Source organism: Procambarus clarkii, chromosome 4, assembly GCF_040958095.1.
Source record: "Procambarus clarkii isolate CNS0578487 chromosome 4, FALCON_Pclarkii_2.0, whole genome shotgun sequence".
In the NCBI taxonomy this organism is placed as follows: Eukaryota; Metazoa; Arthropoda; class Malacostraca; order Decapoda; family Cambaridae; genus Procambarus; species Procambarus clarkii.
In genome coordinates this window covers 43750427-43820426 of record NC_091153.1, presented here as the reverse complement: position 1 = coordinate 43820426, position 70000 = coordinate 43750427, and the positions used below count along the sequence as shown (strand labels likewise).

General features: G+C 46.6%; 4 protein-coding genes across 4 annotated transcripts; 3 read left to right on the top strand and 1 right to left on the bottom strand.

Moving 5' to 3' along the window:
* Positions 1 to 21980: 21980 nt before the first annotated feature.
* On the bottom strand, positions 21981 to 22571 carry LOC138371414 (antifreeze protein Maxi-like). Its single transcript, XM_069336227.1, has one exon. It carries the CDS (start codon positions 22569 to 22571, stop codon positions 21981 to 21983), a length of 591 nt encoding a protein of 196 aa, XP_069192328.1.
* A 10797-nt stretch (positions 22572 to 33368) lies between these two features.
* On the top strand, positions 33369 to 34352 carry LOC138371411 (uncharacterized). Its single transcript, XM_069336222.1, has one exon. It carries the CDS (start codon positions 33369 to 33371, stop codon positions 34350 to 34352), a length of 984 nt encoding a protein of 327 aa, XP_069192323.1.
* Positions 34353 to 36119: 1767 nt separating this feature from the next.
* LOC138371407 (uncharacterized) lies at positions 36120 to 44721 on the top strand. The gene is made up of 2 exons (XM_069336214.1): positions 36120 to 36227; positions 44161 to 44721. The coding sequence occupies exons 1-2, from the start codon at positions 36120 to 36122 to the stop codon at positions 44719 to 44721; spliced, it is 669 nt and encodes a 222-aa protein (XP_069192315.1).
* A 10441-nt stretch (positions 44722 to 55162) lies between these two features.
* On the top strand, positions 55163 to 56023 carry LOC123748960 (uncharacterized). The gene has a single exon (XM_045731078.2). The coding sequence runs from the start codon at positions 55163 to 55165 to the stop codon at positions 56021 to 56023; it is 861 nt and encodes a 286-aa protein (XP_045587034.2).
* The last annotated feature ends 13977 nt before the right edge of the window (positions 56024 to 70000 follow it).

The window sequence follows — 70000 nt, the reverse complement described above, 5'->3', positions numbered from 1 at the left end:
ATTAAACATTAATAGCTCCAGGTACTGATGCCGGAGCCTCAGTCATTCCTGAGCTGAGTCGCTCTGAGTCCTGAGCTGTTTATTGTGCACCCTATGAGTATAGGTTGCACAATAAACTACCGCTCACTGGATGAGTATAGGGTGCACAAAAAACTACCCATTACAGAATGAGTATGGGGTGCACAATAAACTACCACTCACAAGATGAGTATAGGGTGCACAATAAACTACCGCTCACAGGATGAGTATCGGGTGCACAATAAACTACCGCTCACAGGATGAGTATAGGGTGCACAATAAACTACCGCTCACAGGATGAGTATGGGGTGCACAATAAACTACGACTCACAGGATGAGTATAAGGTGCACAATAAACTACGACTCACAGGATGAGTATGGGGTGCACAATAAACTACGACTCACAGGATGAGTATGGGGTGCACAATAAACTACGACTCACAGGATGAGTATGGGGTGCACAATAAACTACGACTCACAGGATGAGTATGGGGTGCACAATAAACTACGACTCACAGGATGAGTATGGGGTGCACAATAAACTACCACTCACAAGATGAGTATAGGGTGCACAATAAACTACCGCTCACAGGATGAGTATGGGGTGCACAAGAAACTACCGCTCCCAGGATGAGTATGGGGTGCACAATAAACTACCGCTCACAAGATGAGTATAGGGTGCACAATAAACGACCTTGGTGTTCCTAATTAAGGACATACACTGCCTTGATATTCTAAATTAATACCATACACTGCATTGGTGTTTTTAAATGCCAAAGGTTTCTTTAGCATAGTCTCTCCACGACTGCTATCAACTCTTTATTTTCATCTACCAACTCCCTCTCATCCCTTGTGAGGTAAGATGAACCCTTGTGAGGTAAGATGAACCCTTGTGAGGTAAGATGAACCCTTGTGAGGTAAGATGAACCCTTGTGAGGTAAGATGAACCCTTGTGAGGTAAGATGAACCCTTGTGAGGTAAGATGAACCCTTGTGAGGTAAGATGAACCCTTGTGAGGTAAGATGAACCCTTGTGAGGTAAGATGAACCCTTGTGAGGTAAGATGAACCCTTGTGAGGTAAGATGAACCCTTGTGAGGTAAGATGAACCCTTGTGAGGTAGGATGAACCCTTGTGAGGTAGGATGAACCCTTGTGAGGTAAGATGAACCCTTGTGAGGTAAGATGAACCCTTGTGAGGTAAGATGAACCCTTGTGAGGTAAGATGAACCCTTGTGAGGTAAGATGAACCCTTGTGAGGTAAGATGAACCCTTGTGAGGTAAGATGAACCCTTGTGAGGTAAGATGAACCCTTGTGAGGTAAGATGAACCCTTGTGAGGTAAGATGAACCCTTGTGAGGTAAGATGAACCCTTGTGAGGTAAGATGAACCCTTGTGAGGCAATATCACCCTTACACAACCCCTACGAGTGAGGTATCCCCTTACTTATACTTAAGATGCTCCACACACTGCTTGAGAATCACACACACACTTAACCATACTTCTCTCGACAATCACGTAGTCAATTAAACTGTTTTGCACAATTTCGTCATTTGCCCGGCAAAATGTATATTTATATATACTGTATCCTTAGATTTACAATGGGAATTAGTAGTAATATTATTCTCTCTTCCATTAAAGAAATCTTCGAATCTGCAGCCATTGTCGTTTCTTCCCAGAACACCATTATCAACCATTATGTTATGATCTGGGTGTATTTATTCTTTAACATTCAGGTCACCCATTATAATTACTCTGCTAGGTATCATTATATAGGCTCATTATATAGCTCTTAGGTGTTATTATATAGGTCCTATGTATCATTATACAGCTATTAGGTATTATATGTAGCTAATACGTATCATTATATAACTTATACGTATCATTATATAGCTTATACGTATCATTATATAGGTCCTACGTATCATTATACAGCTTCTATGTGTTACGGACTCATCCAGTAGCTCGGGTTCCTTGTCTCTCTATAGGGCTTTATATAGTGTCTAATTCTTCACAGATCCGACCCCAAGTTAGGGTGAAGTTCATGAGAACTGAGCAACACCAGATGGGGAAAGGGATTATTATATATATATATATATATATATATATATATATATATATATATATATATATATATATATATATTATATATATATGTGTGTGTGTGTGTGTGTCTCATTGAATATGACCGCATATTCTGTATTTACTATCTTCTGATTTAGGGCTTCTATCCCTCTACTATTTTCTTAGTATCAGGGCTTAGCTGAAAGAGGAGTTCTCCAAAACTCATTTTCGTTAATTTTAAGGTGAAGAAAAGAAGTGAATTACTATAGAATGTATTACACTAATACATTCTATAGTAATTCACTTCTTTTCTTCACCTTAAAATTACGAAAATGAGTTTTGGAGAACTCCTCTTTCAGCTAAGCCCTGATACTAAGAAAATAGTTAGAGGGATAGAAGCCCTAAATCAGAAGATAGTAAATACAGAATATGCGGTCATATTCAATGAGACATTTTTAAAAGAAAACCTGCTGCCAGTATACACCAATATATATATATATATATATATATATATATATATATATATATATATATATATATATATATATATATATATATATAATAACACCTAACGTGTTACTTTCACACAGGACATCACAAACATCTCTGTGATCTATCACGGTGAGTCCTCATTCTAGCACAACATTTAGGGCTCGGCCAGTCCTCATAAACAAAAGCTAAAGTCCATTCCATGCACCCGCCAAACCCCAGCTGTTTATGAATGAAAAACGGTTTACACACGACTCACAACTGATGACGTCCGAACACTTCCGGAACAAGTGCTTCACTGACGACTTTTGTTCGAACCACAACGCTGTAAATGCTTCACCCACGTACTACAAATACAAATAATCGCCAACAGAACCTAAACATCTAACCTAACCAATGCCTAAATATGCACAATATGCTAATATAATAATATTAATTATATTTGGGAAAAATTCCTGTTTTGAATGAACAGCACATTAAAACTGATGAATGCGTCTTTGGGGTCGCCCGCTGGATGGAATGGTTCTGAGGACAAGTTGCAGGGCTCCTTCCCTGTGTGCCCTTCTGAGGTCCTCTCGCTGGCGAGTCCACATTTCCAACAAATCAGGGGCCAGTCCTCCACAGTATTATCACAGTGTCTAAACACTAACTCTATCAGCACGCTCGCTGCCTTCCTCTCAAGGCTTAACCACAAACAAACCCTAACCTAGAGGAGTGACGGGCGTTCACTCCAACCACCAACACAACTTAACCATCCCGGGATACGTCGTTCCAGCACCAAGAGCTCGCTACCCGCCAAACACACACCGAAACTACGACGTTGGTACAACGTTCCAACAAGTTTTAACACCTAACCAGTTATAACAACCAATATAGCAAGTTGTAACAACGTTCTAATATGTCATAAACACGTTAAGCCAAGATGTAACAGCTTTATTACAAGTTGTAACAAGCGGAAAATAGAGACAGTTTCGGTTTGTGTTTCCAGGCTAGCTACCACTAACAGTTCACTGCCTTCAACGACCAGGGGCCAGATTCACGAAGCAGTTACGCAAGTACTTACGAACGTGTACATCTTTCCTCAATCTTTGACGGCTTTGGTTACATTTATTAAACAGTTTACAAGCTTGAAAACTTGCCGATCAACTGTTGTTATTGTTATAAACAGCCTCCTGGTGCTTCGGAGCTCATTAACTGTTTAATAATTGTAAACAAAGCCGCCAAAGATTGAGGAAAGATGGACAGGTTCGTAAGTGCTTGCGTAACTGCTTCGTGAATCTGGCCCCAGCCAACGTACCTCTCACATCACCTCCGAGGAAAAATAATCATAAAGTAAGAAGGAAACTCCACCTGCTTCAGTGAGACCTCAACCTTCTACGTGAATATAGAAAATGGGGTCAGGTGTGGACAATAGATGGCGCTAACATAGTCACGCTAGATATCATTATACAGCTCCCGTGTGTCATTATGTACCTCCTAGTTATCGTTTTACAACTCCTAGATATCATTATACATCTACTTGATATATAATATATAATGATATCCTGCGTATCATTATATATCTTGCTCCATGGTATCATTACATAGCTCTTAGTATCATTATATAGCTTTTAGTATCATTATATATATCTTTGTATCTTTATATAGTCATATATATATATATATATATATATATATATATATATATATATATATATATATATATATATATATATATATATATATATATATATAATTAAATAGCGCCCAGGTATCATTATATATCCCTCTTAGGTATCATTATATATTGCTTTTCTTAGGTTCTTGATGCTCGACCCATACACACCTGCACCAACCCTCCAAACCTTCACCAACCCTGCACACCTTCACCAACCCTGCACACCTCCACCAACCCTCTACACTACCAACCCTACACCACACCTTCACCAACCCTGCACACCTCCACCAACCCTACACACCTCCACCAACCCTCTACACCACCAACCCTGCACCACACCTCAACCAACCCTGCACCACACCTTCACCAACCCTACACACCTCCACCAACCCTCTACACCACCAACCCTGCACACCTTCACCAACCCTACACCACACCTTCACCAACCCTGCACACCTCCACCAACCCTCCACACCTTCACCAACCCTGCACACCTTCACCAACCCTGCACACCTTCACCAACCCTGCACACCTTCACCAACCCTGCACACCTTCACCAACCCTGCACACCTCCACCAACCCTCCACACCTTCACCAACCCTGCACACCTTCACCAACCCTGCACACCTCCACCAACCCTCCACACCTTCACCAACCCTGCACACCTCCACCAACCCTCCACACCTTCACCAACCCTGCACACCTTCACCAACCCTGCACACCTCCACCAACCCTCCACACCTTCACCAACCCTGCACACCTCCACCAACCCTCTACACTACCAACCCTGCACCACACCTTCACCAACCCTCCATACCTCCACCAAGCCTCCACACCACGACCAACCCCCCACACCACGACCAACCCCCCACACCACGACCAACCCACCAACCCCCCACACCACCACCAACCCTGCACCAACCCCCCACACCACCACCAACCCCCCACACCACCACCACACCACCACCAACCCCCCACACCACCACCAACCCTGCACCAACCCCCCACACCACCACCAACCCTGCACCAACGCCCCCACACCACAACCAACCCCCCACACCACCACCACCCCTGCACCAACCCTCCACACCACCACCAACCCTCCACACCTCCACCAACCCCCCACACCTCCACCCTACACAGTCATAGTCATGTCTCCAACCCTCCACACCACCACCAACCCTGCACCAACCCCCCACACCACCACCACCCCTGCACCACACCACCACCACCCCTGCACCACCCCTCCATGGACCACCAACCCTGCACCAACCCTGCACCAACCCTCCACTCCACCAACCCTGCACCAACCCCCCACACCACCACCACCCCTGCACCACACCACCACCACCCCTTCACCAACCCTCCACAACACCACCAACCCTGCACCAACCCTGCACCAACCCCCCACACCTCCACCAACCTTGCACCAACCCCCCACACCACCACCACCCCTGCACCACCCCTCCACCACCCCTGCACCAACCCCCCACACCACCACCACCCCTGCACCACCCCTCCACCACCCCTGCACCAACCCCCCACACCACCACCAACCCTCCACACCACCACCACCCCTGCACCACCCCTCCACCACCCCTGCACCAACCCCCACACCACCACCACCCCTGCACCAACCCCCCACACCACCACCACCCCTGCACCACACCACCACCACCCCTGCACCAACCCTCCACACCACCACCAACGCTGCACCACCCCTCCACCACCCCTGCACCAACCCCCCACACCACCACCAACCCTGCACCAACCCCCCACACCACCACCAACCCTGCACCAACCCCCCACACCACCACCAACCCCCCACACCACCACCACCCCTGCCCCACCCCTCCATGGACCACCCATCCCCAAGCGCCAGACGCCCCATCACCAAATATTAACCCTCTTCACCGCGGCCGGCTGGACAACCACTGTCAACAAGATGACCGAACATCCCCTTCTCTTCCTGCTGCTGTTTGTTCAGCGTCTTTCAATCCGGCGGAGTTTACCTCAAGATGTATGGGAGCTCGTCTCCTGCCGGAGTCTGTCTGTCTGTCTGTGTCTTCACATAGCTGTCGCTCACAAGGCTTTTGATGCCTCATTCGCCATTTTGCAACCGTGTTCTTACGTGTGGAACCTCTCAAACAACCATGTTCTTACCTGTGGAACCTCCCAAACAACCACTGTTCTTACCTGTGGAACCTCTCAAACAATCACGTTCTTACCTGTGGAAAGTCCCAAACAATCACGTTCTTACCTGTGGAACCTCCCAAACAATCACGTTCTTACCTGTGGAACCTCCCAAACAATCACGTTCTTACCTGTGGAACCTCCCAAACAATCACGTTCTTACCTGTGGAACCTCCCAAACAATCACGTTCTTACCTGTGGAACCTTCCAAACAATCACGTTCTTACCTGTGGAACCTCCCAAACAATCACGTTCTTACCTGTGGAAAGTCCCAAACAATCACGTTCTTACCTGTGGAACCTCCCAAACAATCACGTTCTTACCTGTGGAACCTCCCAAATAATCACGTTCTTACCTGTGGAACCTCCCAAATAATCACGTTCTTACCTGTGGAACCTTCCAAACAATCACGTTCTTACCTGTGGAACCTTCCAAACAATCACGTTCTTACCTGTGGAACCTCCCAAACAATCACGTTCTTACCTGTGGAACCTCCCAATTAATCACGTTCTTACCTGTGGAACCTCCCAAACAATCACGTTCTTACCTGTGGAACCTTCCAAATAATCACGTTCTTACCTGTGGAACCTCCCAAACAATCACGTTCTTACCTGTGGAACCTTCCAAATAATCACGTTCTTACCTGGGGACTCCCTACAACAGAATAGAGTGACTGTTTAACGAAGATAAGTTCCAGCTCATGCGCTACGGAAACAAAAAAATCAAATATAAAAACGGAAACCACGAACAAAACGCAGTCAAATCATAACAGAACGAACAGGCAATGTAAAGGATTCGAGAGTACTCATGTCGGAAGACCTTACCTTTAAAGAACATAATAAAGTAGCCGTCACAACTGCAAGAAAAATGACAGGTAGGATAACAAGAACCTTTCACACTAGAGATGCTATACCGATGATTATACTTTACAAGACGCTAGTGCTCTCTAGAGTGGAGTTCTGCTGCACAATGACAGCCCCTTTCAAAGCTGGAGAAATTGCTGACCTGGAGAGCGTGCAGGGATCCTTTACTGCTAGAATACACTCAGTAAAACATCTAAATTACTGGGACCGACTAAAGAGCCTAAATCTGTATTCTCTTGAACGCAGACGGGAGAGATACAATAATTTACACGTGGAAAAAAGTAGAGGGGCTGGTCCCAAACCTGCACACAGAAATAACATCACATGAGACCAGAAGACATGGCAGGATGTGCAGAATACCCCCGTTGAAGAGCAGAGGTGCAACAGGTACTCTGAGAGAGAACTCTATCAACATCAGAGGCCCGAGACTGTTCAACACGCTTCCACTACACATAAGGGACATGACTGGCCGACCCCTCACAGTGTTCAAGAGAGAACTATCAACATCAGAGGCCCGAGACTGTTCAACACGCTTCCACTACACATAAGGGACATAACTGGCCGACCCCTCACAGTGTTCAAGAGAGAACTATCAACATCAGAGGCCCGAGACTGTTCAACACGCTTCCACTACACATAAGGGACATAACTGACCGACCCCTCAGTGTTCAAGAGAGAACTATCAACATCAGAGGCCCGAGACTGTTCAACACGCTTCCACTACACATAAGGGGCATAACTGGCCGACCCCTCACAGTGTTCAAGAGAGAACTATCAACATCAGAGGCCCGAGACTGTTCAACACGCTTCCACTACACATAAGGGACATAACTGACCGACCCCTCAGTGTTCAAGAGAGAACTATCAACATCAGAGGCCCGAGACTGTTCAACACGCTTCCACTACACATAAGGGGCATAACTGGCCGACCCCTCACAGTGTTCAAGAGAGAACTATCAACATCAGAGGCCCGAGACTGTTCAACACGCTTCCACTACACATAAGGGGCATAACTGACCGACCTCTCACAGTGTTCAAGAGAGAACTTGATAAACACCTCCAAAGGATACCTGATCAACCAGGCTGTGACTCATCCGTCAGGCTTCGAGCAGCCGCGTCCAACAGCCTGGTTGACCAGTCCAGCAACGAGGAGGCTGGAGGCAACGACTCGACGACCGGGCCGCGGGGACGCTAAGCCCCGAAATCATCTCAAGGTAACCTCAAGGAGCCGGCACAATTGAGAATAGCTATTGCTGTGACACACATACAAACATTCATATGCCACAAGCCCTTCATTGTTGTGCTCGGTGAAAACTTCATGTAAATAACAGCATTGAGTACAAGACGCACGCGTATAAGTGATTATTATTTCGTCAGTGTACAATACACGGTATATAGTTACATGTGCCCCACCTTGAGAGTGTTCCGTGGCTCTCCCAGCTTGGGATCCCTCTGTGAGGTAGAGGTGTAGCTACACTACGTCTGTCTGTCTCTGTAAGCTTGTCTGCCTCAGAGTGCACGTGACATTCTTTTATGTCTGCTTATCTCTGGAGGATATTGATGCTTTTGGATTGGTGTGTTGCCTCCTGTGTCTTGGGATGTGCGGGGCATCACGGTTCGTTCCTCTGAGATGGAGGGAAGGAATGGTAGTCTAACCACTTGGACTGGACGGCAGAGCGACGGTCTGGCTTCATGCAGGTCGGCGTTCAATCCCCGACCGTCCAAGTGGTTGGGCATCATTCCTTCCCTGCCGTGTCCCATTCCAAATCCTTATCCTGACCCCTTTCAAGGGCTATATAGCCGTAATGGCTTGGGGCTTTATCCTGAGAGTTCTCTTCCTTTTCCTAAGGATGTATAGGGCATCGTTGTTTGTTTGAAGAGAGAGAGAGAGAGAGAGAGAGAGAGAGAGAGAGAGAGAGAGAGGGAGGGTTGAGGAACAAGGAGAGGTGAGGGACCCACAGAGACGGGGCTGTCGGCTGTATTGAGTTATTCATTAATTAAGGTTTTGTGGCTTCTCTTCGGCATCAAAAGTGCCGAAAGGTACTGTTGTGTGTGTGTGTGTGTGTGTGTGTACTCACCTAATTGTACTCACCTAATTGTGCTTGCGGGGGTTGAGCTCTGGCTCTTTGGTCCCGCCTCTCAACCGTCAATCAACTGGTGTACAGATTCCTGAGCCTATTGGGCTCTATCATATCTACATTTGAAACTGTGTATGGAGTCAGCCTCCACCACATCACTTCCTAATGCATTCCATTTACTAACTACTCTGACACTGAAAAAGTTCTTTCTAACGTCTCTGTGGCTCATTTGGGTACTCAGCTTCCACCTGTGTCCCCTTGTTCGCGTCCCACCAGTGTTGAATAGTTCATCCTTGTTTACCCGGTCGATTCCCCTGAGGATTTTGTAGGTTGTGATCATGTCCCCCCTTACTCTTCTGTCTTCCAGTGTCGTAAGGTGCATTTCCCGCAGCCTTTCCTCATAACTCATGCCTCTTAGTTCTGGGACTAGTCTAGTAGCATACCTTTGGACAGAAAGCAAGCAGAAAGCTCGTCTAACTGGTTACCAGTCAACCAATACGAGGAAGCTTCAAGTCAGCAATTTGTAAGAGGCTGCTAGTTAGTAACTTCGAACAGTCTACCAGTTAGCCACTTAGAATGAGCTTACAGTCATTAACCTTTGAACATATTACCAACCAGGTACTGTCAACTGGTTCTTACTACCAACAGACTGCAAGCCAGTTAATATGGTCAGGCGCCACATCAGTTACTGGCAACACAATACCAGTCACGTCTACCATTCCAACCCCGTGTTCTGAAAGACTCTTGATCCACCATGGCGACATAATTATTGGCCGGTGATAGCTGTTATTATCATAGCGCGGACCACTGCTGTCTGCTGTTGCATATCTTGTGATTATTCTGCTCTCGTCAAGCGCGCGCGCACACACACACACAAAAATTCTCAGGGGAAATTGACAGGGTGGACAAAGACAAACTCTTTAGCACGGGTGGAACACGAACAAGAGGACACAGGTGGAAACTTAGTACCCAGATGAGCCACAGAGACATTAGAAAGAACCTTTTCAGTGTCAGAGTAGTTAATAAATGGAATGCATTAGGCAGAGATGTGGTGGAGGCTGACTCCATACACACTTTTTCAATTGTAGATATGATAGAGCCCAGTAGGCTCAGGAGGTTCACCAGTTAATTGATAGTTGAGAGGCGGGACCAAAGACCCAGAGCTCAACCCCCCGCAAGCACAAATAGGTGAGTACACACAATTTAAGTCTTCCATAACTAGCAGTTTTGCTCTTTGTGGGTTGTGTCTCCCACCCCTTAGAGAATGTTTATTCATGTTGCTTCGTAATTTCACATTCTTGTCTCGGTATTCTGTGGTTCTCTGGGAGGTGGGGGGGCGGGGGGGCCGGGGGGGCGGGGGTTGTAGATCACAGCCACGACCACATTATCACCTTCCAGCAATATTAACCCCTACGGTGTAGTTCTTGTCGTTGTTTGTCTTCAAAGAAATCCTTTCTGTGAAGGAGAAAGAAATCACTAACTCAGTTGCTGTTGGTCAGCCTAGTCAGCCCTGGTCAGCCTGGTCAGCCCTGATCAGCCCTGGTCAGCCCTGGTCAGCCTGGTCAGCCCTGGTCAGCCCTGGTCAGCCCTGGTCAACCCTGGTCAACCCTGGTCAACCCTGGTCAGCCCTGATCAGCCCTGGTCAGCCGTGATCAGCCCTGGTCAGCCTGGTCAGCCCTGATCAGCCCTGGTCAGCCTGGTCAGCCCTGATCAGCCCTGGTCAGCCCTGGTCAGCCCTGGTCAGCCTGGTCAGCCCTGATCAGCCCTGGTCAGCCTGGTCAGCCCTGGTCAGCCTTGGTCAGCCTGGTCAGCCCTGGTCAGCCTCGTCAGCCCTGGTCAACTCTGGACAACCCTGTTGACTAGTTGTGCTCAGTCTCCTTTCCACTAAAATCTTTCATTTCGGATTACATGCAATTGCATTCGAAATATTACATGTGTAATCATTTCAGGTAATTTAGTCTCTGCCATTACTATCACCTCATGGTTTGTTCTCCATCTCCTCATATCCCCTTCCCAACTCCCTTGAGTTCGCCTGGAGTTTTTTTTACACTCAATCAGCATTGGTGTATCTGATCTTTAATTTATAATTCTTCTGTCCTCTAAATGAAAATTTTCAGTCTTTGAGTTGAGTTCAATCTAAATACAGATGAACTGGTAGAATGTTAGGGATCTAGGAGGATTGATATGAAATTCAGGAAAGGGCACGAGAATGATTTTCTGTGGGACAAAGGGCTGGAGTTGGATGGTATGAGGTGAAGACGAATTTGTGAGGCTTGGGAGTTGGGAGAGGCTCCTGAAAGAATAGCATTTTGAGATGGCATGTGAGAATGAGTACTGGTGGTTGATGGCCAGTGGACGGCAGTTGACGACGGAGAGGAATGTGTCCTACTCAACTAAGAGAAGAACTTTTGGTATATTCCGCTCTGGAGAAAGTTCCTGAGGCGACCTGGTTCGTTTTTCTTTTCTCTCAGTTCTGAGAGCTGCGTCTGCTTGACAATATGGTTACTCGTTTATTGTGCCCGGTGGATTAGTGACCAAGTAGGGAGCCAAACCTTGTAAGGTGTGGCTCCTACGTGACTGCCGCTCTGGCGTTTGCTGGAGCTGTCATTATGTCTTGTCTCTTGCCACCCTCTCTGCACTCTTCTGCAATTGCACGATCTCCTCCCTTAATCTTTTCTCTCTGACTTGCTTCTTTGCTGTTCCAACTTCTTCTTAAGTATCCCCCCTCACACGTGTCATTTTCAGAGCAGATTCATACATACACAGCTTTATATGTATATATATACATTGGCGTAAATTCATGTGTAGGTTTATAGTGACATACATTGCTGTATGTTTATACCTACGTAGATGTGTATTCCCTCCGTCAGTGAGGCGCGGGTCTTGGCAAGGCAAGAACACGACTTACAGTCTTATATAGACAAATGTTAAGGTATTTCCCCAATTGGGTATTATGCTTCGTCCTATTTCTGTATTCTGGGATAAATCTTTTTCCCCATTCCCAGGCACCGTGTGCAGGAGATGATAATAATAATAATATCAATAATATCAATTAAAATAATTAGAATAATTCTTATCAAAATAAATATAAATGAATATTATATTAAATATTATATAATAAGAAAACAATATACATTCCTTGCCAATACTTTCCCCCCCCTCCCCCCCCTCCCCCTCCCTCCCTCCTCCCAAATACTCCTTCCTCTCACTGTCTTCAAAACTATTTCTACTCCATCTCAATAGCATGCAGGTCGGCGTTCAATCCCCGACCGTCCAAGTGGTTGGGGCACCATTCCTTCCCCCCGTCCCATCCCAAATCCTTATCCTTATATTCCTTCCAAGGGCTATATAGTCGTAATGGCTTAGCGCTCTCTTCTGGTAGTTCCCTTCCCATCACTTCCCTTCCATCTCAATAACATCTTCACTTCCTCCCTTCCCATGACCACGTGACTTGGGGCGTCTCCGGTGGTGCTAGTTCCCGGTTGTTCTGTCAGAGGCCGCTAATGGTCCAATTGGGGCGTCCCTGTAGCGTTTAATTAGCAGTTAGAGACAGGGGGGGGGGGGGGTGGCAGTCTGGTGAGGCCAGGACGGAGGGGGGCTCGAACCACGGTCACGGAGGCGGTCGTTGTGTACACTCAACGGCTTATTGCTACCTGACGGCCTGACGGCTGAGTGGACAGCACTCGGGATTCATAGTCATGAGATTCTAGGTTCGATCCCCCGGCGATGGCGGAAACAAATGAGCAGAGTTTCTTTCATCCTGATGGTCTGTTCACCTAGCAGTAAATAGGTACCTGGGAGTTAGACAGCTGCTACGGGCTGCTTCCTGGGAATGTGTAACTAAAAAAAGGAGGCCTGGTCGAGGACCGGGCCGCGGGAACGCTAAGCTCCGATATCATCTCAAGGTAACCTCTCAAGATAACCTCAAAATAACTTCAAGATAACTTCAAGATAACCTCAAGATATACCAAGAGCACACAGTCACTAGACACTATTATCCACGCTAATTAATAGTATTATCCTCCCAATCTTCACTCAAAAGCGTGTATTGTCCCCCCCCCCTCCAAATTCACAGTCACTCGGCACTATTACTCCGTATTGCATAGTAGCCACAGTGCACAGCGTTACTGTGCACTGATTATGGACATGTCAGGTGGCCGTGCACGTCAAATACTTCTGCAATGCAAGTATTGCAACCACCAACATGCACACGAACCATAGTGGTCTGCAGTGTCAAGACTATCACCCAGGTGCGCTGACTGTCACCCAGGTGCGCTGACTGTCACCTAGGTGCGCTGACTATCACCCAGGTGCGCTGACTATCACCCAGGTGCGCTGACTGTCACCCAGGTGCGCTGACTGTCACCTAGGTGCGCTGACTATCACCCAGGTGCGCTGACTGTCACCCAGGTGCGCTGTCACCCAGGTGCGCTGACTGTCACCCAGGTGCGCTGACTATCACCCAGGTGCGCTGACTGTCACCCAGGTGCGCTGACTATCACCCAGGTGCGCTGACTAACACCTAGGTGCGCTGACTCTCACCCAGGTGCGCTGACTGTCACCCAGGTGCGCTGACTAACACCTAGGTGCGCTGACTCTCACCCAGGTGCGCTGACTATCACCCAGGTGCGCTGACTATCACCCAGGTGCGCTGACTGTCACCCAGGTGCGCTGACTGTCACCTAGGTGCGCTGACTATCACCCAGGTGCGCTGACTGTCACCCAGGTGCGCTGTCACCCAGGTGCGCTGACTGTCACCCAGGTGCGCTGACTATCACCCAGGTGCGCTGACTGTCACCCAGGTGCGCTGACTATCACCCAGGTGCGCTGACTAACACCTAGGTGCGCTGACTCTCACCCAGGTGCGCTGACTGTCACCCAGGTGCGCTGACTAACACCTAGGTGCGCTGACTCTCACCCAGGTGCGCTGACTATCACCCAGGTGCGCTGACTATCACCCAGGTGCGCTGACTATCACCCAGGTGCGCTGACTATCACCCAGGTGCGCTGACTATCACCCAGATGCGCTGGCTATCACCCAGATGCGCTGACTATCACCCAGGTGCGCTGACTATCACCCAGGTGCGCTGACTATCACCCAGGTGCGCTGACTATCACCCAGGTGCGCTGACTATCACCCAGGTGCGCTGACTATCACCCAGGTGCGCTGACTATCACCCAGATGCGCTGGCTATCACCCAGGTGCGCTGACTATCACCCAGGTGCGCTGACTATCACCCAGGTGCGCTGACTATCACCCAGGTGCGCTGACTATCACCCAGGTGCGCTGACTATCACCCAGGTGCGCTGACTATCACCCAGGTGCGCTGACTATCACCCAGGTGCGCAGACTACTATACTCCTTATGGACCTCCTCCTCCTTCTCTTCCTGCTGCTGCTACTACTCTTCCTAGTCCTTCTCACTTGCCTCCTCTTCCTCCACGTCTTGCTCCTCCTCCACAGTGATGGAGTCAGAGGTGGAGGAACGAGTCGTGTCTCCTAACACTCTCCAAATTACTCGTTCTGCTTTGATTCTCCACCCTCTCCGATTCCCCGGGTCGTGGCTTCGGCGAACTTTCAACCTCCATAAAAAAAAAACTAATTGGCTTACTAGTGCCACGATTTCTACCAAGATTGTAAGCAATATCCTGCGTTTTGTTAGTCACGATGTTTGGAAATGGGTTTACAAACCCATTTTTGGTTTGTGAACCAAAAATGGTTTAATGGTATCCTTTTTTTTTAAGTTGGTGTAGAGGAGAGGGGATAAGTTGAGAGGTTCAGGACATGGTTGGTTATCTTCATGTGAAGTGTGCTATCATGTACATGATAGCTTAGAGCAACGGCTCCCCAGGTAGCTTTATTTGCTCCTATATATATATATATATATATATATATATATATATATATATATATATATATATATATATATATATATATATGTATATATATATATATATATATATATGTATATATATATATATGTATATATATATATATATATATATATATATATATATATATATATATATATATATATATATATATATATATATATAATATATGTTAAGAGAAACTAAATGTAAATATGGGTAATTTCTGTACATGTGTTGGCAGCTCATGCGAGACATGTTGTTTTTAGTTAGTGTGGAGACAATGGTGTTAAAAAAAGATTATTCCTCCAACTTGTGTACTTACTGAGGTTTGTATAATAAACTTATTATTCATTATTTTGTAAGCTTATTTTCCAGCCCCTCCTCTTTCTTCCCTCTCCTCCTCTCTCCTTCTTTCCTCCTCGTATTTCCTTTCTTATTGGGTCTTCTTATCATTTTTCCTTATTCGTCTTAAGTGTTAAGAGTCCAAAATTATTTTTAAGTTAACTTGGTTTTTTTTATGAAAGATATAACCACGTATGTTACATGGTATGACTAGGTGGGCTACATGGGACTATTTTTTGACTATGTAGCCTACATCTTAAGGTTATCTTGAGATGATTTCGGGGCTTTAGTGTCCCCGCGGCCCGGTCCTCGACCAGGCCTCCACCCCCAGGAAGCAGCCCGTGACAGCTGACTAACACCCAGGTACCTATTTTACTCCTAGGTAACAGGGGTGTAGAGTGAAAGAAACTCTGCCCATTGTTTCTCGCCGGCGCCTGGGATCGAACCCTGGACCACAGGATCACAAGTCCAGCGTGCTGTCCACTCGGCCGACCGGTTCCCTGTCCCTACATGGGACTATTTTTTGACTATGTAGCCTACATGGAACTATTTTTTGACTACGTAGCCTACATGGAACTATTTTTTGACTACGTAGCCTACATGGAACTATTTTTTGACTATGTAGCCTACATGGATCAATATAGCTTATATAGTATAGCCTTAGATGATTGGACTACCAATGAAAATAATAATATTAATATAATTAATACTTATAATGTACAGTAATTATAATTAACTTTTATTATAATTATAACTGTAACAATAAGTAATAAAGTCTCAGTGTTTAATCATCATCGAGGTCACCCTCTTCCTCCTCCTTCTCCCTTATCTCCTATCTCCTCTTTCTCCTACCTCCTCCTTCCTCTCCTTCCTCCTATCTTCTCCTCTCTTCTCATTAGTTCTCTCCCCTGGTGTGGGTCGTTAAACTCAGCTTCCACTAATTAGTCTCCAACTATGGTCTTGGGCAAGCATAAGGATCTTTTAATTGCTCGTAACTCGTTAAGATGAAAGGGCAGCCCTTTAACATCGGCGAGAGGGGGCGGCCATTAGGTCAAGGTGAGAGGGGGTTACCTTTTCTTTATTGTTGGAGGATATCCCATTAACAGAGAGGGTTTTGTATCCGTTCATGTGTAGAGGAAGCTCTTTTACATGGGTAGTAAGGTAGTCCTTTTTCAGGGGTGAGAGGGCATCTCTTCTGCAGTGGTGAGATGACAGTCTTGAGGTCAGGGAAGGAGTTATTCTCAACTTGAACCACATTACTGCTTATTTACTGCTCTAAGTAACAAGGAGTATAGCAGAAAGGGTAGTAGCTGGAGCGGTTGTAGAAGTAGTAACAGTAGGAGTAGTAACAGTAGAAGTAGTAACAGTAGGAGTAGTAACAGTAGAAGTAGTAACAGTAGGAGTAGTAACAGTAGAAGTAGTAACATAAGTAGTCGTAGTTGTAGTTGAAAAATGTTGTAGCCAAATGTGCTGAAAATCACTCTACAACTTGCAAATTATAATCATGCAATATTCATCATTTGGGATTTCGTTACATTCTTATTTATAAAAAAAAGTAAAATACAAATCAAAATAGGGCCGCCGTCTTGTATTAAGATGGCGGCCCAATCTTGAAGACAAGATACATTAAGGAAACTGCAGAAGTCCTGTTGGCCCATACGATGCAGCTCCTATTTATATCCAGCCAGACTCGCGTGTCAGATGTTTACCAGAATGCTGATTTAGATGCCCTCGCTGTGGTGGTGGCAGGATAAGCCTACTTGCTGTGGTGGGGGGCAGGATAGGCCTGCTTGCTGTGGTGGTGGCAGGATAAACCCTGCTTGCTGTGGTGGTGGCAGGATAAACCCTGCTTGCTGTGGTGGTGCAGGATAAACCCTGCTTGCTGTGGTGGTGGCAGGATAAACCCTGCTTGCTGTGGTGGTGGCAGGATAAACCCTGCTTGCTGTGGTGGTGGCAGGATAAACCCTGCTTGCTGTGGTGGAGGCAGGATAAACCCTGCTTGCTGTGGTGGTGGCAGGATAAACCCTGTTTGCTGTGGTGGTGGCAGGATAAACCCTGCTTGCTGTGGTGGTGGCAGGATAAACCCTGCTTGCTGTGGTGGTGGCAGGATAAACCCTGCTTGCTGTGGTGGTGGCAAAAAATGACAGTAACACAGTAACTGATTGTCTCAGTTATTCTAATCATAATGAGCAAATCAGTAGCTGTGAAGAGGATTTGAACCTGTGCTCTGGGTTCTCCCACAACCTGTCCTCCGAGAGAGAGCGTCGCTTTCCGCACGTATGCGTTACCTAAGGCCAAAAATTGTCGTACTCTAAAATGGAAGCGGCTGGCGAAAGTGACGTACTGTCCCGTTTTCTGTTTTGGGTCCTCTGGTAGGTTAGGGCAGGGCAATTTAAATTGGCCGTTTTCTTGACGTTGGGAACCTTAGTAGGACGTGTTGACTGTCAAGCAAAGCCTTAGCCTACTACGCCACGGAGACATGGTGAAAAGCAATGCAACATGGGATTCAACTTGAAACCTTTAGGCTTCCTGAGTCTTCCACTGAAGCCTAACAGGGTTTCCACACAATGCTCCCCCCCCCCTCCCCATGCACTCTGGCTACGGTCCAGGAGTCCCACCTCCTACGCTTCTCTTCAAGCATAGGAGGTAGAATTGGAGAAGCTGTTACCCATGCAGCAGGTCCCCCCCTCTCTCCATGGCACCGAAAGTCTCCAATGGAAAGGCTAATAATAATAATAATAATAATAATAATAATAATAATAATACTAGACTAGAACAAACAACACTGATAAACCCAACATCACACAGACCCAAAGCCCTCGCCTGGCCAGAGCTCCACCAACACTGAATTTGTAATGCATGGAAAAATAATCCGCTGAAATGGTTTTACATAAACTCTCTAAGTTATTATATTCAAATTATCAGATCTAACACAAACGGCACGGTCAAGTTTGGGAGGCGGTGCTCACAGGGCCGGAGGCTGTGTGCTGTAGGCTGGGAGAATTCGACCTTCAGCGCCTGTTGTCTTATCTGGGGTGAGAGGGGGGAAGAAAGTGCGGTACAGTGCTCTTGGTTGTCAGAGCCGAAATTAGGTGGAAAAATCAAGAAAACTAATAGAGTTTAAATTGCTGTTACTGCGGCTGTCACGGCTGTCATGGCTGTCACTGGATGTCACTGCTGTCATGGCTGTCACGGATGTCACTGCTGCCATGGCTGTCACGGATGTCACTTCTGCCATGGCTGTCACGGATGTCACTGCTGCCATGGCTGTCACGGATGTCACTGCTGCCATGGCTCTCACTGATGTCATGGCTGTCACGGATGTCACTGCTGCCATGGCTGTCACGGATGTCATGGCTGTCACGGATGTCACTGCTGCCATGGCTGTCACGGATGTCATGGCTGTCACGGCTGTCACTGCTGCCATGGCTGTCACGGATGTCATGGCTGTCACGGATGTCACTGCTGCCATGGCTGTCATGACCATCACTGCCACTTATCACTCCCAGGCCTCGCAGTATTATAACAAGTTATTTCCAAAGCTGTACACGGAAGTAACACCACATGAGACCTGGAGGCCTGAGAGCGTGGGCAAATAAGTCTCATTGAAAAGCGGAGGTGCAATAGATATGCTGAGACACAGTATCTATTCTAATGGGCAATAAGTACGCTAAGAGACAATACGTACGCTGAGAGATAATGAGTATGATAAGAAACAATAGGTACCTTGAGGTTACCTTGAGGTGCTTCCGGGGCTTAATGTCCCCGCGGCCCGGTCGTCGACCAGGCCTCCTGGTTGCTGGACTGATCAACCAGGCTGATCAACCTGGCAACCTGGCAACGACTGATCAACCAGGCAACCAGGTACGCAAAGATCCCCCTCCTTCTTTCACCCCCCCCCCTCTCCCCTCCCAAATTCCACCGGAATAAACGGCATATATATAAGGAAAAAATTACCGTTTTCATAACTCATGATTTTATTTCAGACAATGAAAATCGCAGGGGAAGTTGGGGAGCACTTAACATTTCGATAGTTCTTAAAGTCTGGCACTTGGTCCGACCGCGACTGGCCCATGAAACTCGTGTATCTCCAGTGTTTCATGTGTGAAAGTTGGGCAAGTCTAGCCTGAAGTGTTTGGCCTCCTACTTCAGACAGACAAATTCTGTTATATAAAAATTGATAAGAACACTTTATATAGCCGGTTTTTATTATTTTATTATTAACACATTAGGTACATCTGCATTAGTGCATCTACCCTAGACTATATGAAGTGGAGTACAGTGTGTCAAAAAAGCTAACTAGGTGATGCTAAAAAATCCCCATCACACAGGATGGTTAGTCTTACAGAGGCATGTGATAAGCGGTCTGCACTGGCAGACTCCGGATGCATTTTGAGGATATCATCAACACAAGAGTGAATAAGGTAGCAGTGGTAATACAAGTCACCCATCTCGCAGGATGGTTAGTCATACGGAGCCATGTATTTAATAGCCTGCACTGGCAAATTTTGGGTATACTGTGAGGATATCTTCAAGAATACGAGAGTCAATAAAGTAATTGCAAAGCTCCAGGTACCTCATGCCAACTGGTCTGAAAGGTCTAATAACTGGGCATTCAGTAATGTAGTGCGGGAGATCATGCCGTAGTTCCTGCTCACAGAGTTTGCAACTGGAGTGCTCAGGATTGGGAGACCCGTAACCTGCAGCCACCTGCCACAGGTAACGGTAACCCAACCTGATCCTTGCAACCACTGTGTCGCACAGTCTAGTGGACGTTTTGTACTGTTTCGTTAACACACTTTCCATAAACTCTACGGAAAATAAGCCTTCAAATTTGGGGTTTAGAGAATAAGTATTATAATTAAAAAAAATTTTTAATTTTGGCATGATGCGTACTTACAATTTCCAATATAATAATTTTTTCTAACGATAATAAAGCTGGACGGTAGAGTGACGGTCTCGCTTCATGCAGGTCGGCGTTCAATCCTCGACCGTCCAAGTGGTTGGGCACCATTCCTTTCCTCCGTCCCATCCCAAATCCTTATCCTGACCTCTTCCCAGTGCTATATAGTCATAATGACTTAAGGCTTTCTCCTGATAGTTCCCTTCCCTTTTAGGGGACTAGAATGAGGACCATGATGACTCATGATCCTCATTCTCTCCTTATCAATATCTCTCATTGAGCAAAATCAGAAACCTTGCAGAAGTTCAGGTGCATCAAAGTTCAAAATTGAACTTGCTGAAGTTCAAAGATATCGTAATCTTTTCCACAGCTAACTCCATCAAATCTTTGGACAGAACGAGGCTAAATTCGTCCATGTAAATATTTTTTACAAGTTTTTTGTAAATATTTCTAATTTACTGTGTTGTACGAGTGCTGAGTACGAATGGCGAGCTGAGTACAAATGGCGAGCTGAGTACGAATGGCGAGCTGAGTACGAATGGCGAGCTGAGTACGAATGGCGAGCTGAGTACGAATGACGAGCTGAGTACGAATGGCGAGCTGAGTACGAATGGCGAGCTGAGTACGAATGACGAGCTGAGTACGAATGGCGAGCTGAGTACGAATGGAACTGGTGATTATCGTTTCAATTCTGTCTCCCATAATGGGTGTTAAGCTAATTGGACGACAGTTACATGCCAGTGATCTATTTCCCTTTTACAAATTGGGAACACGTTCTAAACCAGCCACAATTCTGGACCATTACCCAGCACCAGTGATTTACTGAATGTGCTTGACAAGGGTTGTATTAGCCCCTCCGTGCATTCCTTTAACACCCCGGCAAATATCCCGTCATGACTTGAGGAATTATTTGGCTTTAATTTGCCTCATTATTTACTAACTTTCTTAGTAATTATTAATTTAATTTATTCTCTCCCATATATTTATTACATATTGTTTTGATCTTATCTAATAAAGACCGAGATAGAAAAAAACTCTTCACTTTATTAGGAAAAATTGTAAGGGTGGAAGGTACTGAAATTAAGCAAGAATAAGACTGAATCAAGACTTTAGCATTAGACCGAGATAGAAAAAAACTCTTCACTTTATTAGGAAAAATTGTAAGGGTGGAAGGTACTGAAATTAAGCAAGAATAAGACTGATAAATTTCAAGACTTTGCAGTGACTGTGGGACTCTCAGGCGGAGATAAGTCCCTTCATCTTTGTTTATGGCCAGAGGCTGCTCTCTCGCTGCTAAGATGTATAACACAAATATCTGAAGATGCTGCAAGCTTTATGTTATTTATTAGTGGCTTATTCTTGTCTTGTACTTTATTTATAATTTAGTATATTGTTTACTTTATTTTGGCCTTGTAGACAACAAATAAATGTATTTTATTTGTAAATATTGCAATGATTTTGATATTATTCAGTGTTTTAATGTGTATTTTATCATTTGTACTGTTATGCTTCTGCTACTGTTGCTGCTACTGCTACTGTATTTACTGCTTCTGCTACTGTTGCTGCTACTGCTACTGTATTTGCTGCTTCTGCTACTGTTGCTGCTACTGCTACTGTATTTGCTGCTTCTGCTACTGTTGCTGCTACTGCTACTGTATTTGCTGCTTCTGCTACTGTTGCTGCTACTGCTACTGTATTTGCTGCTTCTGCTACTGTTGCTGCTACTGCTACTGTATTTGCTGCTTCTGCTACTGTTGCTGCTACTGCTACTGTATTTGCTGCTTCTGCTACTGTTGCTGCTACTGCTACTGTATTTGCTGCTTCTGCTACTGTTGCTGCTACTGCTACTGTATTTGCTGCTTCTGCTACTGTTGCTGCTACTGCTACTGTATTTGCTGCTTCTGCTACTGTTGCTGCTACTGCTACTGTATTTGCTGCTTCTGCTACTGTTGCTGCTACTGCTACTGTATTTGCTGCTTCTGCTACTGTTGCTGCTACTGCTACTGTATTTGCTGCCTCCGCTGCTGCTACTATTGTTGTTGCTGCTGCTATTGTTTTTGTTGCTGCTATTGTTTTTGTTGCTGTTGCTATCATTGTTGCTGTTGCTATCATTGTTGCTGTTGCTATCATTGTTGCTGTTGCTATCATTGTTGCTGCTGCTGCTTGCTGCTGCTACCAATAAGCCTCTACAGTCGATGCTCTCTATATTGTGTTGGCATTATTCCCAACATCGGAATATTAAAAATTAAACATTCTTGTCCACCTACTGAAGCTTGCTGGTTAAAGCTGCCACCTCTAGCTTGAGCTTAAACCTGAATGCATCATATATTATTACACATCTCTAGACTATGAGTTTTAATTTAGATTTAGACTTTGAATATCATACACAACATTGTAGATGTGACTGAAATGAATTACAGCCGTACTTGTAGTTTAGAATTAGACTGGTGAAACTTTTATTGGAGGAAACACACAACATGAAAATTTGTCTCCTCAACACTGTCTTGTCTTCAAGTCTTCACAACACTGATGTCTGCACAACACTGATGTCTGCACAACACTGATGTCTGCACAACACTGACGTCTGCACAACACTGAAGTCTGCACAACACTGATGTCTGCACAACACTGAAGTCTGCACAACACTGAAGTCTGCACAACACTGAAGTCTGCACAACACTGAAGTCTGCACAACACTGATGTCTGCACAACACTGATGTCTGCACAACACTGACGTCTGCACAACACTGAAGTCTGCACAACACTGATGTCTGCACAACACTGAAGTCTGCACAACACTGATGTCTGCACAACACTGATGTCTGCACAACACTGACGTCTGCACAACACTGAAGTCTGCACAACACTGAAGTCTGCACAACACTGATGTCTGCACAACACTGATGTCTGCACAACACTGAAGTCTTCACAACACTGATGTCTTCACAACACTGAAGCTTGACAAAATAAAATGCCAACAAGCCCAATACATTTGGGACAACTACAACACAAAGGATCATTATACAACAGCTACAATACTGTAGTGGTTTCGAAAATAGGAAAACAATCAAATATTAACCAAATTAACAAAAATAGTTGAACAAATTAGACAAAAATAGAAAATACAATAGAACTAAGAAAATCCATAACACTTAAGATACAAAATACAACAGATATTATACAACAAAGTATTATATTAAATACAACAAAGATACTATGGAGCATGCAGTAGTTGCAACAGCAACAACAGTAGCAGGTCTATTTGTATGTTAATCAGATGGTAGTCATTACAGCGAACGATGCTTTCCGGATTTCCAGGGGAGGATGTTCGCTATCACAAATCAATATCCACTAAATTATGTAAATTATGCCGAAAATTTATGGAAATTTATGGATATCCCGGCCACATGTGATTAGAATTCCGATATTATTATTTTTATCAAATATTCACGATTTTGTTTGAGTTATCTATATATATTGCTGACGTTTGGCCTTTGTTTGGTTAGATTTCACAATTTATTTCAAAAAATAAATTGTTTTTGAAAGCCATTTTTTGTTTTAAGATAACAGGAATGTTAATGGTAATTTTAGATCCTATTTTGATCTTAAACGTCAAGAAATGGGGGAAGCAATAAAAACTACTAATAGGGAGAAAATTGTATCGAAGGAAAATTGGGAAATTTTATATATATATATATATATATATATATATATATATATATATATATATATATATATATATATATATATATATATATTATTGCAATTAGTGTCTATGCTTTTATCAATATTAGTGATAATATGATTATTTGTAACTGTATCATTGAAAATACATGTTAAGTAAGAGTAAGTTAACAGCGTTTGTGGGTATTGAGCTCCGACTCCTGGGCCTCGCCTCTTGAACTCCAGCTCCTGGTTCCCTCCTCGATAACTTTTTCATACCCACCTCCAATTGTTCTATCCATAATCCATATCCACAATCCATACCCGCACCCTACTTATCCCATATATGTAATCCACATATTCAATACCCACATTCCACATATTCCATACCCACACTTCACATACTCCAGAGGTGTTTTATATTAGTAGTAGAGCTGTTCAGTTCATTATTAGCAGATTCAATATGGTGAGGTCACTATGTGGTCAGGTCGCTATGTGGTCAGGTCACTATGTGGTCAGGTCGCTATGTGGTCAGGTCGCTATGTGGTCAGGTCACTATGTGGTCAGGTCACTATGTGGTCAGGTCGCTATGTGGTCAGGTCACTATGTGGTCAGGTCGCTATGTGGTCAGGTCGCTATGTGGTCAGGTCACTATGTGGTCAGGTCGCTATGTGGTCAGGTCGCTATGTGGTCAGGTCGCTATGTGGTCAGGTCACTATGTGGTCAGGTCGCTATGTGGTCAGGTCACTATGTGGTCAGGTCGCTATGTGGTAAGGTCGCTATGTGGTCAGGTCACTATGTGGTCAGGTCACTATGTGGTCAGGTCACTATGTGGTCAGGTCGCTATGTGGTCAGGTCGCTATGTGGTCAGGTCACTATGTGGTCAGGTCGCTATGTGGTCAGGTCACTATGTGGTCAGGTCGCTATGTGGTCAGGTCGCTATGTGGTCAGGTCACTATGTGGTCAGGTCGCTATGTGGTCAGGTCACTATGTGGTCAGGTCACTATGTGGTCAGGTCGCTATGTGGTCAGGTCGCTATGTGGTCAGGTCACTATGTGGTCAGGTCGCTATGTGGTCAGGTCGCTATGTGGTCAGGTCACTATGTGGTCAGGTCGCTATGTGGTCAGGTCACTATGTGGTCAGGTCGCTATGTGGTCAGGTCGCTATGTGGTCAGGTCACTATGTGGTCAGGTCAAACTATGGTCAGGTCAAACTATGGTCAGAGCAAACTATGGTCAGAGCAAACTACGGTCAGGTCAAACTATGGTCAGGTCAAACTATGGTCAGAGCAAACTACGGTCAGGTCAAACTATGGTCAGGTCAAACTATGGTCAGAGCAAACTACGGTCAGGTCAAACTATGGTCAGGTCAAACTATGGTCAGAGCAAACTACGGTCAGGTCAAACTATGGTCAGGTCAAACTATGGTCAGAGCAAACTACGGTCAGGTCAAACTATGGTCAGGTCAAACTATGGTCAGAGCAAACTACGGTCAGGTCAAACTATGGTCAGGTCAAACTATGGTCAGAGCAAACTATGGTCAGAGCAAACTATGGTCAGAGCAAACTACGGTCAGGTCAAACTACGGTCAGGTCAAACTATGGTCAGGTTAGAGCAGACACTTACTTAATCTCAAACCAGTAAGTTAGTTTCCTTCCGGTTTCTTGAGAAATAATTTCATTTTGATAAAAGTGGCATTGACTGACCAACGGTAGAGGGGGCGGCTGATTCAGCCTTCACGCTTTGAAATAAAAGGCTGAGGAAGCCAATGAATAGAACAATCGACAGACCATCTGAGCAAGAGTCAAACTGAACTACAAGACTTTATCTTGAACAGAACTCTGTCCACTGGACATAAAGTCCAAGGTTGGACTTTCCAAGGTTGGTCCAAGACCTTGGACTTTATGCCTGGGGTCATCACCACAGCTGAGGTGGAAAGTCTAGACTTGATGAGTGAGGGAGAAGTTGCCACGTGTGTGCTTTGGCACTGAGATATATGTTAAATAATGTAGTGATGTATGCAGGTTACGCGTTCCCCTTTCCCCTTTGAGTGATGCAGTTAATCCTTTGATTATGTAAATGGATATAGGGGGGTTAACATAAGTTGATTAACCAGTGTGATTGCTGTGATTAATCTCAGCTGATCAAGGTGGGATCAGTGAGATGGGTTTAAGTGCTGACATATGCTGAATGGTCACAATAGTTTGGGGGTAACTCTTGACTGGTTTAACCAGACCAGTGGGGAAAATTGGTCAACTGAGACTAATCACCCTGTACAGTGGAATGAGGATTGGGGGGGGGGGGTTGGATTAACTTATCGACTGGTTGATTGTGGGTGTTAAAATTAAGTTTTGCTTTATTCTGTGGAAGCAGGATTGGTTATGGACACTAATTAGTGAAATATATTAAAATTGAATGCGTGAAAGTTTACAGCATGTGATAACTCTACTTTGTATGTGATAACTCTACTTTGTTCCTAGTGACTTAATTTGAGGAAGGATGACGTTTACTCTGTGAATGGAATAAGTTGTAAGTAAGAATTTTAGAGTTGAGTAACAGGTGGATGTACTCATCTATTTGTGCTTGCGGGGCTGAGCTCTGGCTCCTTGGTCCCGCCTCTCAACTGTCACTCAACTAATGTACAGGTGCCTGAGCCTACTGGGCTCTATCATATCTACACTTGAAACTGTGTATGGAGTCAGCCTTCACCACATCACTGCCTAATGCATTCCATTTGTCAACCACTCTGACACTAAAAAAGTTCTTTCTAATATCTCTGTGGCTCATTTGGGAACTCAGTTTCCACCTGTGTCCCCTTGTGTTAAATAGCCTGTCTTTATCTACCCTATCGATTCGTTTGATAATCTCGTATGTGGTGATCATGTCCCTCCTAACTCACCTGTCTTCCAGCGACGTGAGGTTTAACTTCCGTTGGTGTATGTGGCTGTGTATGATTTTTGTTCGGGTGTGTGTTGTTGGTGGCGGTGGGTGTTTGTGTGTTTGGAGTAGGATGTGGTTGTTGTTGGAACAGGTGTACTTAGAGCAGGTGTGGTTAGGGCAGGTGTGGTTGGAGCAGGTGTGGTTAGGGCAGGTGTGGTTAGGGCAGGTGTGGTTGGAGCTGGTGTGGTTGGAGCAGGTGTGGTTGGAGCAGGTGTGGTTGAGGCAGGTGTGGCCACCGTTGTGTGTATACTCCACCTCCTCCACCCACAGTAAAGTAATAATGTTATTTGGGATTGTTGAATGAACATAGTTTCTCTAGTGGACTAAGGTCATTCGAACTCTTTAATATTTCGGATAAAGTACCGTAAATTATTAAGGTAAATAAAGATTTGTGTCATACTGGGATGTGAAGTTAAAGTTAATATAGCTATGTCAGGAGCCTCAGAGTTGAGGACTGTTTGATCATCCAGGTTGTTATAGTTTATATTTAACTCTGATACTAGAGTGGGCGTCTTTAGGATGGAGAAGTTCTGGGGTATTCATATGTAAACTCAAACAACATTTGGTTCAACTTCCCATCTTCTCCCAAGCCAACCCATTGTCCCCCATTAGAGTGGTGGCAGCGGTGGGATGCACTATACACACCTTCTCACACAATGGTTTTTATTCGTAAATTCCATAAATACCACTTACTACATACCCATACTCAACTCCCTTCGTAACGGCCTACCACCTCTTGGGAGGCTTAATCTTCATCAATCAATCACTGTAACTCCGTACCAGTGTTCCGCTTGTAAGATCTGACGCCAGATTCTAATACATCCTCAATTTCACATTTCAAACTTAAATTAATAATTCATTTTACATTTACCTCGAATCCCCCGTTATATTAGTTAATTACACAGGGGGAGGATGATTTAGTATTGGCGGTAATTAAATGCTCACCTGAAGAAGGTGCAAATTAGACAGTTACTCAATGACAGTAACTCAATGACAGAAAGGATATTATTTGCAATTCAATTAAATGAAGAGTAATTATAAACTTTCAATAATTTATTGAACACAGAGGGTGCATTCAATAGATTAAATACATTCTAATTGACAATTCATAATCTCATTAATGACAATCAGTGGATGTTACGTGTTTTAAAAGGAGTTTAAATATATATATATATATATATATATATATATATATATATATATATATATATATATATATATATATATATATATATATATATATATATATATATATAACATTAAAGTGTTCACAAATTTATTACTGTCAGTAGCCGCTGAAAAAAAGAAAATTTGAAATTATATAAAATATATTTAAAAACAAAAATTATACGCTCGCGTTCAATAAAAAAAAAAAATTCTTTGTATTTTTAAGTTAGTTAATGGATGAGTTGGAGACCAGTTATCAGGCGCTGAGTGGCGGTCAATTGCTCGAGCCGAAGATCAAGTTTTAAGCCATTTTTGATAGTGGCCGCCCAGGAGCAGTGATTACCGGCGGTGGTGAGTTAGTGCAACGCCTGCCTCTCTGTCCTCTCCCTGAGGGGCCCCTGCCTTCACTCTCATGCAGGTCGGCGTTCAATCCCCGACCGTCCAAATGATTGGGCACCATTCCTCCCTTCCGTCCCATCCCAAATCCTTATCCTGACCCCCCTTCCTATATAGTCGTAATGGCTTGGCGCTTTCTCCTGATATTTCCCTTCCCTTCAGTCGCCACTCCTGGTAAGGTACTGTAATTATCAGGAGAAAGCGCTAAGCCAGTGTGACTATGTATCCCATAAAAGGGGACATTATACGACCTGCCATAGAAGAACGGAGCGGAGGAACCATGCCTAAATGAACCATAGGGAATCGAACTCCGACCTACAAGAAGCGGACAGACCCCCAAAACATTAACGAATGCAATGCAAAGTTGCAAATAAAATCAGACTACCATTGAGATACAATACAATGGAAATTGCAAATCACGTTAATTTTAACCTAAATAAAACCAATAGACGAATTACATATATATATATATATATATATATATATATATATATATATATATATATATATATATATATATATATATATATATATATATATAATATTGTTAACATATAAAACTCTAGCAGCACCGAAGCTTGTAGTGAAGGGCGTCTATAATGTGTACTTACTATACATGTACACATTTCTAGAACATTTATATAAGTAACTTTTATCCCCGGTACCGACATCCCATCAACCATAGGGAAGCTGGATCTCTGATAGTACTGGTTAAGCAAGAATGATGCTCTCTTAAGCTCACTTTCTACGGTCGAGCGCCAATTGAGCTTTTGAGAGCCTAACGTCAAGAAACTGTCGGGCTAAAGTGCCCTTATCCTAACCTACCAGAGGACCCAGAACAGAAAACGGGACGGTAAGTTAATTTCGCGAGCCGCTATCATTTTCTAGTACGACAGTTTTTAGCCGTAGGTAACACATACGTCAAAATGCGACGTTCTATTAGGAGTACGGGTTGCTAGGTGGATACTTCACTATCCAGGTCTCTTCCCTGGCCTCCACTACTCCACTGACCTCTCCTCTGCCCTGGCCTCCACTACTCCACTGACCTCTCCTCTACCCTGGCCTCCACTACTCCACTGACCTCTCCTCTGCCCTGGCCTCCACTACTCCACTGACCTCTCCTCTGCCCTGGCCTCCACTACTCCACTGACCTCTCCTCTGCCCTGGCCTCCACTACTCCACTGACCTCTCCTCTGCCCTGGCCTCCACTACTCCACTGACCTCTCCTCTACCCTGGCCTCCACTACTCCACTGATCTCTCCTCTACCCTGGCCTCCACTACTCCACTGACCTCTCCTCTGCCCTGGCCTCCACTACTCCACTGACCTCTCCTCTACCCTGGCCTCCACTACTCCACTGACCTCTCCTCTACCCTGGCCTCCACTACTCCACTGACCTCTCCTCTACCCTGGCCTCCACTACTCCACTGACCTCTCCTCTACCCTGGCCTCCACTACTCCACTGACCTCTCCTCTACCCTGGCCTCCACTACTCCACTGACCTCTCCTCTACCCTGGCCTCCACTACTCCACTGACCTCTCCTCTACCCTGGCCTCCACTACACTGATCTCTCCTCTACCCTGGCCTCCACTACTCCACTGACCTCTCCTCTGCCCTGGCCTCCACTACTCCACTGACCTCTTCTCTACCCTGGCCTCCACTACTCCACTGACCTCTCCTCTACCCTGGCCTCCACTACTCCACTGACCTCTCCTCTACCCTGGCCTCCACTACTCCACTGACCTCTCCTCTACCCTGGCCTCCACTACTCCACTGACCTCTCCTCTACCCTGGCCTCCACTACTCCACTGACCTCTCCTCTACCCTGGCCTCCACTACTCCACTGACCTCTCCTCTACCCTGGCCTCCACTACTCCACTGACCTCTCCTCTACCCTGGCCTCTTACATTCAACCTTTGCTCCTTTCTGCTCCTCATGCACCAACTAAGAATCATCCCTCTTAAGGTGAGTTGGTTTAAGAAATGTTTGGGGAGGGAAGGCAGTGTGTGGAGGGAAGGGAAGGCAGTGTGTGGAGGGAAGGCAGTGTGTGGAGGGAAGGGAAGGCAGTGTGTGGAGGGGAGGGAAGGCAGTGTGTGGAGGGAAGGGAAGGCAGTGTGTGGAGGGGAGGGAAGGCAGTGTGTGGAGGGAAGGTAGTGTGTGGAGGGAAGGGAAGGCAGTGTGTGGAGGGAAGGGAAGGCAGTGTGTGGAGGGAAGGGAAGGCAGTGTGTGGAGGGAAGGCAGTGTGTGGAGGGAAGGTAGTGTGTGGAGGGAAGGGAAGGCAGTGTGTGGAGGGAAGGTAGTGTGTGGAGGGAAGGGAAGGCAGTGTGTGGAGGGAAGGGAAGGCAGTGTGTGGAGGGAAGGCAGTGTGTGGAGGGAAGGTAGTGTGTGGAGGGAAGGGAAGGCAGTGTGTGGAGGGAAGGGAAGGCAGTGTGTGGAGGGAAGGGAAGGCAGTGTGTGGAGGGAAGGCAGTGTGTGGAGGGAAGGTAGTGTGTGGAGGGAAGGGAAGGCAGTGTGTGGAGGGAAGGGAAGGCAGTGTGTGGAGGGAAGGGAAGGCAGTGTGTGGAGGGAAGGCAGTGTGTGGAGGGAAGGCAGTGTGTGGAGGGAAGGGAAGGCAGTGTGTGGAGGGAAGGGAAGGTAGTGTGTGGAGGGAAGGGAAGGCAGTGTGTGGAGGGAAGGGAAGGCAGTGTGTGGAGGGAAGGGAAGGCAGTGTGTGGAGGGAAGGGAAGGCAGTGTGTGGAGGGAAGGGAAGGCAGTGTGTGGAGGGAAGGGAAGGCAGTGTGTGGAGGGAAGGGAAGGTAGTGTGTGGAGGGAAGGGAAGGTAGTGTGTGGAGGGAAGGGAAGGCAGTGTGTGGAGGGAAGGGAAGGTAGTGTGTGGAGGGAAGGGAAGGTAGTGTGTGGAGGGAAGGGAAGGTAGTGTGTGGAGGGAAGGGAAGGCAGTGTGTGGAGGGAAGGGAAGGCAGTGTGTGGAGGGAAGGGAAGGCAGTGTGTGGAGGGAAGGGAAGGCAGTGTGTGGAGGGAAGGGAAGGTAGTGTGTGGAGGGAAGGGAAGGCAGTGTGTGGAGGGAAGGGAAGGTAGTGTGTGGAGGGAAGGGAAGGTAGTGTGTGGAGGGAAGGGAAGGCAGTGTGTGGAGGGAAGGTAGTGTGTGGAGGGAAGGGAAGGCAGTGTGTGGAGGGAAGGGAAGGCAGTGTGTGGAGGGAAGGGAAGGTAGTGTGTGGAGGGAAGGGAAGGCAGTGTGTGGAGGGAAGGGAAGGCAGTGTGTGGAGGGAAGGGAAGGCAGTGTGTGGAGGGAAGGGAAGGCAGTGTGTGGAGGGAAGGGAAGGCAGTGTGTGGAGGGAAGGGAAGGCAGTGTGTGGAGGGAAGGGAAGGTAGTGTGTGGAGGGAAGGGAAGGTAGTGTGTGGAGGGAAGGGAAGGCAGTGTGTGGAGGGAAGGGAAGGCAGTGTGTGGAGGGAAGGGAAGGTAGTGTGTGGAGGGAAGGGAAGGTAGTGTGTGGAGGGAAGGCAGTGTGTGGAGGGAAGGGAAGGTAGTGTGAGGAGGGAAGGGAAGGCAGTGTGTGGAGGGAAGGGAAGGCAGTGTGTGGAGGGAAGGGAAGGTAGTGTGTGGAGGGAAGGGAAGGTAGTGTGTGGAGGGAAGGCAGTGTGTGGAGGGAAGGGAAGGTAGTGTGTGGAGAGAAGGGAAGGCAGTGTGTGGAGGGAAGGGAAGGTAGTGTGTGGAGGGAAGGCAGTGTGTGGAGGGAAGGGAAGGTAGTGTGTGGAGGGAAGGGAAGGCAGTGTGTGGAGGGAAGGGAAGGCAGTGTGTGGAGGGAAGGGAAGGCAGTGTGTGGAGGGAAGGGAAGGCAGTGTGTGGAGGGAAGGGAAGGCAGTGTGTGGAGGGAAGGGAAGGCAGTGTGTGGAGGGAAGGGAAGGTAGTGTGTGGAGGGAAGGCAGTGTGTGGAGGGAAGGGAAGGTAGTGTGTGGAGGGAAGGCAGTGTGTGGAGGGAAGGGAAGGTAGTGTGTGGAGGGAAGGGAAGGCAGTGTGTGGAGGGAAGGGAAGGCAGTGTGTGGAGGGAAGGGAAGGCAGTGTGTGGAGGGAAGGGAAGGTAGTGTGTGGAGGGAAGGGAAGGCAGTGTGTGGAGGGAAGGGAAGGCAGTGTGTGGAGGGAAGGGAAGGCAGTGTGTGGAGGGAAGGGAAGGCAGTGTGTGGAGGGAAGGGAAGGCAGTGTGTGGAGGGAAGGGAAGGCAGTGTGTGGAGGGAAGGGAAGGCAGTGTGTGGAGGGAAGGGAAGGCAGTGTGTGGAGGGAAGGGAAGGCAGTGTGTGGAGGGAAGGGAAGGCAGTGTGTGGAGGGAAGGGAAGGCAGTGTGTGGAGGGAAGGGAAGGCAGTGTGTGGAGGGAAGGGAAGGCAGTGTGTGGAGGGAAGGGAAGGCAGTGTGTGGAGGGAAGGGAAGGCAGTGTGTGGAGGGAAGGGAAGGCAGTACGTGAAGGGGATCGCTCGCATGATCCATCACAGCTGACTGTAGGTAAACCTTAAGAACAAGGCAGCGAGTGTTGCCCTGTTTGACCAGGAGAGACCACCCCCTCCATCCTTCCCTCCCTCCCTCCATCCTTCCCTCCCTTTCCCTCCATCCCCTCATCCATCCCTCTCTCCCTCCCTCCGTTTCTCCGATTCCTATTTTGCCTCATTTCCTTCTATGCCTTTTCTTGCTTGCTATCTTTCGTCCCTGGAGGTCATTTCTTGCCTCAGTATAGCAACATGGCAACACTGACAGTGTCTCAGTATAGCAACATGGCAACACTGACAGTGTCTCGGTATAGCGACATGGCAACACTGACAGTGTCTCGGTATAGCAACATGGCAACACTGACAGTGTCTCGGTATAGCAACATGGCAACACTGACAGTGTCTCGGTATAGCAAAATGGCAACACTGACAGTGTCTCGGTATAGCAACATGGCAACACTGACAGTGTCTCGGAATAGCAACATGGCACCAATCACAGTGCCCCGGTATAGCGACATGGCAGCAATCACAGTGCCCCGGTATAGCAACATGGCAGCAATCACAGTGCCCCGGTATAGCAACATGGCACCAATAACAGTGCCTCGGTATAGCAACAATGCACCAATCACAGTGCCCCGGTATAGTGACATGGCAGCAATCACAGTGCCCCGGTATAGCAACACGGCAGCAATCACAGTGCCTCGGTATAGCATCATGGCACCAATCACAGTGCCTCGGTATAGCAACATGGCACCAATCACAGTGCCCCGGTATAGCGACATGGCAGCAATCACAGTGCCCCGGTATAGCAACACGGCAGCAATCACAGTGCCCCGGTATAGCAACATGGCACCAATCACAGTGCCTCGGTATAGCAACATGGCACCAATCACAGTGCCTCGGTATAGCAACAATGCACCAATCACAGTGCCCCGGTATAGCAACATGGCACCAATCACAGTGCCTCGGTATAGCAACAATGCACCAATCACAGTGCCCCGGTATAGCAACAATGCACCAATCACAGTGCCCCGGTATAGCAACATGGCACCAATCACAGTGCCTCGGTATAGCAACAATGCACCAATCACAGTGCCCCGGTATAGCAACATGGCACCAATCACAGTGCCCCGGTATAGCAACAATGCACCAATCACAGTGCCCCGGTATAGCAACATGGCACCAATCACAGTGCCTCGGTATAGCAACAATACACCAATCAGTGTCGAGTTATAAAATCAACACTGAACTTGGGAGAACATTTGCCACAAAATCTCAATTCACAAGAGGGGAAAGGGCTTAATTATCTTAATCTCGGCTCTGTTCCTCTTCCTTTTGCTCTTCTTGGTCCCTCCCCCTCCTCTTCCCTTCCGCCTCCCCCTCCCCCTCCTCTTCCCTTCCGCCTCCCCCTCCTCTTCCCTTCCGCCTCTTCCCTCTCCCCCTCCTCTTCCCTTCCGCCTCCCCCTCCTCTTCCCTTCCGCCTCCCCCTCCCCCTCCTCTTCCCTTCCGCCTCTTCCTCCTCCTCCTCCTCTCCCACCCAGTGTTCCATCCCGTGTATCCTCGTTCCCCAGACAAGATTTCCAGTTAAATTTTTACAAGCGTCCATTTTTGACGGCGGTATGTGTGTGCCTACTTGTCTCTGGTGTTGGTCTTCTTGTCCGTCTTAAGACGTGTTTGACCATCTTTTTCTTTGTGTGCAAGTTATTTTTGCTCTCGTAGCCAAACACAGCGCGCCACCGGGATGCGACCCGCCGTTCCCACATATTATATATACTTTACACCAGCCAAAAAGCAACTTCGGTCATCGTGATAGGAGAAGCAATAGTTTTCGCTGCGAACTTTTAGAGTTTGAGATGAAGGAAGGAATTATTTTTTTTTGTGCTGTGTCGTATTTGTGTATGTGATAGTGGAATTAATTGATGTGTATTATAGAGGGAAATATCAGGAGAAAGCGCCAAGGCATTACGATTATATATATATATAGGACTTGGAAGGGATCAGGATAAGGATTTGGGATGGGACGGAGGGGGGGGGGGAATGGTATTATAGAGATGATTAATTATTCAAACAAGAACATGAGTTGCGAAAATTAATATATATATATATATATATATATATATATATATATATATATATATATATATATATATATATATATATAATATATATATATATATAATATATATATATATAATATATATATATATATATAATATATATATATATATATATATATATATATATATATATATATAATATATATATATATAATATATATATATATAATATATATATATATATATAATATATATATATATATATATATAATATATATATATATAATATATATATATATAATATATATATATATATAATATATATATATATATATATATATATATATATATATATATATATATATATATATAATATATATATATATATATATACACACACGAGAACATTTCATGTTTCCACTTCTCTGTCATGCGACACTCTTCTTATACTCTTAATAAGATGTAAATAAACTTCTCCTGATATTAAATAAATACTGAACTTGTCTAATTTGCATATTCCGGTTTTTCCAGCATTATATAATTCTGCAATTGCCTCTTTATTATTTTTCTTCTCTCTCGAGCCTTAATAATATTCTATATTAGTATATTCACTAATTTGAATGATTTTCTTCCATGTTTATTCAATATTTTTGTGTTGTCTTAGGCAGAAGCGAACCAATATTAAACAGACAAAAAGTAGACGTTCGTCTCGGATGAAGATGTAATATTTTGTTTGTGAACTTGTTGGATATAATAAATGGCTCGTTTGTTAGTAGTGACGTGATTTGGTGAGCGAGTCTTTATTGTGAGTATAAACAGAGAGGAGGAGGGACGAGGCACTCGCTCGAGTCTATCACTCGTTACACACACAAAGTTCATACTTGATTTCAATTAAGTCATGTGGGCTTTGGGCTGCGAGTCGGGGCGTCGAGTGTAAAAAAGTGCGATGTTATATTTTCTTCCTCAGAGGCTAGTCATCAGGATTATATTTATTGAGGTAACAAAGTCGGAACACGGAGACTTGGAGGAGAAGGAGAAGGAAGAGGAAGATGCGGTGAAGCGGGGTTGAGTTACGCAAGAGGCATTCCTCTACGGTACACTTTGAAACACCTACAGCAGGCTTCTCAACTCATATTGTTAGTATAAATCGATAACATGTAAGTCTTATCAACACTGCAAGATTATCGACTCAGTGTTAATAATAAAACAATAATATGTAAGTTTTCGAAGGCAGCGAGACCCAGGACAAGGTGGAAACAAAATGAATCAGGAAAATCAATGCTTAAGATGAAACTCCCCCTCAGTTCCACTCGGGTTGTTTTGGCTGGCGTATAAGGAACACAATATCTTATATTCTTCCACTGAATGCTTCCACGACAGTGAGCGTGCTTTGTGAAGTATTATCCTGAAATAATATTGACCGAGGTGCAAGCACGTAGGGTCTTGCCTAATACGGCTGCTAGAGGACCCTTGAGAGAGATTTCAACGTTCTTCAGGTAGCGATCCCGCAAACAAGAATACTGGAGCCCCTCACAGAAAACAGGACACCGTAAACAGTTAACTGTGTAATGTTTCCTTTGTTCTCTCTCTGGTCCGAAAGGAAAGGAAAGGAATTATCAGGAGAAAGCGTCAAGCCATTACGACTATATAGCACTGGAAGGGTTCAGGATAAGGATTTGGGATGGGACAGAGGGAAAGGAATGATGCCCAAATACTTGGACGGTCGGGGATTGAACGCTGACCTGCATGAAGCGAGACCGTCGCTCTACCGTCCAGCCCAAGTAGTTAGGCATCTCTGGTCTGAGGTAGACAATATTTTGGTTGCTTTTAAAACACGTACCTGGTAGCCACCTTGAGAAACCATATCACTAGAATTTAGAAACCTAAATAATCCCCTTTAGAAATCCAATATTCTTTAAAAACCTAATATAATAACCCTCATAAACATGAGCATTAGTCTTGAGAAATATAAAAAATAGCATTTAGAAAACTCATCAGTACCTTTTAAAAAGATAAGTAATAGCCCTGAGAAATGTAACCTTTAGTGGATTCCATGTACCTTAAGAGACTCAAGATGTGTGCCACAAAAAAGGCTCAAGGATCAAACAAAAGGGTTCAAAAATTAAACAGTGTGATTAAGATCAAACAGCAAGATCAAGGATCAAACAGTAAGATCAATGATCAAACTGTGGATTAAGATCAAGAAGTAGTATTAAGGTCAAACAGTGAATTCAAAATCAAACAATAGGATCAATGATCAGAAGTGGGATCAAGGATCAAACAGTGGGATTAAAGGAAAACAGTTTAATCACTAGTCAGATAGATCAGTCAACAGTCAAACAGTGGAGGGAGGGAATTATCAGGGGAAAGAGCCAAGCCATTACGACTATATAGCACTTGGAAGGGGTCAGGATAAGGATTTGGGATGGGACGGGGGGAAAGGAATGGTGCCCAACCACTTGGTGGACGGTCGGGGATTGAACGCCGACGTTCATGAAGCGAGACCGTCGCTCTAGTAGAATGAGCGATGGTTAGTCCATCTCCACTCGTCCATTCCTTCGTCCATCGGATGCGGAGAGGAGCATGACTTCAATATATCAGGTCGAAGGCCGAGGTCGAGACCAATCTGGGTCCGGAAGGTTCATCCACACACAGTACACATGTGGGTGGGTGCTACTGTAGAGGAGGAGGTTGCCCTAGCTTTGCGCACGGCACGTTTCCTCTGAGCCTCTGCAGTCCGTCTATTTTCTGCCACTGAGGTGACTTTGCTTTTCCAAGTTGGACGGTCCTGAGCAAGCGACTCCCGAAGTATTGGTGTTGACGGACAGGTCTCTGAGGGTCACCTTGAGGTAGACCTTGAATCGTTTCTTCTGCCGCCCAACAGAACCCGTGTCATGGCATAATTCTCCATACAGCAGCTGTTTAAGCAATCGGTCGTTAGGCATTCTGACAACGTGGCCTGCCCATCCGGCCTGAGGGATGGGTAGCGTCACTTCCCGGCGTCTACCAGCGTCTACCTATTCCCGGCGTCTACCAGCGTCTACCTATTCCGGGCGTCTACCAGCGTCCAGCGTCTAACTATTCCCGGCGTCTACCAGCGTCTACCTATTCCCGGCGTCTACCAGCGTTTACCTATTCCCGGCGTCTACCAGCGTCTACCTGTTCCCGGCGTCTACCAGCGTCTACCTGTTCCCGGCGTCTACCAGCGTCTAACTATTCCCGGCGTCTACCAGCGTCCAGCGTCTAACTATTCCCGGCGTCTACCAGCGTTTACCTATTCCCGGCGTCTACCAGCGTCTACCTGTTCCCGGCGTCTACCAGCGTCTACCTATTCCCGGCGTCTACCAGCTTCTACCTATTCCGGGCGTCTACCAGTCTACACCCTCCTGTAGGAAGGTGTAGACGCTGGGAATACCGGCCCCTTGCAAGACCTCCGTGTCCGGGATTTTGTCTTGCCACCTGATGTAGAGGCGTGGTCAATCACCTGAAGTGATTGAGCTGTTTAATGTGTCTGCTGTAGACAGTCCAGGTCTCCCTGGCGTAGAGAAGGGTGGGGATGGTTTACCAATGCTCGGTAGACCTTCAGAGTGGCCGTAAGACTGAGGCCCCTCCGCTCCCAGATATTCTCCTCAAGCCTCAATGATAACAAGAGACAAACAGCGGGTTTAACAGAATCAAGAGTCAACCTGTTGGTTCAAGAACCAAACAGGGATCAAATAGAAGGATCAAGAGTGAAACAGTAGGATTAAGGCATAAGAAAAAGGAGGATCGATGGTCAACGCAATGTTATCCCTCCCTCAACCTCTTATCAGGGACCTCTGGCCAAATTACCTTACTAAATTATGCTTAAATATCACGATGTGGGCGGCCATGGTGTGGGTTGAAGTGGAGGTGGACGGCCGGAGACCAGTGTGGGTGGAGATGGGTGTCCGGAGACCAGCGGTGTGGGTGGCGGTAGGGAGCCAGAGACTAGCCCGCCCACCACACGAAAAACATATGTAAATACTCACCAAGACTGGCAAACATCGACCAAGGTCAACCCAATCAAGATTAATTACCTGACACAGTGGCTCGTAAGGTGGGAGTCATGCTCCTGTGTGTAGGGGGGAGTTATGCTCCTGTGTATAGGGGGGAGTTATGCTCCTGTGTGTTGGGGGGAGTTATGCTCCTGTGTGTTGGGGGAGTTATGCTCCTGTGTATAGGGGGGAGTTATGCTCCTGTGTATAGGAGGGAGTTATGCTCCTGTGTGTTGGGGGAGTTATGCTCCTGTGTGTTGGGGGGGAGTTATGCTCCTGTGTGTTGGGGGAGAGTTATGCTCCTGTGTGTAGGGGGGGGAGTTATGTTCCTGTGTGTTGGGGGAGTTATGCTCCTGTGTGTTGGGGGGAGTTATGCTCCTGTGTGTTGGGGGGGAGTCATGCTCCTGTGTGTAGGGGGAGTCATGCTCCTGTGTGTTGGGGGAGTTATGCTCCTGTGTGTTGGGGGAGTTATGCTCCTGTGTGTTGGGGGGAGTTATGCTCCTGTGTGTTGGGGGGAGTTATGTTCCTGTGTGTTGGGGGGGAGTTATGCTCCTGTGTGTAGGGGGGGGAGTTATGTTCCTGTGTGTTGGGGGGGAGTCATGCTCCTGTGTGTAGGGGGAGTCATGCTCCTGTGTGTTGGGGGAGTTATGCTCCTGTGTGTTGGGGGGGAGTTATGCTCCTGTGTGTTGGGGGAGTTATGCTCCTGTGTATAGGGGGGAGTTATGCTCCTGTGTGTTGGGGGAGTTATGCTCCTGTGTATAGGGGGGAGTTATGCTCCTGTGTATAGGGGGGAGTTATGCTCCTGTGTGTTGGGGGAGTTATGTTCCTGTGTGTTGGGGGGGAGTCATGCTCCTGTGTGTAGGGGGAGTCATGCTCCTGTGTGTTGGGGGAGTTATGCTCCTGTGTGTTGGGGGGGAGTTATGCTCCTGTGTGTTGGGGGAGTTATGCTCCTGTGTATAGGGGGGAGTTATGCTCCTGTGTGTTGGGGGAGTTATGCTCCTGTGTGTTGGGGGGAGTTATGCTCCTGTGTATAGGGGGAGTTATGCTCCTGTGTATAGGGGGGGAGTTATGCTCCTGTGTGTTGGGGGAGTTATGCTCCTGTGTGTTGGGGGAGTTATGCTCCTGTGTGTTGGGGGGAGTTATGCTCCTGTGTATAGGGGGGAGTTATGCTCCTGTGTGTTGGGGGGAGTTATGCCCCTGTGTGTTGGGGGAGTTATGCTCCTGTGTATAGGGGGGAGTTATGCTCCTGTGTGTTGGGGGTGTTATGCTCCTGTGTGTTGGGGGAGTTATGCTCCTGTGTATAGGGGGGAGTTATGCTCCTGTGTGTTGGGGGAGTTATGCTCCTGTGTGTAGGGGGGAGTTATGCTCCTGTGTATAGGGGGGAGTTATGCTCCTGTGTGTTGGGGGAGTTATGCTCCTGTGTGTTGGGGGGAGTTATGCTCCTGTGTGTTGGGGGGAGTTATGCTCCTGTGTGTTGGGGGGAGTTATGCTCCTGTGTGTTGGGGGGAGTTATGCTTCTGTGTGTAGGGGGGAGTTATGCTCCTGTGTGTTGGGGGAGTTATGCTCCTGTGTGTTGGGGGGAGTTATGCTCATGTGTGTTGGGGGGAGTTATGCTCCTGTGTGTTGGGGGGAGTTATGCTTCTGTGTGTAGGGGGGGAGTTATGCTCCTGTGTGTAGGGGGGGGAGTTATGCTCCTGTGTGTTGGGGGGAGATATGCTCCTGTGTGTTGGGGGGAGTTATGCTCCTGTGTGTTGGGGGAGTTATGCTCCTGTGTGTTGGGGGAGTTATGCTCCTGTGTGTTGGGGGGAGTTATGCTCCTGTGTGTTGGGGGGAGTTATGCTCCTGTGTGTTGGGGGAGTTATGCTCCTGTGCATAGGGGGGAGTTATGCTCCTGTGTGTTGGGGGGAGTTATGCTCCTGTGTATAGGGGGGAGTTATGCTCCTGTGTGTTGGGGGAGTTATGCTCCTGTGTGTTGGGGGGAGTTATGCTCCTGTGTGTTGGGGGAGTTATGCTCCTGTGTGTTGGGGGGAGTTATGCTCCTGTGTGTTGGGGGGGAGTCATGCTCCTGTGTGTTGGGGGAGTTATGCTCCTGTGTGTTAAGAGGTAAGCTTTATACCTGCTGCCTTGTGCTCCCCCCCCCCCCCCCCCCTCTCTCTCTCTCTCTCTCTCTCTCTCTCTCTCTCTCTCTCTCTCTCTCTCTCTCTCTCTCTCTCTCTCTCTCTCTCTCTCTCTCTCTCTCTCTCTCTCTCTCTCTCTGTCTCTCTCTCTTAGTTGTGCTTACGGAAGCTCTTGCCCTAGCCGAGCTCTGGCTCTTTGGTCCCGCCTCTCAACTGTCAATCAACTGGTGTACAGATTCCTGAGCCTACTGGGCTCTGTCATATCTACATTTCAAACTGTGTATGGAGTCAGCCTCCACCACATCACTGCCTAATGCATTCCACCTGTTAACTACTCTGACACTGAAAAAGTTCTTTCTAACGTCCCTGTGGCTCATGTGGGTACTCAGTTTCCACCTGTGTCCCCTTGTTCGCGTCCCACCCAGTACGCGAAAGGTGTGTGTGTGTATTCACCTAGTTGTGCTCACCAAGTTTTGTTTGCGGGGATTAAGCTTTGCTCTTTCGGCCCGCCTCTCAACTGTCAATTAATCAACGGTTACTAACTACTACTATTTTTTCTCACACACACACATACACACACCCCCAGGAAGCAGCCCGTAACAGCTGTCTAACTCCCAGGTACCTATTTACTGCTAGGTAACAGGGGCACCAGGGTAAAAGAAACTCTGCCTATTTGTTTCCGCCTCGGCCGAGAATCGAACCCGGGCCATTAGGACTACGATCACCGAGCGATGTCCACTGAGCAGCGAGGGCTTCTCCCCCCCACCCCCTGTCTGTGTATGTGTGTGTGCGTGCTTGCGTGCGCGTTAATAATACATCCGCCTATCCTTGCTGGTGTTTTGTGTATGCACATCAACACACACATGTACATTTGTGTATCAGAATGCGTACATGTAACAAGTTCATTAATTCAAAAATACACGTAGCTATGTATCGCTTTACTATGCGCTATACTGTAGGCGTATAAGGGCACACGTAGTCGCTAGAATACACAGATGAGTGTGTGTATGTTTGTGTATATCCTTACAATCCTTAATTAACTCTACTTATGCTACCAGTAATACGTTAACCAGTCACACAATACACATTTCAATACATACAAGACAGCCGTCAGGGGGGCCTGACGGCTGAGTAGACAGCGCTCGGAATTCGTAGTCCTAGTGGTCCGGGGATCGATCCCCGGCGGAGACGGAAATGGACAGACTTTCTTTCTCCCTGGTGCACCTGTTCACCTAGCAGTAAATAGATACTTGGGAGTTAGACAGCTGCTACGGCCTGCTTCCTGTGTGTGTGTAAAATAATATTAATAAAAAATCAGTTGATTGGTTGACAGTTGCGAGGCGGGACCAAAGAGCCAGAGCTCAACTCCCACAAGCACAACTAGGTGAGTATACATTTAGAAGTGTATCTTATACATTTGTTCAATTTATATATGTATGACAAATATATCCCCTACTCTGATAAAAATTAGATCGAGCCAAAACAATTAAAAGCAAAATATTAATGTTGATGGTCCACAATTTTTGTATATGTTGAGTGTTGAAGGAGTCCTGTATAAACTGGGCACTAATGGAGCCCGCTGCAGCCCGCTGCGAGACGCTGCACCAGGATTGACAACTAGGGCGCAACTCCATAGTCTCCCGAGACTGAAGGATGCCTACTACTACTATAATGGAGCCCGCTGAGCGCGGCTCAGACCAAACTACTTCAGTCCTGTGAACGCTCGCTCTGGAACACAGGTGTACTGTGGTGGACTTTAATATTCGTATTTGTGAGTATAGGTGGAGGAGAGGAGGAGGAGGGTGTGTAGGGTACTTACCTGTTAGTGATTACGGTTGGGGAGTGAGGTATGGCTCTGTATCCCCGTCAACTGTCCTTTTTTGTACCTGTTGTGTGACACCGTCCAGCCACTTGGACAGGACGGTAGGGCGACGGGCTCGCTTCTTTGCAGGCCTGAGTTCAATTCCCGATCTTTCAAAGTGGCTGGGCACCATTCCTTCCCTCAATTTTATCCAGAATGAGTATCCTCATATTCATTTCAAAGACTCTATAGCCGTATTGGCTTAGTGCTTTCTCCTGATAATTACCTTACCTGTTGCGTTACAATTCAACTATTTAGACGTTCAGATTCTTCCCGGATGGAGGTGGCTTCCTTGACTTCTCCTTCCAGTGCACAGCCTGTTCTGGGTACGAGTGTTTCCTTTCATTTCTGTGCCCCAAAAGTATTTCCAGCTTCTTCATGTGTCCCCTCCTCCTACTTTCTATAAGTTCAAATATGCTGTCTTTGTCCACCTTATCCATTCCCCTTAGTATCTTGTATATTGTGATCATATCCACTATCTTTTGTACATATTCTACAACTCTTGGGTTGTAGGATCTACTTCTATGAGGGTATCCTCATAGATAAGACTAGCAGCAGTATTGACGCAAACCTCTATAGTTTTCAATTTTTGGTTTTATGTTTAACAAAGTGCTGACTCCATGCCGGTGCTGCATATTGCAGTATTGGTCTAACGTATGTTGTGAAAATTGCCTTATGTGTGGGGGCCCACTCCCCACAGTGATAATGATACAGCAACTTAGTATATTATTGATGTAAAAAAAAATTAGCATCCAAGATGTAGACGAAGAACAGAAGTGACTCAGCGTGTTCCTGTGACAAGGACCACAAATAAAGCCAGATAAGAGGCAGTAAGTCCAGCAGAGGTGAGAGGCAGAGAGTCCAGCAGAGACGAGAGGCAGAGAGTCCAGCAGAGACGAGAGGCAGTGAGTCCAGCAGAGACGAGAGGCAGTGAGTCCAGCAGAGACGAGAGGCAGAGAGTCCAGCTGAGACGAGAGGCAGAGAGTCCAGCAGAGACGAGAGGCAGAGTCCAGCAGAGACGAGAGGCAGAGAGTCCAGCAGAGACGAGAGGCAGTGAGTCCAGCAGAGACGAGAGGCAGTGAGTCCAGCAGAGACGAGAGGCAGAGAGTCCAGCAGAGACGAGAGGCAGAGAGTCCAGCAGAGACGAGAGGCAGTGAGTCCAGCAGAGACGAGAGGCAGCGAGTCCAGCAGAGACGAGAGGCAGCGAGTCCAGCAGAGACGAGAGGCAGTGAGTCCAGCAGAGACGAGAGGCAGTGGGTCCAGCAGAGACGAGAGGCAGTGGGTCCAGCAGAGACGAGAGGCAGTGGGTCCAGCAGAGACGAGAGGCAGTGGGTCCAGCAGAGACGAGAGGCAGTGGGTCCAGCAGAGACGAGAGGCAGTGAGTCCAGCAGAGACGAGAGGCAGTGGGTCCAGCAGAGACAAGAGGCAGTGGGTCCAGCAGAGACGAGAGGCAGTGGGTCCAGCAGAGACGAGAGGCAGTGGGTCCAGCAGAGACGAGAGGCAGTGGGTCCAGCAGAGACGAGAGGCTGTGAGTCCAGCAGAGACGAGAGGTAGAGAGTCCAGCAGTGAGCACACCACCACATCAACCACCACACCACACTACCACACCATCAACCACCACACCACACCACTACCACACCAGCAACCACAACCACCTCCACCGTCATGAAAGGCAGAACTCAATAAAGAAACAGAAAAGAGAGAGATATGAGTGGACCAACGGAAGGCTGTGAGAGGGGAGAGGAGGGAAAGAAATGGAATGTGGAAGAGGGGAGAGGAGAAAGAAGGGTGAGAGTGGGGAGAGAAGGGGAAGGAGCAAGTGTTACGGTTGCCGTGGCGGCTGACATAACACAGTTGCCACACGCCTGTGATGGATGCTCCTCGCTAATTAAAATTCATCTCCCCGTTTTGTACAGCATCAGTCGCCACACTGATGCTGCAGGCCTGGTCGAGGACCGGGCCGCGGGGACGCTAAGCCCCGAAACCATCACAAGGTACGCAACTGAGGATTTCTTTATTAACACAAACATTTGCCATATCCAGAGTGGCAATTTTAAGAGAGTGGGCCTCTTAGGGCTCTACGGCCTTAGGGCTTAGGGCTCTTAGGGCTCTCACTAGGCCTGCGAAGAGAAGTGTTGCTTAGGTATTCAACAGAGAAGATGAGTTTCAGTCGGAAATACCCTGTTATTCATCGGTTATTGAAATGGTTATACCATTTTGTTATACTCATTAAAATGTGAAACTGTTGAGGAATGAACCACAGGGAAGGATGGAGGGAGGAGGACAAAGCATGAATGTACAATTAAAACAAAAAAAGGATAATTACTAATAGAAAGAACTAAGCCAGTATATACCACTTGAAAGCCCAACCACTTCGACCATCGAGGATCGAACGCCGACCCTGCAAGAACGCTGACCAACAAACTAGTTGAAGGAAAAAACAAGACAAGCAAACACATATTTTGTGTAATTGGTGAAAGTCCAAGTAATCGTTCAATTTCTTTCAATATAAACTTTAAATAGTGAAGCAGATTTTGAAAACAAACTTGTAGAATTTAAGATTTTTTTTTTTTGCCGATATCTTATTGATTTTAAAGTCTGTCATTAAAGCTTATCACTGAGGAATACAACATAGACGAAACTTAGAAATTTGTTAATGACAAATTACCAGAAACCCATCACGTGTCAATTTAATATAGATAATGACGTGTATGTGTCATAACATGACAGGACACGTGATGAAGCATCGAACACAACACGTCACAAACTACAACAAAGCCAAGAGTAGATTTGAATTGACGTGACATCAATAAAGTCTACTTGACGTGACATCAATAGAGTCTACTTGACGTGACATCAATAAAGTCTACTTGACGTGACATCAATAAAGTCTACTTGACGTGACATCAATAGAGTCTACTTGACGTGACATCAATAAAGTCTACTTGACGTGACATCAATAAAGTCTACTTGACGTGACATCAATAAAGTCTACTTGACGTGACATCAATAAAGTCTACTTGACGTGACATCAATAAAGTCTACTTGACGTGACATCAATAAAGTCTACTTGACGTGACATCAATAAAGTCTACTTGACGTGACATCAATAAAGTCTACTTGACGTGACATCAATAAAGTCTACTTTAATACTTATCACCAGTTGATGGCCCTCAACAATATAAATATAATAGTTGTAAACTATAACACTTTTAGTTTGACTTTTATGTAAATAATGTATTGTAAATTTTGTGTTTATTAATTCAGCTATAAATGTGTAGCCAGTTATAAATAAAGATTTTTATTTGATGTTAACAAGGAATAATTTTAGCTTGATACAAAGCTTGATCATTTTAATCTTGATCATTGATCATCTTGATCATTTTAATCAGCTTGATCAAAGGATTTTAGCTTGATACAAAGCTTGATCATTTTAATCTTGATCATTGATCATCTTGATCATTTTAATCAGCTTGATCAAAGCATTTTAGCTTGATACAAAGCAAATTTTATACCAATATAATATAACAAAAAATATTTTGGTTCTAGAATATCCATAGGTACACGAAAAGGGTGGTATCAAGTCAAGAAGATTTCAAAACAAAATATCGATTAGTATTTACTATAAAAACATATAATTATGTAATATAATTATGTATTTCTAATCAGTGGTGAAAACTTCCTTCAATTTATTATCAGTTTTGATCATAATGTGCTAATAAAGTTTAGTGAAAATAAAGACACGTCGACAGTAACTCACAAAAACACACCTGAAAATAAGGAAGCCCCCACACCTGAAAAATTAGGAAGCCTACACACCTGAAAATAAGGAAGCCTCCACACCTGAAAAATAAGGAAGCCTACACACCTGAAAAATTAGGAAGCCTACACACCTGAAAATAAGGAAGCCTACACACCTGAAAATAAGGAAGCCTACACACCTGAAAAATTAGGAAGCCTACACACCTGAAAATAAGGAAGCCTACACACCTGAAAATAAGGAAGCCTCCACACCTGAAAAATTAGGAAGCCTACACACCTGAAAAATAAGGAAGCCCCCACACCTGAAAAATTAGGAAGCCTACACACCTGAAAAATAAGGAAGCCTCCACACCTGAAAATAAGGAAGCCTACACACCTGAAAATAAGGAAGCCTCCACACCTGAAAAATTAGGAAGCCTACACACCTGAAAATAAGGAAGCCTACACACCTGAAAATAAGGAAGCCTACACACCTGAAAAATTAGGAAGCCTACACACCTGAAAATAAGGAAGCCTACACACCTGAAAATAAGGAAGCCTACACACCTGAAAAATTAGGAAGCCTACACACCTGAAAATAAGGAAGCCTACACACCTGAAAATAAGGAAGCCTACACACCTGAAAAATTAGGAAGCCTACACACCTGAAAATAAGGAAGCCTACACACCTGAAAATAAGGAAGCCTACACACCTGAAAATAAGGAAGCCTCCACACCTGAAAAATTAGGAAGCCTCCACACCTGAAAATAAGGAAGCCTACACACCTGAAAATAAGGAAGCCTACACACCTGAAAAATAAGGAAGTGGAAACATTATTGCTTCGTCCTGGACCATTTTCAAGTCGTGTGGTCCACTCCAACTGATAATGGTCCACGATGGACCAAAACTGTCAATATTTTTGTCTTTTCAGATGTGTGGGTTGGGAGTCTAAATGAAGTTGCAGGTCTTTGCATGGGTAGAAATACAGCTGCGAAAGCCTTGCATTGTAATGTCAATAAGTTGGAACAGTTCCACAGTAATGCAAGGTTCAAAATATCCCGTCATTCTTTGGAGATTAGAATAAGGCTTTGTTTTGTAATAAACGTATAACTAGCTTAACTACTATGGTTGGTAAACTCAGGCAAACAAGAAATCTGCAAGAAATTGTACCAAATTGAGAGACCAACAAAATAAAGATGTCCCAGTTGAGCTATACTAAATTGGGAGTAGATATTTTTGTTCAGAAACCATTTCACCTACAAGAGCTCATTGACAAAATGCAATTAAACAAAAATTTTCTTCTTGATGGTATTAATCTACATTATTACCAACACATTGTCCTCTCTTCCGAAAATTTCAAATCGAGGTTTTCGGGGGAAAATGTCATATTTATGATCTTGATAGATAGAGAGTTGCAGGCGATGAGTCACAATAACGTGGCTGAAGTATGTTGACCAGACCACACACTAGAAATTGAAGAGACGACGACGTTTCGGTCCGTCCTGGACCATTCTCAAGACAATCGACTTGAGAATGGTCCAGGACGGACCGAAACGTCGTCGTCTCTTCAATTGATAGAGAGTTATTGTGTTGTGTGTGGCGGCTAGCTACCCTGGCCTATTACTGGGAATATTTTCTTGGAATTTTTCCTTAGAATATTTTCTTGGAATATTTCTCCTGCAGCCAAAGTTACCCACGATATCTATGAGTGTTCTACTGTCAGTAAAAGAAGTATCTGGTGTTTTAATGCTTTGTTGTCGTCAATGGACGCTTGCTTATACCATAAGTACTCCACACACTAATAATGTGCTGATTTTTTAATTTTAGTGCAAGGATAAGGCTTGTTTGGGATCAGTCTCTCTCTCTCTCTCTCTCTCTCTCTCTCTCTCTCTCTCTCTCTCTCTCTCTCTCTCTCTCTCTCTCTCTCTCTCTCTCTCTCTCTCTCTCTCTCTCTCTCTCTTTCACATGTGTTAGTGTATCGTATCTGGGTAGGTATTCATTTCAGAGTCTAATCAGCGTTATCCTTTTTCCGTCTTTTGATGTGTGTGTGTGTGTGTGTGTGTGTGTGTGTGTGTGTGTGTGTGTGTGTGTACTGGGTGTTTTGCTTGACTTTGCTTTGTTTGCCGTTGACTTGTACTGAGTAGGTGGTGAATACAGTCATTAGACACAACAACTAGCCACCCAGTCTTCTGTTGCTACCCGTTGCTACCTGTTGCTCCCTGTTGCTACCTGTTGCTACCCGTTGCTACCTGTTGCTCCCTGTTGCTACCCGTTGCTACCCGTTGCTACCCGTTGCTACCTGTTGCTACCCGTTGCTACCTGTTGCTACCCGTTGCTACCCGTTGCTACCTGTTGCTCCCTGTTGCTACCTGTTGCTCCCTGTTGCTACCCGTTGCCACCTGTTGCTCCCTGTTGCTACCTGTTGCTACCCGTTGCCACCTGTTGCTACCTGTTGCTACCCGTTGCTACCTGTTGCTACCTGTTGCTACCTGTTGCTACCCGTTGCTACCTGTTGCTCCCTGTTGCTCCCTGTTGCTACCTGTTGCTACCTGTTGCTACCTGTTGCTCCCTGTTGCTACCCGTTGCTACCTGTTGCTACCCGTTGCTACCTGTTGCTACCTGTTGCTACCCGTTGCTACCCGTTGCTACCTGTTGCTCCCTGTTGCTACCCGTTGCTACCCGTTGCTACCTGTTGCTACCCGTTGCTACCTGTTGCTCCCTGTTGCTACCTGTTGCTACCCGTTGCTACCTGTTGCTACCCGTTGCTACCTGTTGCTACCTGTTGCTACCCGTTGCTCCCTGTTGCTACCCGTTGCTACCTGTTGCTACCCGTTGCTACCTGTTGCTACCTGTTGCTCCCTGTTGCTACCCGTTGCTACCCGTTGCTACCTGTTGCTACCCGTTGCTACCTGTTGCTACCCGTTGCTACCTGTTGCTCCCTGTTGCTACCCGTTGCTACCTGTTGCTCCCTGTTGCTCCCTGTTGCTACCCGTTGCTCCCTGTTGCTACCTGTTGCTACCCGTTGCTACCTGTTGCTACCTGTTGTTACCCGTTGCTACCTGTTGCTACCTGTTGTTACCCGTTGCTACCTGTTGTTACCCGTTGCCACCTGTTGCTCCCTGTTGCTACCTGTTGTTACCCGTTGCTACCCGTTGCTACCTGTTGCTACCTGTTGCTACCCGTTGCTACCTGTTGCTACCTGTTGCTCCCTGTTGCTACCTGTTGCTCCCTGTTGCTACCCGTTGCTACCCGTTGCTACCTGTTGCTACCTGTTGCTACCTGTTGCTACCCGTTGCTACCTGTTGCTACCTGTTGCTCCCTGTTGCTACCTGTTGCTACCTGTTGCTCCCTGTTGCTACCCGTTGCTACCTGTTGCTACCCGTTGCTACCTGTTGCTACGTACTAGTCCAGCGTATACCCACCGTTACGGTGAATCGTGCGTGTACGTACCTCACGTGCCTTGTGTGTACTTCACGTGCCAGTACACACGTCAGACGACACGTCCTAGTACACAGGTGACACGTCCCAGTACACAGGTGACACGTCCCAGTACACACGTCAGACGACACGTCCCAGTACACAGGTGACACGTCCCAGTACACAGGTGACACGTCCCAGTACACAGGTGACACGTCCCAGTACACAGGTGACACGTCCCAGTACACAGGTGACACGTCCCAGTACACACGTCAGACGACACGACCCAGTACACAGGTGACACGTCCCAGTACACAGGTGACACGTGCCAGTATACACGTCAGACGACACGTCCCAGTACACACGTCAGACGACACGTCCCAGTACACAGGTGACACGTCCCAGTACACACGTCAGACGACACGTCCCAGTACACAGGTGACACGTCCCAGTACACACGTCAGACGACACGTCCTAGTACACAGGTGACACGTCCCAGTACACAGGTGACACGTCCCAGTACACACGTCAGACGACACGTCCCAGTACACAGGTGACACGTCCCAGTACACACGTCAGACGACACGTCCCAGTACACAGGTGACACGTCCCAGTACACACGTCAGACGACACGTCCCAGTACACAGGTGACACGTCCCAGTACACACGTCAGACGACACGTCCCAGTACACAGGTGACACGTCCCAGTACACAGGTGACACGTCCCAGTACACAGGTGACACGTCCCAGTACACACGTCAGACGACACGTCCCAGTACACAGGTGACACGTCCCAGTACACAGGTGACACGTCCCAGTACACACGTCAGACGACACGTCCCAGTACACAGGTGACACGTCCCAGTACACAGGTGACACGTCCCAGTACACCGGTGACACGTCCCAGTACACAGGTGACACGTCCCAGTACACAGGTGACACGTCCCAGTACACAGGTGACACGTCCCAGTACACAGGTGACACGTCCCAGTACACACGTCAGACGACACGTCCCAGTACACAGGTGACACGTCCCAGTACACAGGTCAAGTGACATGTCCCAGTACATAGTCAGGTGACACGTCCCAGTACATAGGCGACACGTCCCAGTACACAGGTGACACGTCCCAGTACACAGGTCAGGTGACACCTCCCAGTACACACGTCAGACGACACGTCCCAGTACACAGGTGCCACCTCCTCCCAGTACACAGGTCAGGTGACATAAGCTACACACACATATGACAACTGTAACCAAAGCTCTCCTTGATGATATCTGTGACATCAACACCAGGCAGCTCGAACCGGTTCCATAACAGTAGCCTCGGTGCTGCTGGTATCAGGGGGACGAGATAGGATGAATTAGTGGAACATTGTCCACTGTCCGCTCCTTTGCTATTCATCCTGGCTCTCTGGGGTCGTTGTTGTCGTCGCTGTTGGCTCTTGTCGAAGAGTGCTTCTTTTGTCGTTGTGTCTGTCAGTCGTTCCTTGTCACCACACGCCCTTGACTGTCAGGCTCAACTGTCAAGTCGTTTACCCCACCTCTGTTCCCTAGTCGAGTCGTGGGGTCGTTCCAAATACCGTAACCCACCCCCCCCCCTCCCCTACACACACCATTAGTCGCCACCCCCCTTAATTTCGTCCACTCCTGCCTCTCATTCCCTCTCTCCCAACCCTTACCCCTTCCCCCCTTCCCCTTTTCCCCATACCCCCCCTCTTCCTTCCACCCCTCCTCTCACCCCCCCCCCATCAACCATCACCCCTCCCCCACACTTCTCAACGCCTGTATCACCCACCACAATCAACCACAATCCAGCACATTTGGCCTTGATGCAGTCATAAACTCGTCTCTATACGAGTATTTCATTACCAATAATAGTGTTGCTACCCTCTATATTATCTTCAATTACTTATGCATTTTTCTCTTAAGACTCCCCAAGCGTATGAAATTATTGCCAAATAATAATAGGGAACATTTACAAAGCATGTGTAGTCGTTCGAGGCTCCACAGATCTCAACATATTGCTCTTGAATCTCCTTGAGTTAGAGTTGTTTAAAGTGTGGGGGAGAAAAACTTGTTTTGTCAATACCAGAGACGTTCGTGTGAATTTTAATGCTAGATTGTGTTTGATATGTTTTTTTGTTTTGTTTCCTGGTTGCTTCTCTTGTTTGAGTTGTGTATTAGGGTCTACTTGTTTTTTTATTTTCTTGTTTGAGTTGTGTCTTGGCTTCTACCTTCTTTGTTTTTTGTTCTCTTGTTTCATTATTAATGATTTGGCTTCCATTTTTTCCCTTGTGTGAAGAATTCATTGCAGAATATTTCTCAGGTTATAGAGGTGTAGAGATGGTGTGTAAGTCGTGTGTGATTTGTGTCAGTTGTGTATCAGATTTGTGTCAGATGTTGATCAGTAGAGTGTCACTTGTGTATCAGTTGTGTATCACTTGTGTATCAGTTGTGTATCATTTGTGTATCAGTTGTGTCAGATGTTGATCAGTAGAGTGTCACTTGTGTATCAGTTGTGTATCAGTTGTGTTAGATGTTTATCAGTAGAGTGTCAGTTGTGTATCAGTAGAGTGTCAGTTGTGTATCAGTTGTGTTGGGGCCGCAGGGACGTTGATCCTCAGAGTCATCAACAGGAACAGGTCAACACCAACGATTCAGTCCAATCATCAACAGGACGGACTCCAGGAGCCTGAAGGTTGCATAAAAAAAACACCTTCACACACACACACACACACACACACACACTCAGTGTCAGATTAAACACCTGTAATTAAACTCTCCACCGACTGCAATTGCTCCACTGCAACTGACTACCTGTAAACGAAAACAAAAACACCTGATTAATAATTTTCTGTGACTCAAAGTCTGCTCTACAAACACATGAAAAATATCTGCAAAAACGACAGCATAAACCTCATATTAGCAATTATGTATAACCTGCTCGCTGCACAGAATAAAGTGATTTTTTTTTCAATGAACACTATCTCACCCTAATATTACCCATCTTGATGAACCACCGTTGCAACTACCACCACCAACCACCATTGTAGCAACCACAAACCACCAACATTGCAACCACTACCAACCACCCTTGTACACAGACGATAGAGCCAAATTATCTGAATTAGACCTACGTAATACTAGGTATCCTCATCTATGTTGTCAAGACTATAATGTTAAAACATTCAGGTCTGATAGGAGAGAAAATTACTGACTCCAAAAGACCTGAAAGCACCAGTATAAATAATTATGATTTGTTTCAATCCGAAACTTGTGGCAAAACTTTGTGACCAGGAACTGGGTCATCACCTCGCATACAACATAGTGGATACAATCCACTACAGTAGTGTATTATAGTGGATACAATTGACTACAATCCTGCAGGTACTTGTTCAATTGTCTCTTGAACATGTTCACATGTGTTCCGACAATATCTCTAATATTTGGTGGGATGGGGTTGAACAACATTGTATCTTTGATGTTCAGACTATGTTCTCTCATTGTGGCTATGACACCTCTATTCCCCACTGGGCCTTTCCTGCACTTATTGTTCCGTGAGGCAGTGAATATGAGCAACATGCTCTCTGATATGTGGCAGTGAATATGAGCAACATGCTCTCTGATATGTGGCAGTGAATATGAGCAACATCCTCTCTGATATGTGGCAGTGAATATGAGCAACATCCTCTCTGATATGTGGCAGTGAATATGAGCAACATCCTCTCTGATATGTGGCAGTGAATATGAGCAACATCCTCTCTGATATGTGGCAGTGAATATGAGCAACATCCTCTCTGATATGTGGCAGTGAATATGAGCAACATCCTCTCTGATATGTGGCAGTGAATATGAGCAACATCCTCTCTGATATGTGGCAGTGAATTTGAGCAACATCCTCTCTGATATGTGGCAGTGAATATGAGCAACATCCTCTCTGATATGTGGCAGTGAATATGAGCAACATCCTCTCTGATATGTGGCAGTGAATATGAGCAACATCCTCTCTGATATGTGGCAGTGAATATGAGCAACATCGTCAATGCAATACAGCCTCACTAAATTACTCAGATTAATCAAAACGGTTCATAAATTATGTCAATAATGGATTAATAAATAACTCAAGAGTCCCCAGGGCTTCGTGCCCCATACCCCCCCCCCTTCCCTTGTACCCTAACCCCCCCCCCTCACCCCTCCAGTACCCAAACCCTCCCACCACCCCTCCCATCCAACCCCCTCCACAGACACCAAACCCCACCCCACCGGCGGCGTCTCTTCAAGGCTGCATCAATGCAAACAGTTGTCAAGCCTCCTGTCACCCGTGTCATGTCATCAATGGTGCGTGTCATGTCATCAATGGTGCGTTCAACGGTTGCACAGGTCACACAGCGAGGCAGGATTGGCGTGAAAAGGAGGAATAGGCATGGCGATTGATTAACAAAACAAGGGTAAATGAGATGCAAGGGAAGGGGTTAACTTTTTTCTTTGCAACGTGAGGGGAAGGGAGAGGGAGAAGGGAAAGGGTAAACAAATAGGGGAAAGGGGTGGACAGCGAGGAGGTAAGGGGGGGGGGAAAAGGGGTTGTATTTTCTCTTCCCTGTTTTGTATTCTTATGTATTCTTTATTTTACATCTCTATTATCCTTATTCCACAATCTCCATCCTCACCATACCCCACAATCATCATTCACCAGAGTCACCGTCCTCATTATTCTCGACAATTATCATCATACTCCACAATCACCATCGTCATTATATTCGACAAGTATCATACCCCTGACCACAATCAATGTCTGCTCTTATCGTGCACACTCAATGTCTGCTCCCACCGTCACAATGTCTGCTCCCACCGTCACAATGTCTGCTCCCACCGTCACAATGTCTGCTCCCACCGTCACGATCAATGTCTGCTCCCACCGTCACGATCAATGTCTGCTCCCACCGTCACGATCAACGTCTGCACCCACCGTCACAATCAATGTCTGCTCCCACCGTCACGATCAATGTCTGCTCCCACCATCACAATCAATGTCTGCTCCCACCGTCACAATCAATGTCTGTTCCCACCGTCACAATCAATGTCTGTTCCCACCGTCACAATCAATGTCTGCTCCCACCGTCACAATCAATGTCTGCTCCCACCGTCACGATCAATGTCTGCTCCCACCGTCACGATCAATGTCTGCTCCCACCGTCACAATCAATGTCTGCTCCCACCGTCACGATCAACGTCTGCTCCCACCGTCACAATCAACGTCTGCTCCCACCGTCACAATCAATGTCTGCTCCCACCGTCACGATCAATGTCTGCTCCCACCGTCACAATCAACGTCTGCTCCCACCGTCACAATCAACGTCTGCTCCCACCGTCACAATCAATGTCTGCTCCTACCGTCACAATCAACGTCTGCTCCCACCGTCACGATCAACGACTGCTCCCATCGTCACAATCAATGTCTGCTCCCACCGTCACAATCAATGTCTCCTCCCACCGTCACAATCAATGTCTGCTCCCACCGTCACAATCAATGTCTGCTCCCACCGTCACAATCAATGTCTGCTCCCACCGTCACAATCAATGTCTGCTTCCACCGTCACGATCAATGTCTGCTCCCACCATCACAATCAATGTCTGCTCCCACCGTCACGATCAATGTCTGCTCCCACTGTCACAATCAAGTTAAGACTGTCAGTTAAGACTGCCGCCACAACACGTCTAAGGACGTGACTTCACGTGACGAGAGATGTGCACGTAGTATCAAAGGTGTGCATGATGTCTAGATGCGCACATGCCAGTATGCCAATGACGTCAGAGGTGCACATGCCACTTGACATCCGAGATGTCACATGCACATGATTCTTAGATTCTTAGATTCTTAGATTTTTCTAGTGATAGAAAACTATTTACTCCATCATTCTGTTTCTTCGTCTTAATCCTTCTCCTCTTCCACCTCTCTTTCCTCCCCCCGATCCTATTCCGTCTATCACGTCTATTTTATTCCGTCTATCACGTCTATTTTATTCCGTCTATCGCCACTATTCCACTCCTTACGAATTCTCACTGACCGCTGAAGGATTCCTTCTAACACTCTCTCGGGTCCTTGCTGGAAACAGAAAGATTCTTTCCTGGAATCCCTAGCGGTTCCTTTATCCAAGATAACCTTAAGTCAGGATTTCCAACGGGAACTGGATACATCCAGCGGCCGGTGGTCAGGAAATTGAGGGTTAGCTCTAATAGGGAAAATAGGGCGCTTTGGGAAAACAGGGGTTTCCTATCTGTGGGGTGGGGAAAAATAGGGAAATAAATATTCTGAAGTCTGGACCTTGTTCTTGAAGGGTGGGGGGGGGGGAGGGGGGAGGGGGATAGAACCCCATTTTTCTGCCCATGACTTGACCTGAAACTCCCTCACCCCCCCCCCCCCTATTTACCCCATTTAGCAAAGTTTCAGGGGTCACGCCACCAAAGGGAGTTATTAAGGGGTCAGGCTACAAATAACCTTAAATTTGACTAAATGATTTCCATGCATATTAAAGTGGGTAATTAATCATTGCGACAGCGTAACGCATTGATAAGCTGCGGAAGATAACATAAATCCGGACAGTCTGCGCCCACAGTGTTATTATCGGGGAAATTAAGAGGGGGGTGTAATAGGGGCAGGGGGGAAATTGAGGGTTAGCTCTAATAGGGAAAATAGGGCGGTTTGGGGAAACAGGGGTTTACTGTGTGTGTGGGGTGGGGAAAGGAAGTGAATATTCTGAAATATGTAGAAGGGGGTTAGTTTGTGAGAAGGGGTAGTCTGTGAGAAGGGGTAGTCTGTGAGAAGGGGTAGTCTGTGAGAAGGGGTAGTCTGTGAGAAGGGGTAGTCTGTGAGAAGGGGTAGTCTGTGAGAAGGGGTAGTCTGTGAGAAGGGGTAGTCTGTGAGAAGGGGTAGTCTGTGAGAAGGGGTAGTCTGTGTGAAGGGGTAGTCTGTGAGAAGGTGTAGTCTGAGAAAGGGATAATCTGGTACAAAGTATGACAGGAGAGACGGGAGGGGGGGGGGAGAGGTGTATTAGGTGAAGGGATCGCAGAAAAATGCGATGGTGGAGAATGCGATGAACGATAATAGAAAATTGGAAATAAATATTTGCAACTGAAGATTGTATAATTTAGAGAAAAGAGAAAAGTAGTAGAATGAAAGAAGAAAATAGAAGGGATGAGAAATTAAGAGATTGGATGAAAGAGAGAGAGAGAGAGAGAGAGAGAGAGAGAGAGAGAGAGAGAGAGAGAGAGAGAGAGAGAGAGAGAGAGAGAGAGAGAGAGAGTGAGAGAGAGAGAGAGAGAGTGAGAGAGAGAGAGAGAATAGACGAAATATTCTTCCACCATGTTGCGTGCCAGTCTGTTGTGCTCAAAATTTCATTGTTGAACAATGAAATACATATGTCTACGAAATATGTCTGTTGAAAAATATATTCAGTATATAAAATAAATACCACACACACACACACACACACACACACACACACACACACACACACACACACACACACACACACACACACACACACACACATCATACACCATAACACCAACACTTGGCTCAGCACACTTGCTCAGGTGTAACCTCGCGGAGACATGACCCTGGTGTAAGTGGTTTATGGAAGCTTTAGCTGCCGCTGCGCTTCTAACCCACGATTGAGTTCCCAGCTTGTGTTTGGTATTCATGGAGGTGAGAGCGCGGCGGCCTGCCTACCCTGGCCCCCTTGGCCGGCCTGGGCGAGGCACGCCCAACACATACACATTGGAAAACTTAATAGAATCAGAGTCTAGTGTGATACGCTGCATGGAGGTGGGCTTTGCCTCTCGTGGGGGGTGTGGCTCTGGAAGGGTGTGGTTTCTGTAGGGTGAGGTTCCTGTTAGGGGTGTGGCTCTGGAAGGGTGTGGTTTCTGTAGGGTGAGGCTTCTGTTAGGGGTGTGGCTCTTGAAGGGTGTGGTTTCTGTAGGGTGAGGTCTATGTTAGGGGAGTGGCTCTGGAAGGGTGTGGTTTCTGTAGGGTGAGGTCTATGTTAGGGGAGTGGCTCTGGAAGGGTGTGGTTTCTGTAGGGTGAGGTCTATGTTAGGGGAGTGGCTGTGGAAGGGTGTGGTTTCAGCAGGGTGAGGCTCCTGTGGGGGGTGTAGCTCTTTATATTTCTGTCTATACAAATGAACTCTCCGTAACACACACACTCCATCACATGCTAATTTAACAAATTACCATCAACAGGCTCAACAACCAGTTTACTAGAAAAGTCACGATATACAGATTATAAATTATTTCCTAAGAAACATGAAGGAGCTACTCTGCAACTTTAACCAAGTTATGAAAAGATAATTGTGACGAAGACTAGTTTACTTGCCAGCCAAACTTAAGGAGTCAAAAGTTAAGTCCTGCATGAATGTTCACCATCTTTATCCTACCTACTAGAGGCCTGATAGCTGAGTGGACAGCGCTTGAGATTCGCAGTCCTAAAGTTCCGGGTTTGATCCCCGGTGGAGCCGGAAATAAATGGGGTAGAGTTTCTTTCACCCTGATTGCCCTGTTTCCCTAGCAATAAATAGGTACCTGGGAGTTAGATAGCTGATACGGGCTGCTTCCTGGGGGTATGTAACAACAAGGAGGCCTGGTCGAGGACCGGGCCGCGGGAACGCTAAGCCCCGAAATCATCTCAAGATAGCAGCGAGCGTCTATAATTATCATCTTAATCCTAAACACCGAAAACATTCCTGAACATCTAGAAACAGCTGAAATATATCAGCTTCACAAAGGTGGCAGGAAAGGAACTGAATAAAAATCTTTAGGCCGATTTCACTAACACTGTAATTTAAATCTTTTTAAATGAGTGCTAAGATATAAGGTGACAAAACAACCAATTAATACAGCTCTCACAACCTTGGCCAACATTGGCTTAGAGCAGAACGCTCATGCCTCTCACAGCTGCTGGACGACCATGACGTAATCTTAGATGCTAGAGAAGTCAGGTTATCTTGAGGTTATCTTGAGATGATTTCGGGGCTTTTTTAGTGTCCCCGCGGCCCGGTCCTCTTCCAGGCCTCCACCCCCAGGAAGCAGCCCGTGACAGCTGACTAACACCCAGGTACCTAATTTAGTACATTGTTTCTCGGCATTGCTTTCTCATTGTTTCTCGGCAAAAAGACATTGCCCATTGTTTCTCGCCGGCGCCTGGGATCGAACCCAGGACCACAGGATCACAAGTCCCGCGTGCTGTCCGCTCGGCCGACCGGCTCCCCAAGCAAAGTCAAGCAAAAGAACGACACAATATACCCAGACTTAGCGAAAGCCTTCGCTAAATATAACGATGATGTAATAACACATCAAATGAACACGAATAGAACAAGTGTAAGAGTGATGAGGTCAATTATATGTATCCTTATAAACTCAGTAAAGTTTGTAGGGATACTAAATACTTTTGTATCCCTACCAACTAAGAATAACTTTGTAGAGATACTACGCTTTTATCCCTACAAACTACGCTTTCTTATTACAAAGAGTAACCAAGTAAAGGGTTGGAACATTACTAAATCACGGATAGGAGTCTAATATTAAATAAATTTTTGACCAGACCACACACTAGAAATTGAAGGGACGACGACGTTTCGGTCCGTCCTGGACCATTCTCAAGTCGATTGTGATGAGGACAGGTAGGGACAGGCATTAAATAGGCAAGAGAGAGCTGAGGAGGAAAGTCAGGTGTAGGGGATAGTAGTAATGAGAACTGCAGCAGCTTCAACATACTTCAGCCACGTTATTGTGACTCATCGCCTGCATTTCAATAAATTTATTTTAATAAATAAACTAGGAGGAGAAGGAAGGACTACTCAGTAACCAAAAAGTCAACAAGGAAAAATGAAGATCCAGCGTCGTGAAAATATATCCTTCGGAGTATTATAACAATTTTCATATCCGACAAAGACAAATGATTGTGCTGTATCATCCTCTTCGAGCGACACAGGCAGCTTTATGTATCCACAGAGGACACAGCGATCCTCCATACTGATGTAAACAAGTCTTCCAGTGGGACACACAAAACAATATGATGTTCAACAAATAAATTTTCTTGTTCAAGTGATACTGAAAAAAAGTAATAACATTTTTAAATGTATACAAGCGTATACAGTCAAGCTGTTCCACAGAACAGACCGGGAAACGCAAGTGACCTAGACACAAGCACGTCAGGTTAAGAAGTAAATCATTCAACGAGAATAGTTCCAAACCCACTCTGAGTTTACTGAGTAGTCCTTCTTCCTCCTAGTTTATTAATTAACTCTCGGCTATTGTTTATAAAGTAGTTCCCACCTCCTCCCACTAGTTTACTAAGATGTTCTAGGACTCCTATCCGTAATTTAGAGATGGTCCAACCCCGTCCCCCTACTTTGTACAGATATTCCAGCCCCCCTCCCCCCCCCTCCCCTCCTTTAGTTTACAGAACCTGCACATGCTTGAATACAGCATAAATCCTACCCACCATAGTTTACAACTGGTATCCCTTCCTTTGTGTTTACCTCTGGCCTAGTGCTATGTCCGACCCTGTTTTACAACCGGCAACCGCGTATCCAGCTTAATATTAAGGAAGATATTATTTATGGCTGCTCTCGGGAATGGTGGCAGCGACGATTCTCGTGCGAATGGTGGCAGCGGGGGGATCATATGTTTTATGTAAATAAAACCAACATGCAGTTTAGACAGATGTGGAGTCCTGGAGCATCGTGGCCCACTGTGGGTGTATAGAGTGAGGAGTCTAACTGTGGGAGCATAGAGGGTAGGGCATCCACTGTACAGGGTGTGGGGTGACGGGTCCCCCTGTAAGGGTGCAGAGTGAGGGGGGGACTGAATGAGGGTGCATACAGCATAGTGGCCCACTGGTGGGGTGTAGTGTAGTGCCCATGGTGAAGGTTAGAGTGAAATTGCCTCCACTGTAGTCCAGAGTAAAGTCCTCAGTACCCTCCCCAGGGGCCCAAAGTGAGGTCCCCCAGTACCCTTCCCAGAGTGAGGTCCCCCCAGTACCGTCCCCCAGAGTGAGGTCCCCCAGTACCCTCCCCCAATAACCTCCCCAGGGGCCCAGAGTGAGGTCGCCCAGTACCTTCCCCCAGAGTGAGGTCCCCAGTACCCTCCCCAGGGGCCCAGAGTGAGGTCCCCCAGTACCCTCCCCCAGAGTGAGGTCCCCGAGTACCCTCCCCCAGAGTGAGGTCCCCCAGTACCGTCCCCCAGAGTGAGGTCCCCCAGTACCCTCCCCCAGAGTGAGGTCCCCCAGTACCTTCCCCCAGTAACCTCCCCAGGGGCCCAGAGTGAGGTCCCCCAGTACCCTCCCTGGGGGACCAGAGGCAACAAGGACCTCAACATGTCGGAACAATTAACTCCCAACACCATCAGGGAGAAACAAAGCACATCACAGGAGTTATTGCCCTCCAAATGTAAGCGAACAGGACATTACTTTGGAGTACTGGGAAGGTTGGGGAGGGTTGGTGGGGGGATGGGGTTCAGGTTGTGGATACGTTAGGGGGACGTGTAGGTGGGGTTTGGTGGGGGGTGAGATGGGAAGAGTGGATGGGGTGGGGTAGGGAGCAGGTGGGTGATTGATTAGGGTAAAGTAGTAAGGGCTTGAGTTGGGTGGGGAGGGGTGATTGCGAGGTAGGGGATTTAGGTAGGGTGAGGCAGTAAAGGTTGGGGGGAATAAGTGGTCAAAACGTAGGGAGGATAGGGTAGGGTAAGGGTGAGGAAGAAAAGCGTAGAGGTTGAAGGGAAGGATATTTGGGTAAATGGTTTGAAGGAAAAGGGGGAAGTGAAGTGAAGGGCAGCAAGGTAATAGGTAATGGTGTAACAGGGAATATAGAAGAAGTATGTGATAGTGACAATGGTGTAGATAGTGTCGTAGAGATGACATAGATGGTGACGTAGCGACCAAGTTGATGCCCTTACATCAATTTTTTGTCCTCACAGTGGACCATCAAAGTGGGCCATCACAGTGGGCCACCACACTCTACACCCTTACAGTGAATACTGTGAACCTTCTGTTACCTTTGGGGGTAGATATTAGAATGGACACTGTGACCTTGAGGGTAGGTAGTGGAAACCTCACTGTAGTCACCGTAGGAACAGTGTTAGGCTCACTCACTGTGACGGAGAGAGGAACGGTTCGTGTGTGTGTGTGGGACGGTACTATGTAGATATTGGTTATTAGGCCTACTGCAAATTTAAATTTAAATTTTGCCCCGAGGGGCGAGTTTATTGGGCAGCGCCACTCATCTGTGGGAGTGTGTGTTAGTCTGTGGGAGTGTGTGTTAGACTGTGGGAGTGTGTGTTAGACTGTAGGAGTGTGTGTTAGACTGTGGGAGTGTGTGTTAGACTGTGGGAGTGTGTGTTAGACTGTGGGAGTGTGTGTTAGACTGTGGGAGTGTGTGTTGGGATATAGGAGTGTGTGTTAGACTGTAGGAGTGTGTGGTAGACTGTGGGAGTGTGTGTTAGACTGTAGGAGTGTGTGTTAGACTGTAGGAGTGTGTGTTAGACTGTGGGAGTGTGTGTTAGACTGTAGGAGTGTGTGGTAGACTGTGGGAGTGTGTGTTAGACTGTAGGAGTGTGTGTTAGACTGTGGGAGTGTGTGTTAGACTGTGGGAGTGTGTGTTAGACTGTAGGAGTGTGTGGTAGACTGTGGGAGTGTGTGTTAGACTGTGGGAGTGTGTGGTAGACTGTGGGAGTGTGTGTTAGACTGTGGGAGTGTGTGGTAGACTGTGGGAGTGTGTGTTAGACTGTGGGAGTGTGTGTTAGACTGTAGGAGTGTGTGGTAGACTGTGGGAGTGTGTGTTAGACTGTAGGAGTGTGTGTTAGACTGTGGGAGTGTGTGTTAGACTGTGAGAGTGTGTGATAGAGTGCAGGAATGTGTGTGTAGAGGTATGACAATGTAAGAGTCTCGCCTGCACCGGGTTTCACGTAAAACGAAAAAGGCCAAACCTGTGCTGGGGGACTTAATTGATGCATTCCTCCAGCACGGCCCACACCAACGTCATAAATAACCGGCTGACTGTATGACAGGAACGGTAAAAGTCAGTAGCCTAAATGACTGGATGACAGGGAGAATATGAGAGCAAACTGTTAACTGAATAAACAATAATAATAATTAAAAATCACATTAATTATAATGATAACTTTATTTCCATGGGTATTCAAATATTTGTGTGATTGGTTTTATGAAGCAAAACTCCCCCAGAAGTATATAATTGGCTGAGGAACTTTCTGACGATTGGATGATTGACTGAGTGTCTGGTTCTTATCCCAGCTGGATGTTAGTCTAGACGGCTGATTAGCCAGTTGGCTAGTCCACTAGCCAGCTGGCTAGTAGACTAGCTGCCTCGTTGACTAGTTGACTGGTTCTTTCAATGAAGGACTCGCGGATTTATTGTCATGTGACAGTCACGTGATTGTCATGTGACAGTCACGTGACATTTCTTGTCACGTGATTGATTGAGAGTCTACTTGTATGAATACTTAATTCATCTACTTATATTAATACGAAACTCATGTGTATAAATACCAACCTTTTCTACTTGTATATATACAAAACATATCCACGTATGTATACCAAACTCATTTACTTATATGTATACTAAACACAATCAAAAGTCACGACATTGAGTGACTAGTTGATTGGCAGCCAGTTTGATCAGTCAGCTGACTGCCTAGTTTGGACTGACAGACAATTAGCTGGCTGTTTCGACGCATTTTACCTCATTTCTCTATGTTCTGATAATCTGAATTGGCATTATCAAAGTGTCGTGCTGGTTCGAAAGTTCTCACTAACTACCGAACTACCCAAGTAAGGTGAGGTAATTATGAGGAGAAAGTGTGAAGCCAGTATGATTACTTAGCACATGGAAGGTGGATTGAGGATAATGAGCTGGGATATGAGTACAAGGAGCAGGGATATGAGGACAAGGAGCTGGGCTATGAGGACAAGGAGCTGGGGTATGAGGACAAGGAGCTGGGATATGAGGACAAGGAGCTGGGGTATGAGGACAAGGAGCTGGGGTATGAGGACAAGGAGCTGGGATATGAGGACAAGGAGCTGGGATATGAGGACAGTGAGCTGGGATATGAGGACAAGGAGCAGGGATATGAGGACAAGGAGCTGGGATATGAGGACAAGGAGCTGGGATATGAGGACAAGGAGCAGGGATATGAGGACAAGGAGCTGGGATATGAGGACAAGGAGCTGGGGTATGAGGACAAGGAGCTGGGGTATGAGGACAAGGAGCTGGGATATGAGGACAAGGAGCTGGGATATGAGGACAAGGAGCTGGGATATGAGGACAAGGAGCTGGGATATGAGGACAAGGAGCTGGGACATGAGGACAAGCAGCTGGGATATGAGGACAAGGAGCTGGGATATGAGGACAAGAAGCTGGGATATGAGGACAAGGAGCTGGGATATGAGGACAAGGAGCTGGGATATGAGGACAAGGAGCTGGGATATGAGGACAAAGACCTGGGATGCAAGGACAAGGAGCTGGGATATGAGGACAAGGAGCTGGGATATGAGGACAAGGAGCTGGGATATGAGGACAAAGACCTGGGATGCAAGGACAAGGAGCTGGGATTTATGAGTGCAGGAATCTGGGATATAAGAAAGAAGCCCAACCATATGGACCATCGGGGAATCGAACACCGACCTTGCAAGAAGTGAAGCCGTCGCTCTACCGACCAGACCAATTACAGGTTTTTTCTGAAGAAAAAATGCAAAAAAGCAGCGAACTCTGAGTATAGCTTTTACTAACAAACTCGATGATGTCTATATCACTTTACCAAACAATCAAGTCAGACCTGTATTTAACTGTTTTGCTTCTCCCATCGCCTGCGGTAACCCCATAGAACCTTCGGAAACTCCATAGAATCTTCGGGAACCCCATAGAACCTTCGGAAACTCCATAGAACCTTCGGGAACCTTCGGAAACTCCATAGAACCTTCGGGAACCGCTTAGACCCTTCGGGAACGTTTGGAAACCCCATAGAACCTTTAGGAATCTCATAGAACCTTCGGAAACGTTCTGGAACCCCATAGAACCTTCGAAAACTCCATAGAACCTTCGGAAACCCCATAGAACCTTCGAAAACTCCATAGAACCATCGGGAACCCCATAGAACTTTCGGGAACGTTCGGGAACCCCATAGAACCTTCGGGAACCTTTGTGAACTGACAAAGTGACTAGTTCAGCGTGTCCCAAGGTACCGGCGTCGGCGGGTAATTCAAAGAGTGTTTCTTGAAGTGAAAGAATGGCGGCGAGCAGCAACAGCCGGCCTCGCTGGCCACAACCGTCGCAGTTCAATAAAAATTGTTGGCGAGTTTGCCGGAGCCGGACCTCGCCAGCCCTGCAATTGCGCTGGCAACATTTTCAATATTTTCGCCCCGTGGAGCAGCCTGTCCCTCGCCTCCCCCCCTTCCCCTTCCCTCCTATCCCTTCCCTTCCCTTCCCTCTATCCCTCATGTTCGCACACTAACTGGGATTCCGTCATTTGATTTAAAAGATGAATTACGAAACTAACGAACCTAAATATTCATGCTTTGGGGGGGGGGGGAGGGTTAGTTTGGTGGGTCTCGTTAGTAGTTAACTTTTGTCCCTATTTTCCTATTTGTGTTTCCTATTTCCTCGCTCTTCTCTTTTCTCTCTCTTTTCTCTCTCTTTTCTCTATTTTTTGCTCTGCTACATTTTCTTGTTTCTCACTTATACTTAGGGAGCCGGTCGGCCGAGCGGACAGCACGCTGTACTTGTGATCCTGTGGTCCTGGGTTCGATCCCAGGTGCCGGCGAGAAACAATGGGCAGAGTTTCTTTCACCCTATGCCCCTGTTACCTAGCAGTAAATAGGTACCTGGGTGTTAGTCAGCTGTCACGGGCTGCTTCCTGGGGGGTGGAGGCCTGGTCGAGGACCGGGCCGCGGGGACACTAAAGCCCCGAAATCATCTCAAGATAACCTTGTGGATTGTGGTTACCTCATTCACTCTCTACCTTTCTCCCTCTTCCCTACCCACTCTTCTTAATCTTCTTCCTCTTTCTCTTCTAATTACCCTCTTCTTGCATTCTCTTTTCCGCTCTAGAGTGATGAAGATTAAGCCACCCAAGAGGTGGCACGGGCATGAATAACCCCGTAATACCGATCTCTACCTCTCTCACCACTCTCTTCCTCGCACGATCTTCTCCCTATCTTCTTTTTCTCCTGATAGTACCCTTCCCCTCCCTCTCTCCCTTTTTACCTCAGTTTGAGTTCACTTTTTACCTCAGTTTGAGTTCACTTTTTACCTCAGTTTGAGTTCACTTTTTACCTCAGTTTGAGTTCACTTTTTACCTCAGTTTGAGTTCACTTTTTACCTCAGTTTGAGTTCACTTTTTACCTCAGTTTGAGTTCACTTTTACCTCAGTTTGAGTTCACTTTTTACCTCAGTTTGAGTTCACTTTTTACCTCAGTTTGAGTTCACTTTTTACCTCAGTTTGAGTTCACTTTTTACCTCAGTTTGAGTTCACTTTTTACCTCAGTTTGAGTTCACTTTTCTAAATTATTTTCTTTTTCAATTGAGATTCTGAGTTTAATTGAATATTCATTGTTTTGTGACGGGGAGCGACACGTCGTCTGGGCAACCCCCCCCCCCCCTCTCTGTTACCCCCTCTTGTTCCCGTTGATCCTTTTTTTCCTTTTCTCCTATTCTCTATCCATCCTTTTCTGCTGCTTTATACTCTTTTACTTTACTATTCCAACTCTTTTCTGTTACCCCCTTCCCCTCTTCTTCCCCCCCCCCCCCCCTCCTCTTGGGGGAGAATCGAACCCGGACCCTCCTGGTGGTGTGTGGAACTCGGTACCATTTCACCACCAAGTTCCCCCCCCCCCCGTCTTCTTCCCTCTCCCTCTTCCCCCTCCCCTCTTCCCCCTCCCCTCTTCCCTCTTCCCTCTTCCCCTTCCCCCCTTCCCCCCTTCCCCTCTTTCCCCTTCCCCTCTTCCCCCTCCCCTCTTCCCTCTTCCCTCTTCCCCTTCCTCCCTTCCCCCATCCCCTCTTTCCCCTTCCCCTCTTTCCCCTTCCCCTCTTCCCCCTCCCCTCTTCCCTCTTCCCCTTCCTCCCTTCCCCCTTCCCCTCTTTCCCCTTCCCCTCTTCCCCCCCTCCCCTCTCCCTCGTCCTCCCCTCACCCGTCATCACCAACGGTAACAGCATGGTGCAAAATTAATGCCAAAACCCGTGTAAAATGTTGCAGCATCGCTGTGGCCCTTCCGGCGTGAGCTGAGAGAAGGGAGCTCAGTGGCAGTGTGAGCTGAGAGAAGGGAGCTCAGTGGCAGTGTGAGCTGAGAGAAGGGAGCTCAGTGTGGCAGTGTGAGCTGAGAGAAGGGAGCTCAGTGTGGCAGTGTGAGCTGAGAGAAGGGAGCTCAGTGTGGTGGTGTGAGCTGAGAGAAGGGAGCTCAGTGTGGTGGTGTGAGCTGAGAGAAGGGAGCTCAGTGGCAGTGTGAGCTGAGAGAAGGGAGCTCAGTGTGGTGGTGTGAGCTGAGAGAATGGAGCTCAGTGTGGTAGTGTGAGCTGAGAGAAGGGAGCTCAGTGTGGCAGTGTGAGCTGAGAGAAGGGAGCTCAGTGTGGCAGTGTGAGCTGAGAGAAGGGAGCTCAGTGTGGCAGTGTGAGCTGAGAGAAGGGAGCTCAGTGTGGCAGTGTGAGCTGAGAGAAGGGAGCTCAGTGTGGCAGTGTGAGCTGAGAGAAGGGAGCTCAGTGTGGCAGTGTGAGCTGAGAGAAGGGAGCTCAGTGTGGCAGTGTGAGCTGAGAGAAGGGAGCTCAGTGTGGTGGTGTGAGCTGAGAGAAGGGAGCTCAGTGTGGCAGTGTGAGCTGAGAGAAGGGAGCTCAGTGGCAGTGTGAGCTGAGAGAAGGGAGCTCAGTGTGGTGGTGTGAGCTGAGAGAAGGGAGCTCAGTGGCAGTGTGAGCTGAGAGAAGGGAGCTCAGTGTGGCAGTGTGAGCTGAGAGAAGGGAGCTCAGTGTGGCAGTGTGAGCTGAGAGAAGGGAGCTCAGTGTGGTGGTGTGAGCTGAGAGAAGGGAGCTCAGTGTGGTGGTGTGAGCTGAGAGAAGGGAGCTCAGTGTGGTGGTGTGAGCTGAGAGAAGGGAGCTCAGTGTGGCAGTGTGAGCTGAGAGAAGGGAGCTCAGTGTGGCAGTGTGAGCTGAGAGAAGGGAGCTCAGTGTGGCAGTGTGAGCTGAGAGAAGGGAGCTCAGTGTGGTGGTGTGAGCTGAGAGAATGGAGCTCAGTGTAGTATTGTGAGCTGAGAGAAGGGAGCTCAGTGTGGCAGTGTGAGCTGAGAGAAGGGAGCTCAGTGTGGTGGTGTGAGCTGAGAGAAGGGAGCTCAGTGTGGCAGTGTGAGCTGAGAGAAGGGAGCTCAGTGTGGCAGTGTGAGCAGAGAGAAGGGAGCTCAGTGTGGTAGTGTGAGCTGAGAGAAGGGAGCTCAGTGTGGTAGTGTGAGCTGAGAGAAGGGAGCTCAGTGTGGTAGTGTGAGCTGAGAGAAGGGAGCTCAGTGTTATAGTGTGAGCTGAGACAGTGTGGTAGAGTGAGCTCCAGATGGGAGCTGAGAACACTTGAAAGGGGTCAGAATAAAGGTTGAAAGGCCTTACATCATTCTCAATAAAGTGGATAAATTATTTAATTTATTTAAATACATATAAAAAGGTTTAAATAGAGAGAACAGATAAGAGTGTAAGTAATTAACAGGAGGATCTGATCTTTTCTAAATAAAGGGGATTGACTTCCACTTTTTTTAATAAGGGGAAGAAGAACTTGAACTTTCCTAAATAAGGGGGGAAAAGTATAGCCAAATATAATAAGGACATATTTCAATTTTCTGATAAAAGAAAATTTGTATTTACACAAAAGAAAATTTGTATTATAAATGGACTGAATGTAAGTGGAAAATGCCTATTCAAGTTAAGATTATTGATATCATATCATTAATAATCACAAATACAATAATCTACAATACAATAATCTACAATACAATAATCTACAATACAATAATTTTCAAACCACTCAGTTAAACACACTCTCTCCAACACACACCAACACACACACCTCACAGTTTCAAGTGTAGATATGACAGAGCCCAGTAGGCTCAGGAACCTGTACACCTGTTGATTGACAGTTGAGAGGCGGGGCCAAAGAGCCAGAACTCAACCCCCGCAAGCACAATTAGATGAGTACAATTAGGTGAGTACCTGTTGTTTCTGTTGTTCTTGCACTCAACCGGCAACAGTCCCAACAGCCTATACAACCCACGTACAAACAGTCGAACAATGTCAAAGTGTTCTGGTCCCTCGCACCTGGAGTTCGACCCCCTTGTGCAGTTTGCAACATCTTGAGACACCCAGATCCGAGATTCTAATTAGCGGCTTCATTCCGGGAGTCGAGAACTTGGTGAGAGTTGCAGCAACGGGACCTCCCAGCTGACCTGAACTTATATTGACTTGTCTCTAAGTTCCACTGCCTGAGCTTCACCTTGCTGGGATCACCTGCCGCCTAGGACCCGATTGAATGTCGCCAATTGAATGTTATCTGAAAGGATCGAGGTGCCTAGCATTATCATCTCCCAGGAGGATTAATTTGATTCCTAGTAGGATAACTGTGACTCTTAACTGGATTAATTATA

What these genes read in the sequence shown, in the direction of transcription:
- LOC138371414 (XM_069336227.1), bottom strand. Translation starts at nt 22,571, where the DNA reads ATGATAGCAACAGCAACAAAAACAATAGCAGCAACAAAAACAATAGCA.
- LOC138371411 (XM_069336222.1), top strand. Translation starts at nt 33,369, where the DNA reads ATGGCAACACTGACAGTGTCTCAGTATAGCAACATGGCAACACTGACA.
- LOC138371407 (XM_069336214.1), top strand. Translation starts at nt 36,120, where the DNA reads ATGTTATATTTTCTTCCTCAGAGGCTAGTCATCAGGATTATATTTATT. An exon ending in AGAAGGAAGAGGAAGATGCG is followed by an intron (nt 36,228 to 44,160) that starts GTGAAGCGGGGT and finishes AGAGTCCAGCAG; the next exon opens with AGACGAGAGGCAGAGTCCAG.
- LOC123748960 (XM_045731078.2), top strand. Translation starts at nt 55,163, where the DNA reads ATGTCTGCTCCCACCGTCACAATGTCTGCTCCCACCGTCACAATGTCT.